This window comes from Vulpes vulpes, chromosome 12, assembly GCF_048418805.1.
Source record: "Vulpes vulpes isolate BD-2025 chromosome 12, VulVul3, whole genome shotgun sequence".
NCBI lineage: Eukaryota > Metazoa > Chordata > Mammalia > Carnivora > Canidae > Vulpes > Vulpes vulpes.
In genome coordinates, this window is record NC_132791.1 from 13,963,639 (window position 1) to 14,035,727 (window position 72,089).

At 36.6% G+C, this 72,089-nt stretch overlaps 3 protein-coding genes across 3 annotated transcripts; 2 read left to right on the top strand and 1 right to left on the bottom strand.

Annotated features, from left to right (window-relative positions):
- The first annotated feature begins 8,893 nt into the window (after positions 1-8,893).
- LOC112911670 (olfactory receptor 13C3) lies at positions 8,894-9,929 on the top strand. Its single transcript, XM_025988310.1, has one exon. The coding sequence runs from the start codon at positions 8,976-8,978 to the stop codon at positions 9,927-9,929; it is 954 nt and encodes a 317-aa protein (XP_025844095.1). The 5' UTR covers positions 8,894-8,975.
- A 14,162-nt stretch (positions 9,930-24,091) lies between these two features.
- LOC112911679 (olfactory receptor 13C4) lies at positions 24,092-25,706 on the top strand. The gene is made up of 2 exons (XM_025988318.2): positions 24,092-24,117; positions 24,693-25,706. The coding sequence occupies exon 2, from the start codon at positions 24,750-24,752 to the stop codon at positions 25,704-25,706; it is 957 nt and encodes a 318-aa protein (XP_025844103.2). The 5' UTR covers positions 24,092-24,117; positions 24,693-24,749.
- A 30,997-nt stretch (positions 25,707-56,703) lies between these two features.
- On the bottom strand, positions 56,704-57,687 carry LOC112911669 (olfactory receptor 13F1-like). Its single transcript, XM_025988309.2, has one exon. It carries the CDS (start codon positions 57,685-57,687, stop codon positions 56,704-56,706), a length of 984 nt encoding a protein of 327 aa, XP_025844094.1.
- Positions 57,688-72,089: the final 14,402 nt, after the last annotated feature.

The following is a 72,089-nucleotide window of genomic DNA, read 5'->3' on the forward strand; positions in this document are numbered from 1 at the left end:
AGCAATCTGAAGCAGATTCTCATGCTCAGTGTGGAGCCTGATATGGGGCTTTATCTCATGACCCCTAGATCATGACTTGAACCAAAATCAAAAGTTAGATGCTTTACCAACTGAGTCATCCAGGCACCCTTTTCTTCTTTTTTTTTTTTTCAATGTCTCCCTTATCACTATAAACTTCTTTTTAATTGTTTTTTTTTTTAGCATCCCATAGATTTTGGTGTGTGGTGTTTTCCATTTTCATTTGTCTAAAGATATATTTTTAAAAATTTTTTCTTTGAGCATTTTGTTGCTCATGAGTGTGTTCAGTTTCCACATCTATAAATTGTCTAGCTTTCCTCTAGTTGATTTCTAGTTTTATACCATTGTGCTCAGAAAGGATACTTGGTATAACTTCTTCCACATATGAGTGAAATCATGATGATTGTCTTTCTATGACTGACTTTTTTTGCTTAGCATAATACCTTCTAGTTCCATCCATGTCTTTTTTTGCAAATGGTGAGATTTAGTTTTTTGATAGAATATTTGAGTAATATTCCATTGTATGTATATACACCACATCTTCTTTACCCATTCATCTAATGATTGACATCTGGGCCCTTTCCATATTTTGGCTATTGTGGACATTGCTGCTATAAATATTGGGGTGCAGGTGTCCCTTTGGGTCTTTACATTTTATCTTGGGGGTAAATCCTACTAGTGCAATTGCTGGGTTGTAGGGCAGCTCTATTTTTAACTTTTTGAGAAACCTCCGTACTGTTTTCCAGAGTGGCTATACCAGCTGTATTCTCACCAGCAGTGTAAGAAGTGTCTCCTTTCTCTGCATCCTTACCAACATTTGCTGTTTCCTGTCTTGTTAATGTTAGCCATTCTGACTGGTGTGAGGTGGTATCTCATTATAGTTTTGATTTCTATTTCCCTGATGCCAAGTGATGTTGAGCATTTTTTCATGTGTCTGTTGACAGTTTGTATGTCCTTGAAGAAATGTCTCTTCATGTCTTCTGCCCATTTCTTGACTGAATTTTGTTTTTTGGATGTTGAGTTGATAAAACTTATCAACTCAAATTTTGGATATTAGCCCTTTATCTGATAAGATGATTGCAAATATCTTCTCCCATTCTGTAGGTTGTCTTTTGGTTTTGCCAACTGTTCCCTTTGCTGTGCAAAAGCCTTTTATCTTGATGAAGTCCCAGTAGTTCATTTTTGCCTTTGTTTCCTTTGCCTTTGGAGATGTGTCTAGCTAGAAGTGCTGTGGCTAACATCACAGAGGTTGCTGCCTGTATTCTCCTCTAGGATTTTGATGGATTCCTATCTCACATTTAGGTATTTCATCCATTTTCAGTCTTTTTTGTGTGTATGGTGTAAGAAAATGGTCCAGTCTCATTATCCTACATGTGGCTGTCCAATTTTCCCAACATCATTTTTGAAGAGACTGTCTTTTTTCCATTGCATATTCTTTCCTGCTTTGTTGAAAATTAGTTGGCCATAGAGGTGAGGGTCCATTTCTGGGTTCTTTATTCTGTTCCATTGATCTATGTGACTGCTTTTGTGCCAGTCAGTACCACACTGTCAGGATGATTACAGCTTTGTAATGTAGTTTAAAGTCCAGAATGGTGATGCCACCAGATTTGGTTTTCTTTTTCAATATTCCTCTGGCAATTAAGGGTCTTTTGTAGTTCCATGCAATTTTAGTATTATTTGTTCCAACTCTGTGAAAAATATCAATGGCATTTTGATAGGGGTTGTATTGAATGTTTAGATTGCTCTGGGTAGCATAGACATATTAACAATATTTGTTCTTGCAATCCATGAGCATGGAATATTTTTCCTTTTCTTTGTGTCTTCTTCAATATCTTTCCTAAGTGTTCCATAGTTTCTAGAGTACAGATCCTTTAACTCTTTGGTTAGGTTTATTCCTAGGTATCTTATGGTTTTTGGTGCAATTATAAATGGGATCGGTTCCTTAATTTCTTCTGTCTCAGTGTATAGAAATACAACTGGTTTCTGTGCATTGATTTTATATCTAGCTACTTTGCTGAATTCCTGTATGAGTTCTAGCAATTTTGGGGTGGAGTCTTTTGGGTTTTCCTTATAGAGTATCATGTCATCTGTGAAGAGTGAGAATTTGACTTCTTCTTGGCTAATATGGATGTCTTTTGTTTTGTTTTGTTATCTGATTGCTGAGTCTAGGACTTCTAGTACAGTTGAACTTCTAGTATGGACTTGAAGTATGGACTTCTAGTTGGACTTTTAGTATGTTGAACAATGGTGGTGAGAGTGGACATCCCTGTCATGTTCCTGAACTTAGGGAAATAGCTCTTAGCTTTTTTCCACACACTGAGCATGATATTCATTGTGTACTTTTCATATATAGCTTTTATGATATTGAGGTATGTTCCCTCTGTCCCTATACCATGAAGAGTTTTGCTCCAGTGCTTGGAACTCTGCTGCACTCAGGCACCCCCATTCTTTCTGTGACCCCGAGGATCCTGAGACAACTGCCCAACCTAGGATGCCACCTCCACTTCACCACCTGAATGCCTTTCAGGCAGGATGTCCCTCACTGAAGCAAACTTCTAAAAGTTCTGATTTTGTGCTTCACTGTTTATATCACTTTTCGGTACTGGCTTACGAAGCTCCCTCCCCCCTCAGATATATCTCCTCAGATTCACTACTCTGAACCTTCTATCTTGCAAAAAGTGGTTGCCTTCCTATTTCTAGAATTACAGCAATTCGTTTCTTAAATCTCCAGTTGAGTTCACAGATATTCAGAATGATTTGAGAGCTATCTATCTGAATTCCAGGGACCAGATGTAATTAGGGTCCAGGACTCCTCTGCCATCTTACCTCTCTCCCATAAGTTGACTTTTTTTTCTTTTTTCATGGTATGATGACCTTCTTGGTCTCCATGACAAGTTTTGTCTAAAAGTCTATTATGTCTAATATAAATATTGTTACTCTCATTGTCTTTTGATTTACACTTGCATGGAATATCTTTTTTCATCCCCTTCACTTTAAGCCTAGTATCATTAAAGCCTGATATTAGTCTCTTGTAGACAGAACACAGTTGGGTCTTGTTTTTTAATCCATCCAGCCACTTTGTGCTTTTTGATTGGAGAATTCAATCCATTTATGTTTAGAGTACTTTTTAATATGTAAATATTTACTAATGCCATCTTATTAATGGCTTTATGGCTGTTGTGTAGTTCCATTATTACTTTTTTTCTCTCTTGATGCTTACCTTTGTGGATTGGTGATTTTCCCTCATGATATGTTTTGATTTTCTTCTCTTTATCTTTTGTGAATCTACTATAGGTTTTTGCATGCAGCTTACATAAAACATCTTATACATATAACCGTCTATTTTACACTGATAGCTACTTAACTTCAGTTGCATACAAAAACTACTATTTTACTCCCTCACTTTTATGTTTTTAATGTGACAATTTTTCTCTATTTATATTTTGTAGTCGTAACAAATTACAGTTAATTTATAGTTTGATATAACTATAGCTATGGTTATTTTTAATACTCTTTTCCTTTAACTTCTATACTATAGTAAAGTGGTGAACATGCCATCCTGTTACAGAATTAGAGACTTATGAGTCTGACTATATATTTATGTTTACTAGTGTGTTGTATATTTTTATATGTTTTCATGTTTCTAATTAGTGTTCTTTTATTTTGGCTTGAAGAACTCCTTTTAGCATTTTTTGCAAGGTGGGTCTAGTGGTGATGAACTCCCTCAGTTTTTGTTTGTCTAGGAAAGTCATTATTTCTCCTTCATTTCTGATGGATAACTTTACTGAACATCAATATTAACATCCACAATATAGCTCAATAGATTTTCCTAAAACATTTTAGTTCATTAACGTGTTGTCTACCTATCAGAATTCATGCCCCAAATTATCCATTCTAGACTTTAACTTTTACTCTGTGGCCTTAAATATGAATTTATTTTTTGTCCTATGCATTTATTTGTATTTTTGTCTGTCTTTCTTTTAATTCCAAAAACATTGGGCAATGGCATCCTGCATAAAATTAGCTGATCCAAAAGAATGCTTATAAAGTAAGCAAAAAAGTTAAATGACAGTGCTCTTAATTCATGGAAAATATGTTTTATTTCATTTATAATATTTAGATGACTTTTCAGCTCTGGTATTTCATTTGGTAACTATCATTTGAATTACTAATTTCTTACATTGAATTAAATCTATTTTGGTAAGCATATTTTGAACTAAAAAACTCTCACATTTCAGAAAGTTCATTTTGTGAACATTTGCCACTGTTTCCAAAAGTTACGCATATAGGAGAATGTCATTTCATTTTTGAGCTGTGTTTCCATCACAATTTATTCCCAGCACCACTCTTAATTGGGTTTGTGGGACACTATCCCTAACACACCAAGAAGTTTCTCCATTCCACAGATCTCTCATTCCATCTTTAAATTGTTTTGGGAATTGGGGAACAGTTACAACAACTGTTGCATAATAAATATTTAGTCTTCCACATCTGTGGTATCTGGCATTGTTTGTTGAACCTGACCTTAATTCAGAATGCAGACATGAACACTAGGAAGAAAGTAACTGGGTCTTCTAGGAGGTGAAAATAATTTATCAATGTCCAGGTGAGTCTGGAATACCATGAAACTCTAGCTTTTAAATCTATAGTTAAAGCTATTATTAATATGAATTTGTAATGTTAATAATCTGGTGCAATACAGATACCAATTTATTATCATCAAAATATAGCTGTGAATCATTATTATTGATAGTATTTTGTTATTATTTGTATAATGTTATTAATCTTTAAAGCAATTTCCTTATGCTATCTCATTTCCTGACAATATCCTTGCAAGGGAAGTAGAACAGGTATTTTTATCATTGTTTTACAAATGAGAAGACTGAGGCTATAAATTAGAAGCGTAGAACCTCAAATCATTTTAGTCTGAGACATTTATCCCCCATACTAAACCCACATCATATATATTCCAATGAATATTACATGATCCTCTCTTTTGACAGTGTATAAATTGTTAATTATCTGTATAAGATGGCAGCTTGCTAATACATGCTGAAAGATATCTAAAAAAATTAAAACCTGCTGCAAAATAAATATGACACCCTAAAGTTTTCCTTGTCATTAAGCCACAAATATTATGTAGGGTAATTTCTTAAGAGTTTAGAAAGTCAGCCTTTATTTATTCAAATTCCCTGTTTATTATATACAGCCACTGTATTAGGCTTAAATGTTAGAGGGATAAGCAAAACAGGCAAGCTCCCTCTCCGGTGTCTCTTGTTATCTCACAATGTAACCAGATAACCAGTTTAAAGAGCTGGGAACAGAATTAGCAAGAGAAGCCTGGCTCAAGAAGAGTTTGAATTAGTAAGGGGTTTCCTGCCTAGGAGGGAAATACTGGGAGCCGGTGGCAGGGAGAAGCAGTTTAGGTAGCTTCGATGCATTGCCTAGAAGTTGTCCGCAACAGGGAGCCAACAGGCTTTTCAGGACCTTGGGACCTACCTGGAACATCTCCATGTATCCTACCTAGTAAGTCAACATCTTGCTGCGTTCTTCTCTTTGCATTAGTGACTAGGTTGATTAGAGTGCTCATGTCCCTTATCCAATGCATCCTCTGACCAATTTCTGAGCTGAGGAGAATTTTGATTTATTATAAGTAGTGTAGAATAATTATAGAATAATTGCCCATTCCCTCTGGGCACTGTTTAATGAATGTAGTCAATTTGTTTTTGTGACCCTAATATTTCTACAGTTCTTGCTGAGCATTCCTGTCTGTTGATAATTTCTATACAATGTTAATGATATCAGTTAGACATAGTAGTAATGTAAAGATAATGGGCTTTGGATCTTTCCTCTGCTCATTATTCCAACTGAACCAATTTCAAGGCACACAGGGTTTTGAAATAAGAGTTGGTTACATAAATGAGTTGAAGATCTTTCTCTCTCTCTCTCTCTCTTCCCGTCTCCATCTCTCTCCCTCTATCTTTCCCTTCCTGTCTCCTTCCCTCTCCTTTAAAGAAAATTCTGGACTTAAGCTGAAAAAAAATTAACAATCTCTTCTTGGCTATTTTTTTCAGCTCAAAATTGAGATTTTTTTATTCCCTTGTTTGTCTTTATCTTCAGAGTTGAAATATTTCTTTTGTGTATTCTTAACTGATATTTTCCTGTACTGAGAATCCTTTTGTCGAGTTGGACTTCTGACTCTAAGTAATAACTTGGTTTTTTTTTTTTTTAAGATTTTATTTATTTATTCATGAGAGAGAGAGAGAGAGAGAGAGAGAGAGGCAGAGACACAGGCAGAGGGAGAAGCAGGCTCTATGTAGGGAGCCTGACATGGGCCTGGATCCGGGGTCTCCAGGATCAGGCCCTGGGCTGAAGGCGGCGCTAAACCGCTGAGCCATGGGGGCTGCCTGTAATAACCTGTTTTACAGCAATTTTCCCAACTAGTGTCTCAAGACAAACTAAGTGGTAGAGTGGGGGAAAAGTGGCTTTGCTGGAATTCTCAAAACTACTGGCCCACATGAAGCCTTAGTTTGTGATTTTGACCAATGTCAAATCTGGTGGTTTTGGAAAGATCAGTTTTCACATCTAGTCAATAATTACTGACAATCCCATTAATCTACATACCTTAATTCCTTGTGTTATATTTCTGATAAAAAAATCTCATAAAACATAGCAGGATGGCAATTTTTGGAGAGGACTAATACCACAGGGTCTAAGCACTCAACCCATGCTCTGTGCTTTGTAGTGATAGACCCCTTCTTTACCAAAAGAAAGGCCAAATTCACTGCCCAACCTTAGAGACACTCTGTGCACCTATTGTGCTTTTCTTTTCAGATGTGCTTGCCACCACCTCTCCACAGAAATTCTCTTGTTCAAAAAGGATGTGCTCTGTTTATTCCTATCTTTGGCTCAAATTCTCATTTTTGGGCTAACCTACTTCTCCACTTTTCTTACAAACCTGTCTAATTCTTCCCATGCTTCCTGATCTTGCCCAAGACTGAAACACTTTCTAAGTTCTCCCTCGTCTGATTTCTTTCTTTTTTTTTTAATTTAAATTCAGTTTGCCAACAAATAGTATAACACCCAGTGCTCATCCCATCAAGTGCCCTCCTCAGGGCCCATCACCAAGTTTCCCCATTCCCCCACCCGCCTCCCTTTCCGCAACCCTTTGTTTGTTTCCCAGAGTTAAGAGTCTCTCATGATTTGTCTCCCTCTGTAATTTTTCCACTAAGTTCCCCTCTTTTCCCTTTCACTATTTCTTATTTCTTATAAACTTCTTCCTTCTAGGAAAATCAATAATTTTAACTCAAGCTACATTATGTAATTGGATTTATGTTTTCACGTGTACTTTTCCTATATCCCTAACTGAATTGTGAGTTTGTAATAGTAGACACTTTACGTTGTTCTTTACTTTATCCTTACTATGCTTGGAATATGGCTAAGCTCAAGGTAGGCTGTCAGGAATATCTTAAATCTATTATAGTAGCCTGGCACAAGTTAAAACTGCTTTTTAAAAAATATGTCTTTTAATAATATTTTTCTTAAGAAGTGTATAACAACATGATAAGAATTTGGAGCTTTCTATAAAACACAAAAGTATGTTCTTATTTTCCAGGTTGGCATGCCAATCCATAATAAGGCAAAAGAAAATCAGGTTAGATCAGAAAAATCTGGATACTCTGTCAATTCAGTGTAGATTAAACTTGATTTGCAAGTGATTTCAAGACCTTTGCGTAAGTACCACCTAACCACTTATGAGAAATGGAGAGTCTCAGAAGCTTCCCTGAACTCTAAAACAGAATCTAAAGTTTTTCAAGATACACTGGTGATACATATATATATATATGAAAACCAGTGAAGCTATGAACTAGACTTTTTTTTTAAAAGAATATCTAGCCCAACATGGGGTTTAAACTCAAGACCCTGAGATCAAAAGTCACATGCTCTACCTACTAAACCAGCCCGGCACCTTTGTGAACAAGACTTGATCTGAACTTTGAGCTTCACTTTATTATTTACTGCCTGGTTAACCTTGGACAAGTTCCATCTTTTATACTGGGAAAAAATGGGGCTAATATAAAGAATGATTGTATTTTGTAAAGCATAAAGTGATGCATATACACACATATACATAATAATATAAAATATTTAAACCTTATTACTATTTTATTAGACTTAAGTCAAAAGTTTATTGACTTGTTTAAGACTTTTCTTGACTTAAACAAGTCAAAAGATACTCTGTGAAGCTACAGAATAAGTTAGAAACTATGTAATGTTCTCCAAATACTTTTACCATTCATGTGGAGCTGATCTATGCAGTGGTCTTGTCCTAGGAACAGTCACATAAGATGCTAAGACAGGGCTGGAATATGAGATCAACAGCTAACTATGTTTAAACAGACATTAAATTTTATTTTATGCTATTCAATATATTATTATTAAATATCTATAAAATATACAATTAAACTGACTAATATAAGGTATAAAGTGTCAGGCATGGAAAGAGATATATACCATAAATATCAAAGTTGCTATGAAATTGTGACCATGATATAATTGCTGAATCACATTTCTGGTCCTTGTTGAGTAGACTTTGCCATCTTCACTGCCTGCTTTCTGGGGCTTATAAAGTCAGGCTCATAGTTGGTAATTAGGAAATTTAGAAACCTTAATCTAGGAACATGTCAACAGCAGGAAAGTTTACTTCTGTTTGTCTGTCTAATCGTAGGTAGATCTTCGCATATTAGCAGTGGACATCGGCACTTCCGTCATTCCCAATTTCATTGATTCCTTGTCACACGCATTGTTGAAGATGATTGGATATCAGAGCTTCAAGCAAACACTCCTTATAACACCATCTAAAAAATGAATTGTTCAGGTAATTTGTAACAGTTGTTTCTTGGCAGTGAAAATATTTTATATTAGATTTTCCTTTGACATCCTGAAAAGCAGATGACATGGATGAAATTAATCAGACATCTGCATCAGAATTTCTTCTTCTGGGACTCGCTGGCTACCCAACACTTGAGATCATTTACTTCGTTCTAATTCTAGTAATGTATCTAGTGATTCTAATTGGCAATGGTCTTCTGATTATAGCAAGCATCTTCGATTCCCATCTTCACACCCCCATGTACTTCTTCCTGGGTAACCTCTCTTTCCTGGACATCTGCTATACATCCTCCTCTGTTCCCTCAACATTGGTGAGCTTAATTTCAAAGAAAAGGAACATTTCCTTCTCTGGGTGTGCAGTGCAGATGTTCCTTGGGTTTGCAATGGGGTCAACAGAGTGTTTGCTCCTTGGCATGATGGCTTTTGATCGCTACGTAGCTATCTGTAACCCTCTGAGATACCTCATCATCATGAACAAGGTGGTGTATGTACTAATGGCTTCTGTGTCATGGCTCTCTGGTGGAATCAACTCAATTGTACAAACATTTCTTGCCATGCGACTGCCTTTCTGTGGGAATAATATTATCAATCATTTCACGTGTGAAATATTAGCTGTCCTTAAGCTAGCTTGTGCTGATATATCCCTCAATATTGTCACCATGGTGATATCAAATATGGCATTCCTGGTTCTTCCACTTCTGGTCATTTTTTTCTCCTATATGTTCATCCTCTACACCATCTTGAGAATGAACTCAGCTACAGGGAGACACAAAGCCTTTTCCACCTGCTCAGCACATCTGACCGTGGTGATCATATTTTATGGTACCATCTTCTTCATGTATGCCAAGCCCAAGTCCCAAGAATTGCCTGGAGAAGACAAGTTTCAAACTTCAGACAAGCTCATTTCCCTGTTTTATGGGGTAGTGACCCCTATGCTAAATCCTATAATCTATAGCTTGAGGAATAAGGATGTAAAAACTGCTGTAAAATATCTGCTGAACCGAAAACCTATTCGGTAAGTATTTCCTATACAGAAAATATAGGTCTTTGATTAATAGGCATGAAGGTGGACTCATAGGTCAATTAGTAAAAACCTTATTTGGAGAAACTATATAGTTAAGGAGAGATATTTTTATTCTTTCCGTTCCCCAGCCCTACTCAGGTAGAATTACTGAAAAATGTAGTTCACTTTAAATTCAGTTTCCAAAATGTCCTGATCTAGAGCTCACAAGCATGGTGAGTTCCATTAGAATCTCATCCCTGGTGATATCTGAAATGGGTGTTTGTGGTGTCCTGTATGAAAACATAATAGAAAACATTCACACATAGCTTTGGAAATAGGTAAGAGTATAAAATTTATTTTACAAACTACCTCAATGACTTTGGATAGACTGTTCTTTGTAAGCCATAGTTACCTTACCTTGTAATAAGTAAATAAATAAAACCAGGTTTCACTGTCACTTAGAGCTTCAATAAATTGGAGAAAGCACCTAGAATAGCACTACTTCACAGTGTCCTTCCTAGAATTTCAGAATTGAAGCTAAGACTTCAAATTGAGGACTAAGAGTTACTATTGAGCACCTCTTTTACTGTAAGCTAATAATTATGAGAACTAAAATCTCCTAAAAGTCACTCTGTTAATATAAAGCATACTATCTTTGTCTTTCCTTCTATATCTATATAAAGAGAAGCTCAGGCCCAGGGAAGAAACAATCAAGGGAGTTTTCTACCTTATGGGGATTCCACAGTGGGTGGTGGGAGATGTTTCACTATAGTCCCTGCAGAAGAATGGAAAATTGTTTTTTCCAACTCGAGTCAAGTGAGGGGTGCTGCAAAAGAGCCCTTTAAAGTTTTGGGTTCCTACAAAGAGAGTCTGGCTTCTGGCTTGATGAGGGGAGGCCTACAGAGTTCTCTAAGCTGCAGGCTAGCAGAGGAGCTAGTCTAGAAGGGGGAGGAAGGTGAGTATTCTCTGCCAAATAAAACAGAAACATTTCAAACCTGCCTGAAGGAGTGGTAAAAACAATGACTAGGAATATAAAACCAGTTATTTCATTTTCCATTGCGTTCAAACTCCTCAGTAAGTCTATTCGTTTTTTTTTTTCCTTTTTCTATTGATTCCTTGTCTAGAAGGCCATTGCTGAGTGTAGGATATCTTTGGGCTATGCCTTCTATCTTTTCTGTCATCTCTTAGCCCACTGTGATAGCTGGGCTTTGACTTTATTTCCTACTTAATATTCCTCTTTCTTATTTTGTTTTGGAGCTACAATGTTACTCCCTATCTCCTACTCAGAGGCTTCACTCTTTGCCAATCCCCTGTCGATTGACCTAAGTTTCTACCTAAGTGCTCTGGTTACTGAATTCTTCTGTTCTACCACTACCCCAACAGGAATGAAGTATTGTCACTGCAGAAAACCCTCAGCTGCTGCTCTGTCTTCTGGGTTGGATCACATCAGTGTTGTTTTTGGTTCTATTCAGAAAGGCGTGCCCTAGATAGACCCTGCAGGTGATGGCTTTTGAATTTCTGGCACTTCTCCTCCTTCCTCCCCACTAGAGACCCTGTGTTTGTATCTGATCCTTGTTTAATTCTCTTTAATTTTATATATGTGACAATAAGGTCTTAGCCATGTAGAAATGCTATCTATTGTTTAAACCAACTCCTTAGATCTTAATTTTTTAAATTATTTCCCACACAGTATAAAAAATGTTAGCAACTTCTATATAGGCTTATATCAAGTTGAACCTAATAAACTTTCACCTGATAAAATATCCCATAGGTACATAAAAGTGGGTTCAGTAGGGCTTTGATAAAACAAGAATGATTACGTTAATCAATGATCAGAAAATTAATAGATTTGATGACAAAGCTTCCCTCCCTGGAAAATCAGAAAATTTCTAAGAGATTGTTAGGTGTATTATTTTTTTATTAATAAATAATTTTAAAATTTAAAATTATTTTAAAATGTTTAAATGTACGGCTGGGTGGCTTAGTTGATTAAGCACTGGGCTCTTAATTTCAGCATTGGATCGGGGTTGTGAGATTGAGCGTCAGGTCAGATTCTGCCCTTAGCAGGGAGTTGGCTACTCTCCTTCTTCCTCTCCCACTGCCCCCACCTCGTTGATTGTGTACATGTGTGTGTGATCTCTCTCTCTAAAATAAACAAAATAAATCTTTAAAAAATGTTTTAGAAATGTTGTCTATATAGCCATCTCCCAAAGATGTCATTTTCGGTATTTCTCCTAATCATCAGGATGTCATACATATGTTTTTACTTTGATTTCTCACTTTTTGTTAATTTTCATGCAGGTTATCTTCCCTGGGGTAGGGATGTTAGGTTCAGCTAGAGGACCAACCCATAAAGCTAGCAGCAATTTAGATACGGCCAGTGATTCCCCTTTTTCTAGTCTGTTATATAGAGTAGGGCTGGATAAGTAGAAGCATATAGGTTTGCTTGTCGACTAGGTAAGAGACAGAAAAAAACCATTAATAAAGTGTATCCAATGGGAAAGACAACAAATGGTGTTGGGAAAACTGGACAGCAACATGCAAAAAAATGAAACTGGATCACTTTCTTATACCATAAACAAAAATAAATTCAAAAGGGATGAAAGAGTTAAATGTGAGGTCTGAAACCATAAACACCCTAGAGGAGAACACAGGCAGTAGTAGCCTTTGACATTAGCCATAGTAACTTCTTTCTAGATATGTCTTCTGAGGACAGGGAGACAAAAGCAAAAATAAACTATTGGGACTACATCAAAATAAAAAGTTCTTGCTCATAGAAAGAAACAATAAAACAATAAAACTCCAACCTATGGAATAGAAGATATTTGCAAATGACATATATGGTAAAGGGTCAGTATTCAAAATATATAAAGAACTTATAAAACTCAATACCCCCAAAAAACCCAACTATGGGTTATCATAACATTTTCCATATGAATTCATAAAAGGACAAATGGGAGCCTTTATTCTTTTTTTGTAAGTAGCCCCTTAAGGACATGAGATAACAGTACATAAAGGCTTTCAAGCAGTGCAACAATGTGTGCAAAAAAATATGCACCCAACTATCTCCCTCATAAGTAGACACTTTTCCAAGAAAGACATACAGATGGCCAATAGATACATAAAAGGATGTTCAACATCACCGCTCATTAGGGAAATACAAATCAAAACTACAATGAGCTATCACCTCACACCTGTCAGAATGGCTAAAATCAACAACACAAGAAGCAACAGGTTTGGGGAGGATGTGAAGAAAGAGCAACCCTCTTACACTGTTCGTGGGAATGGAAACTCGTGCAGCCACTGTGGGAAGCACTATAAAGGTTCCTCAGAAAGTTAAAAATAGAACTATACTACAGTCCAGCAATTGCGTTAGTATTTACCCATTAATTCCATTTTAAAAAAATAAAAGAAGGAATGACCTATATTTCTTTTAGGAATATGGGCAGTAATATTTAGATGTATTGTCATGTGTCGTGTTCAACAATTGATCCTTCCTCCAGAACTCATTAATGCAATCCATGTCACGGGAATATAGGGTCAACCAAGGAAAAAGAAAATTTTTTAGAAATATAGAAGTTTCTATGAGTGTTTCTTTCATTCTATTTTCTCCATATATTCTCCCTGGATATCTCAACAATATAGTCAATGATGATCTTTTAATCCTACATACATTAAGTGTTAACACACATTCATTCAGTCCTGAAAGCCAACCTTTTAATATCTTATCAGCCTCCAATATTGTAAGCAAGGATTTCAGTTGTCTATTCCAATTTTCTTTAGTCCACATCTTGTGGATGAGAATGTATATGTTTAATGCTTTGTAACTTATTGAATTTCACTTTAAATAACCAATATTCAACTTAAAATAATACCCTTGCTCTAGGCCTTAAACAGTGGCAGGAGTTTCTGCTTCATTTGCCAAGTTATACAAATCAAATCCAGAGTGAATGCCTCTCTCGATCAAGTCTCATTGTTATTTACCCAGAAACAAGGGTAATGGACCAATGTAATCCATTTGCCAGATTTGCCTCCTCCTGGATCTTTTTAGTAGGGAACCCATAACCGCTTTTAGTTCCAGACTTTTCTGCTTACAAGCATAAAAATTGTTAAGTACATTTCCAGATCCTGAGGGAGATAGTAGGATGCATATTTTTTGTACACATTGTTGCATTGCTTGAAAGCCTTTATGTACTCTCATCTCATGTCCTCAGGGGGCTACTTACAAAAAGAGAATAAAGGCTTCCATTTGTCCTTTTATGAATTCATATGGAAAATGTTATGATAAACATAGGTATTCCCCACTTTGGTAATCCTTCAATCCATAAAGTGCCCTATAATGTACTACCCTCTATAGGAGTCCTTTATCTTTCAGTCATATAAGGCCTATACTTTCATGTGTAGTCAACAATTTATCTATATTTTCAGACTGTATCATTAGTTACTGTCTGAGAATCATACCATGTCATTTTTATTATTGTCTGATTCCTCTAACACATGAGCAAGACTGCTTTTATTTCTTCCTAATTATATAGTAACAGTGACTGTGAAATTGGAATATCATTTCATCACTTTTACTCTAGTTCACTTGTTTATAGAAGGGGAAATCTCACTAAATGATTTTTACAGAGCTCTCCAGCTCTAAACTTCTATGATCTGATAACATAAAAGCAACTTGGACATATTTCCATTTGAATTTCAGTATACCACATGGTATGGTTTGTGGTGTTTGTGTCTATGTGCATGCTTAAATACCAATCTTTCTTAAGTAAATTTTTATTCTCAGAATGCAAATATTTTAAACATTTTTTTGACTTTATTGAAGTATGATTGTCAGGTGCAAATTATATATATTTAGGTTCTTCAATGTGGTTTTTATGGTATATAACATGAAGACTTAATATATGTCAAAAATCTTGAAATGATTACCACAGTCTTGTTAATTTACATACCCATCACCTCACAAAGTTCCCCTGTTATGTGTGTGGGGAAAACACTTAGAATCTACTTTCAGCAAATTTCAAGTATACAAGAGTGTTATTACCTGTAATTGCCATCCTGCATTAGATCTATAACTAAAAGATCTATAACTGAAAGTTTGTACCCTTTGACCAATATCTTTCCATTTCTTCCTCTATCCAAACCCCTGGCAACCACCATTCTAATCCCTGGTCCTATCAGTTTTTTTACTTTTATTTCACTTGTAGGTGAAATCATATAGTATTTGTCTTTCTGTGTCTGACCTATTTCACTTACCATAATATCCTCCAGTTTCATCCATATTGTCACAAATGGCAATATTTCCTTCTTTTTTATGGCTGCACAATATTCCATTATGTGTGTGTGTTTGTGTGTGTGTATAGATCACATTTTTTTCATCCATCAACAGATGCTTAGGTTTCCATATCTTTCCCATTGTGAATAATGCTGCAATGAACAGGGGAGTATCTCTTTGAGATACTTATTTAATTTCTTTTGGATGTATACCCAGAAGTGAGTTTGCTGAATCATAAGTTATTTGTAGTTTTCTGAGGAACATGCATATTGTTTTCCATAATGGCTGTATCAATTTACATTCCTACCTAAGTGTTCAAGACTTCCTTTTACTCCATACCCTCACCAGCATTTGTTATCATTTGTTTTTTGATCATAGCCATCCTAACAGATATGAGGAACTATCTCATTGTGGTTTTGATTTTCATTTCCCTGATGATTGGTGATGTTGAGCACCTTTCCTACACCTGTTGGGCATTTTAATGTTTTCCTTGGGATGGCTATTTAGTTCCTTTGCTTGATTGCTTGCTTATTTATTTTATTTTATTTATTTATATTTTTATTTATTTATTTATTTATTATTAATTAATTTATTTATTTATTTATTTATTTATTTATTTATTTCTACAGAGTTGTATGAATTTGAATATTAGACCCTTATCAGATATATGGTTTGCAAATATTTTCTCTTTCCATAGGTTGCCTTTTCACTTTGTTGATGGATTCTTTTGCTATGCAGAAGTTTTTTAGTTGGATAAAGACCCACTTATTTATTTGCTTTTATTTTGCTTTTGTTTCTTGTGCTTTTGGTGTCATGTACAAAAAAAAAAAATCATTGCAAAGGTCAATGTCAAGTAGGTCTTCCCCTAAGTTTTAGAAGTTTTATGGTTTCAGGTATTATAGATACATCTTTAATCCATTTTAAATTGATTTTTATATATGGTGCATATGGATCTATTTCATTTTTTGCAGGTAGTTATTCAGTTTCCCCAACACCATTTATTAAAGAGTCTATCCTTTCCTCATTGAATATTCTTATTACCTCTGTCAAAGATTAGTTGACTGTATATACTTGGGTTTATTTCTGAGTTACTTATTCTGTTTCATTGTCTTCATGTCTGTTTTTATGCTAGTACAATACAGTTTTGATTATTAAAGCTTTATAATATTGTTTGAAATCAGGGAGTATGTTACCTCTAGGTTTATTTTTTCCCTGAGGATTGCTCTGGCTATTTGGGATCCTTTGGGGTTCCTATGAATTTTGGGTTGTTTTTCCTATTGCTGTGAAAAAATCTGAATTTTTATAGACACTGCATTGAATCTATAGATTGCTTTGGGTTGTATGGATATTTTAACAATATTATTTCCTCTCATCCATAAATACAGGATATCTTTTCACTTATTTGTATCTTTTTCATTTTTTTCATTGTCTTCTTGTTTCCAGTGTACAAATCTTTCATTTTCTTAAATGAAAACTGGAACTTTCCTCAATAGTTGATTAGTTCTAGCAGGTTTTTTGGATAGTGTTTTTAAGATTTTCAGATATAAGATCATGTTGTCTGCAAACAGGAATAATTTAACTTCTTCTTTTCCAATGAATGCTTTTATTTCTTTTTCTTGCCTAATTGCTCTGTATAGGACTTCCGATTCTATGTTGAATACAGAAGTAATAGAGAGCACTCTTGTCTTCTTCCTGGTCTTAGAGGAAAAACTTTCACTTTCTACTATTAAGTATAATGTTAGCTGTGGGCTTGTCACATATAACCTTTATGATGTTGACATACATTTTTTATACCTAATTTGTTGAGAGTTTTTATCATGAATTGAATTTTGTCAAATGCTTCTACATGTATTGAGTCCATCATATGGTTTTAAATCTTTTTTTTAAATAATAAATTTTTTATTGGTGTTCAATTTGCCAACATACAGAATAACATCCAGTGCTCATCCTGTCAAGTGCCCCCTCAGTACCCATCATCCAGTCACCCCCACCCCCCGCCCTCCTCCCCTTTCACCACCCCTAGTTCATTTCCCAGAGTTAGGAGTCTTTATGTTCTGTGTCCCTTTCTGATATTTCCTACCCATTTCTTCTCCCTTTAAATCTTTATTCTGTTAAAGGGGTGTTTCACATCTATTGATTTGTGTATTTTGACCCATCTTTGTATCTTAGTAATAAATCCCACTTGATCATTGTCTATGAGCCTATTAATGTGCTTTTGAATTGGTTTGCTTAAATTGTGTTGAGATTTTTTGCATCTATAATCATTAGGAATATTTGTCTACAGTTTTATTTTCTTGTAGTATCCTTATCTGGTTTTGGTATCAGGGTAGTACTATCCTCTTAAAATGAGTTGGAAGTATTTCTTCTTCAATTTTTGAAAAAAGTTTGATATGGGCTGGCATTGATTTTTTTTTTTAAGTGGTTGGTAGAATTGACTATTGAAGCTCTCTGGTCTGGGACTCTGTTGGGAAGTTTTTGATTATTGCTTTGATCTCCTTATTCATTATTGGTCTGTTCATATTAATTTAATACAGCCAAATACAGAAATTTTACCCTTTACTCCCCACCCCCTTATGTAGTTCATGTCAGATTTTACTTCTGTCTATATTGTTTATATTAAAACATTTTTTTTAATAAAAGGATTTGTGTACAGTTTTTAAAAAGATTTTATTTATTTGTTTGAGAGAGAGAGACAGAGAGATAGTAAGAGAGAGAACAAGCAGGGGGTAAAGGGAGAAGCAGGCTCCTTGTTGAGCAGAGAGATTGATGTGAAGCTTCATCCTAGGATCCTGGGATCACGACCTGAGCCAAAGGCAGAAGCTTAGCCAACTGAGCCCCCAGGTCCCCACTATCAACACATTTCTGTGGTGTTAGTTATTCTTACTACTTTTGTCTTTTAATTTATGTGCTAGTATTAAAAGAGATTTACATGCCATCCTTATAGTATACAATAGTCTATTTGTATTCATATTTATCTTTAGCAGTGAAGTTTATATTTCATATATTTTCATGTCCCAGGGTGGGTGGGCCTGTCTCCAAGACCTTGGTCAATATCAATTTCTGGGGTTGGGACAAGGGTCTCTTTCAGGGCTTGCAGGTGGTGGCCTATTATCAGGTACAGATATGTGCATAGCTCTCCCCAGGTCTGTGGGGGTGGTGATGGTGCAGGGGCTCCCAACAGGTCCCTGGGCTTATCTCTGAGAGGGCAGGACCACTCATACTATGATGTGAGGAGCTGGAGCCTTTCAAGATCTGCAGTTGGCTGAGGTCAACTGCCTACCTTGAGAGACCAGACACATGTGTCTCTTGGTAGGTCTCTTGGTGGGCAGGACTGCTCTCTGATGTAGCTCTGAAGGATTGGAGCCAGTAGTGGGGCTGCTATAAGATCTACAGTCAGACTGAGGTCAGCAGGTCTACCTCCGGAAGCTCAGACAAGTGTGTCTCTAGGTGGATCCCTGGGCAGGCAGGGTGTTCCCAGCCTGAAACTGTGAGAGACTGGAACAGAATTATAGGACCTGTTCAAGATCTGTAGTCAGACAGAAGTTGGAGGGCCTGCCTTGGGTGTGTCACCTGTCTGGTGTCTAGACAATCAGCACTATTGGCTGGGAGTGGCAGGAGCTTGGTCATGGACCACTTCAGGGTCCGCTGCTGGGATTGAGGTCAGTGAGCTTGTTCCCTGGGACATGGGGTGGCATGATTCCTGTCAGGTCCCTTGGCAGATGGTGTTGCTGGCAGGATCAAGGCCAAATGGGGCTGTGGCCAAGTAACAAGGTGACAGGGCTATTTCCCAGTCAGTAGCTGAGACCACAGTCTGTGATTGGTCACTGAGTTTCCTACTTGGGCATGGGCTTGCCTTCTCAAAATGGCTCTCCAGAATTTAGATATTTTACAGTGAAATATAACACCTATTGGAAAATTATAGAATCTAAGTGTTAACATCTATAATATAGCTCAATAGATTTTCTGAAATACTTTGATTCAATAATGTGCTATCTACTTATCTGAACTCATGCTCCAAACTATCCATTCTGGGCTTTTGAAAAATTTTTTCGGCCTTAAACATATGAATTCACCTTTGTCCTATAAATTTAATAATTTTATTGCTTATCTGTATTTTTTCATTCCCCCCAAATAATGACAATACATTTAATTCACTGCAAATATCTGTTTTATGTCACTTACAATATCTAGATCATTTTTATTTATTTATTCATGAGAGACACAGAGAGAGAGAGAGAGAGAGAGAGAGACAGAAATAGGCAGAGACACAGGCAGAGGGAGAAGCAGGCTCCATGCAAGGAGCCCGATGAGGGACTCAATCCTGAGACTCCAGGATCACACTCTGGGCCGAAGGCAGGCACCAAACCCCTGAGCCACCCAGGGATCCCCGTAGATCATTTTTCAATTCTACCAATTCATTTTGGTAATTATCACTTGAATCAAGATCTTACTTTGAATTAACTTTGCTCTTTTAAACTGAAAAGCTCTCATATTTCAGAAAGTCTCTTCGGTGAACATCTGCCCCTGTTTCAAAAGTTACATGAGTAGGAGAATGTCATTTCAGTTTTGAGCTCTGGTTCAATCACAATTTATTCCCAGCACCGCTCTTAATTGGGTCTGTGGGACGCTGTCCCTAATGCACCAGAAGTTTCTCTATTCCACAGATCTCTCATTCCAACTTTAAATTGTTTTGGGAATTGGGGAACAGTGACAGCAACTGTGGCATAACAAATACTTAGTCTTCCACATCTGTGGAATCTGGCATTGTTTGTTGAACCTGACCTTAATTCAATTTTAGTATATGTGCTGCTGAAGCGAGCACTCCTGACCTTAATTCAGGATGCAGACATGAACACTAGGAAAAGGTAACTGGGTCTTCTAGGAGGTGGAAATAATTTATCAGTGTCCAGGTGAGTCTTGACTACCATGACACCATACCCTTTCAATCTATCATTAAAACTATTATTAAATATAGATTTAAAATGTGAATGGCATGAGACCATATGGGTACTAATTTATTATTACCAAATAGCTATGATTTATTATTATTGTTATTGTTTGTATAATGCCTTTTAATCCATAAAGCAGTTTCCATATGCCTCAAGATACCTGTGAGAGAAAAGTAAGGCAGTGATCACTATTTCACAAATGTGAAAACTGAGACTGTGTATTAAAAGAAAAGAACCTCAAACTAGAGATTTTTATTCTAAATTCCAAGCACTTTTTCACTTGGGATAGTCCCATGCTGTATCCATTCAAGTGAGTAGTATGTGATCCTGCTGTACTTTCATTACATAAATTGGTAAATTTCTATATAAGATGACCTCTTAGTATTGATTAAAAGATACATGTTTTTTGAAACTTAGAGCCTGCTGCAAGTGAGCAATTTGGGTATATGAAAGTTTCTTTGAATATGAGTCCACAAATACTACACAGGAGACATTTCTTAAGAGTCTAGAAAGTAAACCTTTACCTGTTCAGTCAAATGTGCAACCCCTTTGTTAGACCTTACAGGAATAGTGATGAGCAAGACAGACAAGCTCCTTCCTTATGTCTCTTGCTATCTTATTAGATTTCTGGGAGAAGAATAAAGGTAGCAAGACAAGTCTGGCTCAAGGTGGATTTGAATTGGTGAGGGAATTTACGTCCAGGAGGAGAAGGCTTAAAGTATGTCACAGAAGTGGTTTAAGATATATTGTCACTACATTTTTTTTTTTTTAAGAGAAGCCAATAGGCTGTCCCAGGCCTGGACCCCAAATGGGCTGGATCTGGAACATTTTACATTTCCTGGTAAGCGAATGTATTAATATCTTCTTCCTTTTGTGTTCATTTCTAGGCCAATGAGACAGCTTTTGTCCCTTATCTAAAGTACTCCTGGGACACCTGGGTGGCTCAGCAGTTGAGCATCTGCCTTCGGCTCAGGGTGTGATCCCAGAGTCCAGGATGGAGTCCCACATCAGGCTCCTTGCAGGAAGCCTGCTTCTCCCTCTATGTCTCTGCCTTTCTCTCTCTCTCTGTCTCTCATGAATAAGTAAATAAAATCTTAAAAAAAATACTCCTTGGCTAATTTCCAATCCCCACTTTGGGAGAACTTTGATATATCCTAAGAAGTAGCATACCATGAGTGTAGAATAATTTCAGAGAAATAGACCATCTGGGCATATGATTCAATCCCATAGTCCTGAACCTTCCTTCATGATAAGAATTACTAAATCCTCAAGACTGAGCAATTTTCCTTGTATATTATTAACTGCATACAGTCAAGTTTTGCTTCTATGACTTCAATATATTCACAGATACTCGCCATTTTCTTGCTGCCCACTTTCTGTTGTTGGCATATGTTTTCTATACAGATTTTTAAAAGAGATTTATTTATTTATTTTTAGGGAGAGAGAGAGAGTGCATGAGCAAGGGGAGGGGCAGAAGGAGAGGGTGAGAATACTCAAGCAGGCTCCCTCCTGAGTGTGGAGCCTGGCACAGGCTGGATCCCAGGACCCTGAAATCATGACCTGAGCTGAAATCAATAGTTGGCCGCTCAACCAACTATTGAACTATTGACGGAGCCGCCAAGTGCCCCTGGGTAAAAATTTTAAATTTTTTAAACTTAAAAAACTTAAAAATTTTTAAGTTTAAATAAATTATAGGTGTTTTTTTCTTTTAGGTACTTCTGACCATTTTCTCATCTCTAATTTGGAGATCTATTATTCTCTCATTTGCACCTCTCATTCAAGTTGAAAGCTTCTATTTTGTATTCTTTAACTGATTTATTTTTTTCTGAAGTGAGACTACCTCTGATATAGATACCTCAATACTCTGTTGAGTTTGGCTTCTGACTGACATTATACACTGTAGAGCAATCTTCTCACCTATTATCACACGGCAGTGTTAGAGTAGGGTAGTGAGCTTATGGTGACATTCTCAAAACTGTTAGTTTATGTGAGGCCTTAGCTTGAGATTCTGGTTACTCTGAAAACTGGTGATGATTATGAAAAGATAATTGTGTGTGTGTACCGGTCTGTAATTAATGATAACCTAAATAATCTAAACATTTTATTTTATTTATTTTTTAAGATTTTTAATTTATTTATTCATGAGAGGGAAAGAGAGAGAGAGAGAGAGAGAGAGAATGAGAGAGAGAGAGGCAGAGACATAGGCAGAGGGAGAAGCAGGCTTCTTGCAAGAAGCCTGATATGGGACTTGATCCTGGACCCCAGGATCATGCCCTGAGCCGAAGGCAGACGTTCAACCCCTGAGCCACCCAGATGTCCCTAATCTAAACATTTTAATTCCAATATCACATATCTGCTCAAACATCTGATAAAGTCAAACTGTATGATGTTAAGTTTGGAGGGTAGCTAAAATCTAAGCACTCACCTTGTGCTTGGTGCTTCAAATGATGGGCCCCACAAAAATAAGTATCAATTTATCTGCCTTATTTTCGGACCTTTCTGTATGCTTGCTTCATTTACCCTTTCAAATGTGCTTCTCATCATTCCTCCACAGAAACCCCCTTGTCTGAAAAAGAGGTACTGCCAATATGCTTACTACTAAACATTGCTCAACCTGTAAAGTTAAACAAAAACAAAAACAAAAACAAAAACAAAAACAAAACAAAAAAATACATTGCTCAACCTGTTCTCCCTTCTCGGATACCCCTTCCCTCTAGTCTCCCAAACCTGCCTCGACTCTTCTATGTTTACAGATCCAACCTGTTTGAAATTCTTCTAGAACTCTCCTTTGACTTTATTTCTTACTAGCCTCCTCCTTCTGTGAACACTCTGGTCCCACAGTGTAATTATAATCTGTATCTAATTGTTCTCTATGTAGTTCTACTGTTTCCCTGAGTTGTGAATCTTTTGATTACAGATGTTAGTTATATTTTTCCTATCCTTACTCAGCTTGGAGCAGAAATGAGTTCAGGTTAGGCTCTCAGAAATATCCTACACATAGCAGTCCAGCAAAAATTTATATTTCTCTTATGAAATTTGTCTTTTGGTAGTATTATTTTCTGAATTGTACTGAACAGTGAGATACGGCTCTGGAATTTGTTCACTGGAAAATACAAAGGAAGTATCCTAGTCATTTTCTAGGTTGTTAAGCTAATCCATATAATACAACCAAAAAAAAAAATCTATTTGGATCAGAAACATCTGGATAGCCTGCCAACTCACTATAGATAAACTAAAGCTTTGCTACTCAAAATATGGCCCCATGCCAGCTGCTTTGACCTACACTTGAAGCTTATTAGAAATGCAGAATCACAGAAGCACCTGGCTGGCTCAGTAGGTAGAGCGTGCGACTCTGGATCTCAGTGTTGTAGATTTGAGCCCTGCATTAGATGTAGAGATTACTTAAAAATAAAATCTTAAAAAAAAAAAAGAAAAAATGCAGAATCACAAGCTTTGCCTCAGAACAACTAAAAGAGTACCTGCATTTTAATAAGATTCCCCAATTTATATGCAATTTATATGTAATTTATATGCATATGAAAAGTTTGGAAGACTGAAATAGCTGGTTCTGTATTATTCCACCACGGCCAAAATTTCTGACACTAGTCAGGTGGAAACAAGGTATACTGCCTTGTGATGTTGTAGTCCGAGCAGCTGCAGTTTGTTGGCAAAGATCTGAGTTTCAAGCTCTACTTTTTACTTATAGTCTGGATAACTTTGGCCACATTCCGTCATTCACATTTGAAAAAATAAATAGGGATAATCAGAAGATTAATTTGTTCTTTAAAAATAAAGTACAAACTGCTAGATGTGTATACACAAGTATATTTAAGCATTATTACTGTTTTCTCAGGTTCACTTAAGTAAATAAAGTATGAAGAATAACTCTGAAGCCAGAGAATAAAACAAATGAAGAGAGATTATTGTTCTTCAAAGATGCTCCATCAGATTCATGCACAGCTGGTCTGTACACTGGTCTTAATAGGAAAAACAAAACAAAATAGTAAGAGTGGGCTGTGACTGTGAGTTCAACTAACTTTGCCTTTGAGCAGATGTTAAATTGCTGTGTACATGATTCAATTTACTATGATCAAAAGTCTGCCCCCCAGAAACACACAATTTGACTGAAAAGAATGTGAGGCTGACAAATATACATAAAAATGAAATTTTCTTTACATTTTTGAATGTTTCTGTTAAACACTGAATCAGAATTCCAGTCTGTGCTGAGATGTCTTTTGCCTCTTCCTTATCACTCTCTCATTGGACATGAATGAAATGAAGAAATCCAGTTTGTTGTCTGAAATATTCTAGGGCTTTTAGAAAACTCAGCTTAGAGTGTCTTAAGCAGGAGGGAATGTTGCTTCTGAACTTGCTTTTGATCCTACGTAGATATTCACATATTAGACACAGTGCATAGAAACTTTCAATATCCTAATGTTGTATTCTAGGAATAAATATGGTTGAGAGTAACAACAGATGACAGAAGTAGATGACAGAGCTTTGATGAAAATATTCTATTTCACTCAGGAAGAACGCTTATGCAAAGCATTTGATGCTTGGCAGTGAAAATATTTTATATTAGATTTTCCTTTGAAATCCTGAAAGCTGGGATATGGATAGTATAAACAAGACATTTGTGAAAGAATTCATTCTTTTGGGACTCTCCGGTTACCCAACACTTGAGATCATGTTTTTTTCTCTGATTCTAGTAATGTATCTAGTGATTCTAATTGGCAATGGTCTTCTGATTATAGCAAGCATCTTCGATTCCCATCTTCACACCCCCATGTACTTCTTCCTGGGTAACCTCTCTTTCCTGGACATCTGCTATACATCCTCCTCTGTTCCCTCAACATTGGTGAGCTTAATTTCAAAGAAAAGGAACATTTCCTTCTCTGGGTGTGCAGTGCAGATGTTCTTTGGGTTTGCAATGGGGTCAACAGAGTGTTTCCTCCTTGGCATGATGGCTTTTGATCGCTACGTAGCTATCTGTAACCCTCTGAGATACCCTGTCATCATGAACAAGATGGTGTATGTACTAATGGCTTCTGTGTCATGGCTCTCTGGTGGAATCAACTCAATTGTACAAACATCTCTTGCCATGCGACTGCCTTTCTGTGGGAACAATATTATCAATCATTTCTTATGTGAGATACTAGCTGTCTTAAAGCTAGCCTGCGCTGATATATCCCTCAATATTGTTACCCTAGCAGTGTCAAATATGGCATTCCTGGTTCTCCCATTGCTGGTCATTTTTTTCTCCTATATGTTTATCCTCTACACCATCTTGAGAATGAACTCAGCTACAGGGAGACGCAAAGCCTTTTCCACCTGCTCAGCACATCTGACTGTGGTGATCATATTTTATGGTACCATCTTCTTCATGTATGCCAAGCCCAAGTCTCAAGACCACCTAGGGAATGACAATTTGCAAGCTACGGAAGGGCTTATTTCCATGTTTTATGGGGTAGTGACCCCTATGCTAAATCCTATAATCTATAGCTTGAGAAATAAGGATGTAAAAGCGGCTGTGAAATATGTGCTGAATTGGAAAGCTGTTAAGCAGTAAGACCAAAGGGAAATGTGAGTCTTCAGTATATAAAGAATAGATATGGCATCATTGGGCAACCATTGAGAACCTTCTTTGGGGAAAGTAAAATTTATAAAGAGAGATTTTTATTCTTTGCCTTCACTGGCCCAGTTTAGCTATAATTACTAAACAATAGTCTGCCATAAACTCAGATTGTAATAGGTTCTGATTCATATCTCAGAAAGTTAATGAATTCCATTAGAATCTCATCCAGGGTGATATCTGAAGTGAATGTTTCTGGCATCTTGTGTGGCAACAAAGTGGAAAACATCATACATAAGCTTTAGGAATAGAGAAGCAGAAGTATAAATTCTGCTGTATCAAAAACTACTTAATATTGGAAAAGTTATTTATTCTTTCAAAATTGCAGTTTCCTTATTTGCAAAAAGGTAGTAATTAAACACTTATTATAAAAATTCAGTAAGTTGCACAAAGCACCTGGCAAGTACGAAGTTCTTTTTTTTTTTTTTTTAAAGATTTAAGTACTAAGTTCATAGTAGTTCTCTTTGTAGATGATGTTAAACTTGACTTTTCCTATTGATTGAGAAAGTAGGAATTAAAGATTCCAAATTGAAGATAAAAGACACTAGCTAGCATCTCTTTTTTTTTAAACTACTAATTATTAGGGTCAGTCATTCCTCCCTTAAGTCTTCTTAATAATATCAATCACCACTCCTCCTTGCACCTTCTTCCCCACATACCTGTATAAAGAAAACATCAAGAAAGGGAAAGATAGAATCAGGGGACTTTTATATCACAAGGAAAGCTCATTGAATCATGAGAGGCATTTCACTATTGTCCCTATGAAAGACTAGGAAGACTGTTCCAATCCAAGCCAAGTAAAGGGGATACAAAAGAGCCTCTTGAGGTTTTGGGTGCCTGCAAAGGAGAGCTGATTTTTGGCTTAATGAATGAAGGATTACTGATCTTTTTTTTTTTTTTTTTCTCTAGGCCATAGACTCAACCGATAAACTAGTCTACAAAAGGCTTGGAGGATGATGAGTATCTTAGGGCTGAAAATAATCAGAATTTTTTAGTTTGCCTGAAGTGATTTTTGGGCACTGGAGGAAGGCTGAAATTAGTGTCTGGGAAGAGAAAACCATTTCATTTACATTTAAGTGAGTTGAAACTCCTTAGTAAACCTATTACAGGTTTTCCCCCACTTTTTGTAGATTTTTCTGCCATGGCTGAGCACAGCGTATCCTTGGCCCATATCACCAGCCATCATGACAGCTGGTTTCAGTCTTATTTTTCCATTCAAATTTTCTCTTTCCTGTTGATTTCAGAGCCATAATATAGCCCCAAGTCTCCTAGCTGAGAGCTGTACTCCCTGCCAAACTATATCCTAGGGATAAATCTTGATTTTGACCTGAGTAATCTGGTCACTAAAATGTTGCTGCCTATCTGTTTCCTGGTTGGCGTGTTGTCACTGTCGTAAACCTCTAGCTGCTGGTCCTTCTCTGGCTTAGATCACAATGGGTGCTGCTTTGGGTTCTATTTAGACAGGTATGTGCCAAACCCTGTGAGTAAAGCTTTTTTTTTTTTTTTTAAGATTTGTCTCGAGGGACACACAGAGAGAGGCAGAGACATAGGCAGAGGGAGGAGCAGGCTCCCTGTGGGGAGACTGATGCAGGACTCGATCCCAGGACCCCAGGATCACAACCTGAGCCAAAGGCAGACACTCAACCACTGAGCCACCCTGGTGCTACCTCCTATAGGTGATCACTGTTAACATTTATATTATTTGTCTTACTAATTTGGAGTCATAAAATTCATCTCTTTATGTTTATTTCTTTTGATTCACCATGTACACTCGAAGTGGTTATAAGTTTAAAAAATGTGTGTACATGTCTCCAGGTTTCACAGAATAAATTCTAGAAAATAAAACCCTGGGTCAGTTGATAACAATTTTTTTAAAAAAAATTTCTCTTGCTAAAATTATACTCCCACTCCAAGATTGTATTATCTGTTGTCAGTGACACTGTAAGGGTTTCTACAAACTTTTGCAGCTCTAGTCTGTGTGGCTTTACATACATAAAATTCTCACTTTGGAAGATCAAATACTCATAAATTGGAAACGTCATGTAACAATCACTCAGTTTAAATGATTACCAGTTCATTGTTTCGTTATCTATACCCACTTATCCCCTTTCTCTGGATTTCTAAGCAAATATTGGATATATATGTGTGTGTAAATAATTTGTATTTTGGAACAATTTCAAACTTCTAGAAAAGATGCAAGAAGCACACAAGGAATTTTCTTTAGGCCTTTACCCCAAATCTTCAGGTAATAACATCCTACCATATTTGCTTTATATAAGTTTCTCTTATATATGTGCATGTATGTGTATTGTATACGTGTATATAGAAAGAACTGTTTGAGAAAGAGGTGCAGATACTATGTCATCCTTAAAATCACTCAGTGACATTGTTTTACCTTAACCAGAATATGACTATTGACATAGAGAAATAATTCTATTTAGTTTACCTGTCAGCAAACAATAACCCTGTCCAAATCTAGCCTGCCAGCTGTTTTTGTGTGGTCCATGAGCTAAGAATGATGTTTATCTTTTTAAACTGCTGAAAAAAATGATAGTAATATTAACACTCCATGATACATGAAAATCATATAAATATCAAACTTGAGTGTCCACGAAGTTTAAAAAAAGACCTTATGTGAAGATAATATAGACATATAGAAAATTTTAAAAATAGTATAGAGAATATCGTGTGCTATTCACCTCATTTCTCCCAGTGGTGATATGCTATGGTAGTACAATAACAAAACCACAAAAATGACATTGGTTCAATATTATTAATTACATAACAGAACTTACTCAGTTTTTATGATTTTTCCATATATTATATGTGTATGTGTGTGTGTGTGTGTGTGTGTGGTTCTATGCAATTTTAGCCTAGGTACAGTTTCTTATAACCACTATCACAATTGAAACAAAGAAAGGTCACTGACTGCTGATCTAATTGATAAACTTATTCAAGTCTCCATAATTTCCAGTCGCTCTATAGAAAAAAAATTTTCAAGTCGAAGATTCAATTTAGAATAAAGTGCTATATTTTGTGGTCACATCTCTTTAATCTCCTTTAATTTGTAATGGTTCATAGCCTATCTTTGTTTTTCATGACCTAAAGATAATTTTAGGATTCCCTTTGAATTTAAACTTGTTTTTTCATGATAAAGTTCAAGTTATGCAATTTTTGGTGAGAATAACACATTTTTTTTTTGTTTGTTCTCGGCATCTTATATCAGGACACTTGATATTGATTTGATTCATTATGGGAAGCGTTAACATTGATGACTGGTTAAGGTGGTATATTTTGGATATCTCCTGTGTAAAATCACTATTTTCTCTTTTTTCATTGTGAAGTTCTTGTAAGAAGATACATTGATATTATATGAATATCCTACTCCTTGACCAACTTATACCGCCAGGTTTAGCATCAATTGATAATTCTTCCCTAAATCAATTATTTGTTTTTTAAGATTTATTCATTTATTTTTCATGGGGAGGGAGGAGGGTGAGAGGAGAGGGAAGGGCAAAGGGAGAGGGAGAGAGAAACTCAAGCAGACTCCTCCTTGCAGAGTCTGGAGCCTGACAGGGGGCTCCATCTCACTACTCTGAGATCATGACCTGAACTGAAACCAAGAGCTGGTCGCTTAACCAACTGTGCCACCCAGGTGCCCGCCTACATCAATTCTTATTATTGTGGTTGTCACCTGGTGATTTTATAACACCATCATTTCTTCTAATTTATCCATTGTCATTCTACTCAAAGGAACAGCTTTACAAATAAGATAACTCATGTATTTATTTATCCATTGATTTATTTAAATCCATTTGAACTCACGACTTCTTATTTTTTTTCTTTGGGTTACAAACCATGATTACTATTATTAATTTTAAAGCTCAATTTGGCCTGAATTTTGCAATGCCTTCCTTTTAAGCTGGTTCCTGTGTTCTTTTGAAATGTGTCCACAATTCTCTGAGCACTTCCTTACTTTCTCTTACTTTCTGGTAAAACAAGATTTTTTTTCTTTCAAGACTTTATTTAAATTAAGTTAGTTTGCATATAGTGTAGTATTAGTTTCAGGGATAGAATTTAGTGATTCATCAGTTGCATGTAATATCCAGTGCTCATTACATCAAGTGCCCTCCTTAATGCCCATCACCCAGTTACCCCTTCCCCCCACTTACCTCCCCTCCACCAACCCTCAGTTTGTTCCTTATATTTAAAAGTCTTTTATGGTTTACCTCCCTCTCTGTGTTTATCTTCTTTTATATTTCCTTTCCTTCCCCTATGTTCATCTATTTTGTTTATTAAAAACAAACCCCCCCCAGAAAAACAAGATGTTAAACCTCATCTTGTGCTTTCCAATCCCAGTTCCAGGAAACTCATTTAAGAGTTCTGGTTTCTTTTAATATTAAGAGAGTATACTTAGAAACCAAAACTCATTGTTAGCAGGGTAGAATTCTTTCTGGGCCCTTTCAATAATTAAAGCTATGAAATATATGCATGTAAATACCTACATGTATATCTATTTTAATATCTATCTATTATCTATCTATCTATCTATCTATCTATCTATCTATCTATCTATCATCTATTGCTATATAAAACCACTGGTTCATACTGACACATTAAAATTCAGTTCAACCCTACAAGTTTCATTCGTTCCTTTTTTTAATATTTATATTTTCCATCTCTAGCAGTGAAATACTTCATTTGGGGGCAACCCGGTTGGCTCAGCGGTCTAGCGCCGCCTTCAGCCAGAGCCTGATCCTGGAGACCGGGGATCGAGTCCCACATCAGGATCCCTGTGTGGAGCCTGCTTCTCCCTCTGCCTATGTCTCTGCCTCTCTCTCTCTCTCTCATGAATAAATAAAATCTTAAAAAAAAGAAGTACTTCATTTTGAATAGTTTTATTGCTGTGTCTTCAAGTTCACTTATATTTTCATCTGCACTCTCTAATATGCCATTAACCCCATATAGTAGAATTTTCATTTTCCAAATTGTGTATTCCATTTCCAGATGCCATTTTTAAACAATAACATTTATATTCATTATGTTCTTGGTTTTCTCTAAATTGTGGGTAATTTATAATAGCTAATCTGCTAGTTTCATTATCCTAAACTTTCTATTAAATGGCTTTTATTTTTCTGGTTATGGGACAGGTTATACTGCCTTTTAGCACTTTTTAAAAATAATTTTGAGTTGTATGCTAGTCATTTTGACCTTTATGTCATTGAATACTGGATTTTGGAGTTTCCCTTTAAAATGTGTTGGATATATTCTAACAGGCAGTTACCTTCAGTTACCTTGACCCCTTTGGCTCAAGTTTTTAACTTTATGAGGGTAGATCTAGAGTTGCATTTATTCTGGATCAATGAATGTAATTTACGTTAGAATTGTGAGTGGTTTTCCTCCCAGGGAACATTAGGCAATGTCTGTGTCCAGTTTTGGTTATATTCCTAAGGGAGTGGGTATGCTGCTACTAAAATTTATTAGGTAGAAATCAGGAATGTTATTAAACATCCTACAATGCACAGGACATAATCACACAACAAAGAATTTTTCAGCTCAAAGTGTCAAGAGTGCTCTAGTTGAGAATCCCTGTCTTAGAACTAGGTTAGCCCTACTGCTAGCTGACAATTCATGGGTCTCTAATAAATTGTCTGGATATTCAATGAAGATTTTCCACTTTAATTGCTTGGAACTCAAATATCTCCCAAACCTTTGGGAATGGTTGGGCTTATAGCTCACCATTGATCCTTCTTTGCTTGGACTTCTGGAGTTTCAACATTTCTGTGTATATGCTTAACATTCAGCAACAGACTTAATGGAATCCTCCTGATATCTGGAGCTTTTTCTTTGCTAGATTTTTCACCTCCAGAATTCTGCCCTCTAAAGAAGCTGTTCCAGCCCCTTGAACTCTTTTTGACTCTTCTTCATTTAGTGAGAACACTATGATTTGTTTGGGATCCTGCTCCATGAACCAAAATCTAAAAAGTAATCTTATGTTTTTCTTAATTTTAATCTTTTTTTTCCAGGGATCACAGTATTGGTCTTGCTTGTTCAGTATCTGAAAAGTGTTATTTCATATATTTTGTCCAGTTTTTCTAATACTTTATGGTGGGATTGGAAAGCGTGTTCCTTCTTAGCTTTTCTGGTCATATAATTTTTACTTCTCCACAACATATAATACTCATATATTATTCTAACATCCTCATTCTCACCTATATTTTATTCTTGGATATATAATTAAATGTATGAAATGCTTGCAACTTATTCTTTTCCTATTTCCCCATACATCTTTTGTTTGAATAAATATTATTCTCTCATCAACTCTAAAAGGAGATTATGAGTACAACATTCCTTGGATCTTGTATGTTTAAAACTATTTTTCAAAAGCATTAATATTTGAAAGACAGCTTGACTGAATATAGATTTCTTAATACATATTTATTTTCTTGAGTGCTTTGAAAATGCAACTCCATTGTATGAATTTTTTTTCAGAATTATCATGTTGGACTGATTCTTTTGCTGTCATAAGATATTAGCATTTTGTTTTGAAGATTTGAAGATTTTGTATTAATCTTTAAACTCCAGTAGTTTTACTGAAATAGTGTCAGAGTTGATTATGCTGAACTTATTTTTCCAGGTAGCTGTTGGACATTTTCAGTTTGTTATTTATGAAAAGTTTTTCTGGACTTGTGTCTTAAATATTAATTCTATTTCATTGGTTTGTTTCTTTTTTAGAGTCTCAAATTTTATTTACTTGTTAAAGAAATAGTATTTCTTCTTTGCCTATTCATTTTAACAACTTTTGGATGCACTTTTTTCTTTATCTTATTTTCATTTTGTTGATTGCTTCCCTGTCTTTATTCAATGCCCTTAATTAAGTTGTATTTTAATTCATTTTACCTTGGCTACCTTTATTTTAATCTTCATTTCCAAGATAGTTTTGTCTTTTGCTTATTATTTCCTGAGTTCATTCAATTTTTTTATGTCTTCCTGATACAAATTTCTTTTTTTCTCTTTTTAAAAAAGTTTTTATTTTAATTTTAGTAGAATTAACATGCAATGTTATATTGGTTTCAGGTGTACAATATTGTAACTTAGCAATTCTATGCATCACCCAGTGCTTACCCCAAGTGCCTTTCTTAATCCTCATCACTTATTTTACCCATCACCAATCTCCCCTCTGGTTTTCCATTACTTTGTTCTCTATAGTTAAGAGTCTGTTTCTTGGTTTGCCTATCTCTCTTTTGCTCATTTGTTTTGTTTCTTAAATTCCATATATGAGGGCAGCCCTGGTGGCTCAGCGGTTTAGCACCCGCCTTCAGCCCAGGGCCTGATCCTGGAGACCCGGGATCAAGTCCCATGTCAGGCTCCCTGTATGGATCCTGCTTCTCCCTCTGCCTGTGTCTCTGCCTCTCTCCCTCTCTCTCTGTGTCTCTCATGAATAAATCTTAAAAAAAAAATTCCACATATGAGTGAAATCACAAGGTATTTTATCTTTTCTTGACTGACTTATAACATGTTTTTGTCAGCAGCAAATATATTAAATTTAAAAAATGGTCAATTCCTTTTTAATTTTGGAATTTCTGATTCCAAATAGTTTCTGACTCTTCAAATGACTGAGGATATTAGCAACAATTTGTAGTGCGGTAGTTTTAATTGGCCTTTTTTTTTTTTTTTAGAGAATGAGGGGGGCAGAGGCATTTTGATTCTCATTTTCTATTTCATTTTATAGTTGTTTTGAATATAATTTGTTTCCATCATTCGTTTCTGGATTTGGATAGTTTATAAGATTTGTAGGTCAAGAGTGCCCTCATCTGTCTGTACTGTGAAGTAGAACTTCCTTAAATGATTGCTCTGGCTTCTTCCTCCCTTCCCCTTCTGCTGCTGCAGAAATAGAGAGAAATTTATACCACCATTACCATATTAAAGCCACTTCAACCCTTAGTCCTGAGAGCTCTCTGACCCTCTGCTTACCTTTCCCCTTTATCTTGTTTGACTAAGTAGGGAGGAGTTGTATTTTAGAATTTTTTTGATTAGCATGATCCAAGTTCTTTTTTGCTTCTTCACTCTTTCACTTCTAAAACTTCCAAAGGTCCTTCTCCCTCCCTTTTAACTTACTTTTCCCCTCAAACCTAAAGCTTTGAAAGAAAGTCACCTCAACTCATATATACTTTTGTGTACCACCTATATTCAGGGCTCTGTCTTGGTGTTAGGTCAATCTTAAATTTGCTACTAGTTCCCAACTTCTCTTTTCTATGCAAGTTTTTTGCTCTGTGATAACATTCAGTGGGAGCATGAGAGATGCTGGGGTTTGGATATTAAATTTCCTTCTTATAAGTAACTTGAAGTTTGAGTATTTTCTAGTTATGTCTAGACTGTGAGTTTGGATAGTTTTATTTGTTCTTCCATTGTTCTGTATTGTTTTTAGAGAATATGTAGGGATATAGCGATTTAAGTAGCTGCTGTTATCATCACTAACCCCTAAGTCTATAAATTTTTTAATCACTTAAAAATAACATTTTATTACTCAATGTAGTGTTTATTTACATAACAGTAAAATTGAGCATATTTTCACTTTCTATTCTATGTCTTTGAGATTTTTCTTTATTTTTTGATTATCCATTTTCTATTTGGGTTTCAATTGAAAATTGGGCAAAATAAATGAATTGGAAATTCCTCTTTTTTGTAAGAATTCTTTATATATCAAAATTATTATCACTACATATATATTGCATTTTTTGATATTTCAGTATCTTTAATATACTTTTAACATTTTGTATTTATTATGTAATTTTAATATTTTCCATAACTTCTAGCAATTATTATTATAAAGAAGCTGTTTTATAAATTTAATTTTGATTCCAGTTAGTTAACATAAGTGCTATATTAGTTTCAGGTATACAATGTAGTGATTAAACACTTCATGCAGTACCCAGTACTCACTCATCACAAGTGCACTCTTTAATCCCCAACACCTTTTCCCCACATCAGTCACCTCCCTCCCCTCTGGTAACCATCAGTGTGTTCTCTATAGTTGAATCTATTTCTTGCTTTCTCTATCTCTTTTTTTTTCCTCCTTTGCTATTTTGGTTGTTAAATTTCACATATGAGTGAATCATAGTATTTTTCTTTCTCTGACTGACTTATACACTTGGTATTATATTCTCCAGCTTCATCCATGTCATTGCAAATGGCAAGATTTCATTATTTTTTTATGGCTGATTGATATTCCATTACCATATCTTCTTTATCTATTCATCAATCAATGGGCACTTGGGTAGCTTCCATAATTTGGCTATTATAAATAATGTTGCTATAAACAAAAGGGTGCATGTATCCCTTTGAATTAGTATTTTTTGTATTCTTTGGATAAATACCAAGTCTTGCATTGCTAGATCATAGGGTAGTTCTATTTTAACTCTTTAAGGAACCTCCATACTGTTTTCTACAGTGGTTGCACCAGCTTGCATGTCCACCAACAGTGCACAGAGTTCCTTTTTTTCCACATCTTCCTCTTAGTTCTTGTGTTTTTTATTGTAGCCATTCTGACTGGTGTGGGTGATATCTCATTGTAGTTTTGATTTGTATTTCCTTGATAGTAAATGATGATGAACATCTTTTATGTGTCTGTTGGCCATCTGGGTGTCTTTTTTAGAGAGATTTCTGTGCATGTCTTCTGTCCATTTTTTAATTGGATTATTTGATTTTTGGGTGTTGAGTTGTATCAGTTCTTTATATACTTTGGATACTAAATCTTATCAGATATGTCATTTGCAGCATCTTCTTCTATTCTGTAGGTTGCCTTTGAATTTTGTTGATTGTTTCCTTTGCTGTGCATAAGATGTTTATTTTGATGTAGTTCCAACGGTTTATTTTTGCTTATGTTTCCCTTGCCTCAGGAAATATCTAGAAAGAAGTTGCTTAAGCCAGTGTCAAAAAAGTTACTGCCTGTGTTCTCTTCAAGGGTTTTTTCTTTTTTAGATTTTATTTATTTAATCATGAGAGACAGAGTGAAAGAGAGAGAGAGAGAGAGAGAGAGGCAGAGACACAGGTAGAGGGAGAAGCAGGCTCCATGCAGAGATCCTGACGTGGGACTCCATCTCAGGTCTCCAGGATCACATCCTGGGCTGAAGGTGGTGCTAAACCGCTGAGCCACCAGGGCTGCCCCTCTTCAAGGCTTTTTAGGATTTCAGGTTTCACTTATGTCTTTCATCCATTTTGAATTTATTTTTATGTACAGTGGAAAAAAAGTTTCAATTTCTTTCTTTTGCATGTTGCTATCCAGCTTTCCCACCACTTGTTGAAGACACTGCCTTTTTCCCATTGGATGTTCTTTCCCAGTTTATCAAAGACTAATTGACCATATAATTGTGGGTTTATTTCTGAGTTTTCTGTTGTGTTCCATTAATCTATGTGTCTATTTTTGTGCCAGTACCATGCTACAGCTTTGTAATATAACTTGAAGTATGGAATTGTGATGCCTCCAAATTACTTTTCTTTTTCAAGTTTGCTCTATTTGAAGTCATTTGTGGTTCCATACAAATTTTAGGATAGTTTGTTCTAGTTCTGTGAACAGCGCTATTGATATTTTGCTAGATTGCATTAACTATCTGGATTGCTTTGGCTACTATAGACATTTTAACAATACATATTCTTCCAATTCATGAACATGGAACATCTTTCCATAGGTTGGTATTATCTTCAATTTCTTTCATCAGTGTTTTATAGATTTCAGGATACAGGCCTTTCACCTCTTTGGTTAAGTTTATTCCTAGATATCTTATTACTTTTGGTGCAATTGTGAATGGGATTGATTCCTTAATTTCTCTTTCTGCTGCTTCATTATTGATGTATAGAAATGCAAGATTTCTGTATGTTGATTTGGTATCCTGCAGCTTTACTGAATTGATTTATCAGTTCTTTTTTTTTTTTTTTTGGTCCAATTTACATTTTTATTTTTTTTAACGATTGTATTTATTTATTCATGAGAGACACAGAGAGAGATGCAGAGACACAGGCAGAGGGAGAAGCAGCCTCCATGCAGGGAACCCGATGTGGGACTCGATCCCAGGTCCCAGGATCACACCCTGGGCCGAAGGTAGAAGCTCAACCACTGAGCCACCCAGGAAGCTCTAATTTACATATCTTAATTATTATTATTATTATTATTATTAAATTTATTTTTTATTCGTGTTCAATCTACCAACATACAGAATAACACCCAGTGCTCATCCCGTCAAGTGCCCCCCTCAGTGCCCGTCACCCATTCACCCCCACCACCCGCCCTCCTCCCCTTCCACCACCCCTAGTTCATTTCCCAGAGTTAGGAGTCTTTATGTTCTGTCTCCCTTTCTGATATTTCCCAAACATTTCTTCTCCCTTCCCTTGTATACCCTTTCACTATTATTTATATTCCCCAAATGAATGAGAAAATATAATGTTTGTCCTTCTCCGATTGACTTACTACACTCAGCATAATACCCTCCAGTTCCATCCATGTCGAAGCAAATGGTGGGTATTTGTGGTTTCTAATGGCTGAGGAATATTCCATTGTATACATAGACCACATCTTCTTATCCATCATCTTTCGATGGACACCGAGGCTCCTTCCACAGTTTGGCTATTGTGGCCATTGCTGCTATAAACATTGGGGTGCAGGTGTCCCGGCATTTCACTGCATCTGCATCTTTGGGGTAAATCCCCAACAGGGCAATTGCTGGGTCGTAGGGCAGGTCTATTTTTAACTCTTTGAGGAACCTCCACACAGTTTTCCAGAGTGGCTGCACCAGTTCACATTCCCACCAACAGTGAAAGAGGGTTCCCTTTTCTCCGCATCTTCTCCAACAATTGTGGTTTCCTGCCTTGTTAATTTTCCCCATTCTCACTGGTGTGAGGTGGTATCTCATTGTCGTTTTGATTTGTATTTCCCTGATGGCAAGTGATGCAGAGCATTTTCTCATGTGCTTGTGGGCCGTGTCTATGTATCTTCCTCTGTGAGATTTCTCTTCATGTCTTTTGCTCATTTCATGATTGGATTGTTTGTTTCTTTGGTGTTGAGTTTAATAAGTTCTTTATAGAACTTGGAAACTAGCCCTTTATCTGATATGTCATTCGCAAATATCTTCTCCCATTCTGTAGGTTGCCTTTTAGTTTTGTTGACTGTATCCTTTGCTGTGCAAAAGCTTCTTATCTTGATGAAGTCCCAATAATTCATTTTTGCTTTTGTTTCTTTTGCCTTTGTGGATGTATCTTGCAAGAAGTTACTGTGGCTGAGTTCAAAAAGGGTGTTGCCTGTGTTCTCTTCTATGATTTTGATGGACTCTTGTCTCACATTTAGATCTCTCATCCATTTTGAGTTTATCTTTGTGTATGGTGAAAGAGAGTGGTCCAGTTTCATTCTTCTGCCTGTGGATGTCCAATTTTCCCAGCACCATTTATTGAAGAGACTGTCTTTCTTCCAGTGGATAGTCTTTCCTCCTTTATCGAATATTAGTTGACTATAAAGTTCAGGGTCCACTTCTGGGTTCTCTATTCTGTTCCATTGATCTGTGTGTCTGTTTCTGTGCCAGCATCACACTGTCTTGATGACCACAGCTTTGTAGTACAACCTGAAATCTGACATTGTGATGCCCCCAGATATGGTTTTCTTTTTTAAAATTCCCCTGGCTACTCGGGGTCTTTTCTGATTCCACACAAATCTTAAAATAATTTGTTCTAACTCTCTGAAGAAAGTCCATGGTATTTTGATAGGGATTGCATTAAACGTGTAAATTGCCCTGGGTAACATTGACATTTTCACAATATTAATTCTGCCAATCCATGAGCATGGAATATTTTTCCATCTCTTTGTGTCTTCCTCAATTTCTTTCAGAAGTGTTCTATAGTTTTTTAGGGTATAGATCCTTTACCTCTTTGGTTAGGTTTATTCCTAGGTATCTTATACTTTTGGGTGCAATTGTCAATGGGATTGACTCCTTAATTTCTCTTTCTTCTGTCTCATTGTTAGTGTATAGAAATGCCACTGATTTCTGGGCATTGATTTTGTATCCTGCCACGCTACCAAATTGCTGTATGAGTTCTAGCAATCTTGGGGTGGAGGCTTTTGGGTTTTCTATGTAGAGTATCATGTCATCGGCGAAGGGGAGAGTTTGACTTCTTTTTTGCCAATTTGAATGCCTTTAATGTCTTTTTGTTGTCTGATTGCTGAGGCGAGGACTTCCAGTACTATGTTGAATAGCAGTGGTGAGAGTGGACATCCCTGTCTTATTCCTGATCTTAGGGGAAAGGCTCCCAGTGCTTCCCCATTGAGAACGATATTTGCTGTGGGCTTTTCGTAGATGGCTTTTAAGATGTCGATGAAAGTTCCCTCTATCCCAACACTCTGAAGAGTTTTTATCAGGAATGGATGCTGTATTTTGTCAAATGCTTTCTCTGCATCTAATGAGAGGAACATATGGTTCTTGGTTTTTCTCTTGCTGATATGATGAATCACATTGATTGTTTTACGAGTGTTGAACCAGCCTTGTGTCCCAGGGATAAATCCTACTTGGTCATGGTGAATAATTTTCTTAATGTATTGTTGGATCCTATTGCCTAGTATCTTGTTGAGAATTTTTGCATCCATGTTCATCAGGGATATTGGTCTATAATTCTCCTTTTTGGTGGGGTCTTTGTCTGGTTTTGGAATTAAGGTGATGCTGGCCTCATAGAACGAATTTGGAAGTACTCCATCTCTTTCTATCTTTCCAAACAGCTTTAGTAGATTAGGTATGGTTTCTTCTTTAAACGTTTGATAGAATTCCCCTGGGAAGCCATCTGGCCCTGGCCTTTTGTGTCTTGGGAGGTTTTTGATGACTGCTTCAATTTCCTCAATGGTTATTGGCCTGTTCAGGTTTTCTATTTCTTCCTGTTCCAGTTTTGGTAGTTTGTGGCTTTCTAGGAATGCGTCCATTTCTTCTAGATTGCCTAATTTATTGGCATATAGCTGCTCAGAATATGTTTTTAAAATCTTTGTATTTCCTTGGTGTTGGTAGTGATCTCTCCTTTCTCATTCATGATTTTATTAATTTTAGTCTTCTCTCTCTTCTTTTTAATAAGGCTGGCTAATGGTTTATCTATCTTATTAATTCTTTCAAAGAACCAACTCCTGGTTCTGTTGATCTGTTCCACAGTTCTATTGATCTCGATTTCGTTGAGTTCTGCTTGAATCTTAATTAACTCTCTTCTTCTCCTGGGTATAGGATCTATTTGCTGTTTTTTCTCTAGTTCTTTTATGTGTAAGGTTAGCTTTTGTATTTGAGTTCTTTCCAGTTTTTGAATGGATGCTTGTATTGCGATGTATTTCCCCCTTAGGACTGCTTTTGCTGCGTCCCAAAGATTTTGAATGGTTGTATCTTCATTCTCATTAGTTTCCATGAATCTTTTAAATTCTTCCTTAATTTCCTGGTTGACCCTTTCATCTTTTAGCACGATGGTCCTTAACCTCCACGTGTTTGAGGTCCTTCCAAACTTCTTATTGTGATTTAGTTCTTATTTCAAGGCATTATGGTCTGAGAATATGCAGGGGACTATCCCGATCTTTTGGTATCGGTTCAGACCCGATTTGTGACCCAGTATGTGGTCTATTCTGGAGAAAGTTCCATGTGCACTTGAGAAGAATGTGTATTCAGTTGAGTTTGGATGTAAAGTTCTGTAGATATCTGTGAAATCCATCTGGTCCAGTGTATCATTTAAAGCTCTCGTTTCTTTGGATATGTTGTGCTTAGAAGACCTATCGAGTATAGAAAGAGCTAGATTGAAGTCACCAAGTATAAGTGTATTATTATCTAAATATTTCTTCACTTTGGTTATTAATTGATTGATATATTTGGCAGCTCCCACATTCGGGGCATATATATTGAGGATTGTTAAGTCCTCTTGTTGGGTAGATCCTTTGAGTATGATATAGTGTCCCTCTTCATCTCTCACTACAGTCTTTTGGGTAAATTTTAGTTTATCTGATATGAGGATGGCTACCCCTGCTTTCTTTTGAGGACCATTCGAATGGTAAATGGTTCTCCAAGCTTTTATTTTCAGGCTGTAGGTGTCCTTCTGTTTAAAATGAGTCTCTTGTAGACAGCAAATAGATGGGTCCTGCTTTTTTATCCAGTCTGAAACCCTGCGCCTTTTGATGGGGTCATTAAGCCCGTTCATGTTCAGAGTTACTATTGAGAGATATGAGTTTAGTGTCACCATGATATCTATTCAGTCCTTGTTTTTCTGGATAGTTCCACTGAACTTCTTTTATAAGGGGAATTTTAATAGCCCCTTAAAATTTCTTGCAGAGCTGGTTTGGAGGTCACATATTCTTTCAGTTCCTGCCTGTCTTGGAAGCTCTTTATCTCTCCTTCCATTTTGAATGAGAGCCTTGCTGGATAAAGTTTTCTTGGTTGCATGTTCTTCTCATTTAGGATCCTGAATATATCCTGCCAGCCCTTTCTGGCCTGCCAGGTCTCTGTGGAGAGGTCTGCTGTTACCCTAATACTCCTCCCCATAAAAGTGAGGGATTTCTTGTCTCTTGCTGCTTTAAGGATCTTCTCTTTATCTTTGGAGTTTTCAAGCTTAACTATTAAATGTTGAGGTGTTGAACGGTTTTTATTGATTTTAGGGGGCGGGGGGATCTCTCCATTTCCTGGATCTGAATGCCTGTTTCCCTTCCCAGACTAGGAAAGTTTTCAGCTAGGATTTGTTCAAATACATATTCCGGCCCTCTGTCCCTTTCGGCACCCTCAGGAACCCCAATTAAACCTAGGTTTTTCTTCCTCAGGCTGTCGTTTATTTCCCTTAATCTATCTTCATGGTCTTTTAATTGCCTGTCTCTTTTTTCCTCAGTTTCACTCTTTGCCATCAACTTGTCTTCTATGTCACTCACTAGTTCTTCCAGCTCGTTAACCCTCGTCATTAGGACTTCTAGTTTGGATTGCATCTCGTTCAATTGATTTTTAATTTCCGCCTGATTGGATCTAAATTCTGCAGTCATGATGTCTCTTGAGTCCTTTATGGTTTTTTCTAGAGCCACCAGTAGCTGTATAATAGTGCTTCTGAATTGGCTTTCTGACATTGAATTGTAATCCAGATTTTGTAACTCTGTGGGAGAGAGGACTGTTTCTGATTCTTTCTTTTTAGGTGAGGTTTTCCTTCTAGTCATTTTGCTCAGTGCAGAGTGGCCAAAAACAAGTTGTATTGGGAAAAGGAGAAAAAAAGAAGAGAGAAATAAGGAAAGAAAAGAGAAAAATAAAAAAGAAAAAAGGAAGAAAAAAAGAAAAAGAGAATAAAAAGAGAAAGAAAAAGAAAGAAAGGAAAAAAAGGGGGGGGGGGAAGCAAAAAAAAAAAAAAAAACAAACAAAAAAAAACAAAACAAACCCCGGGGGAGTATCTTCCGATTCTGTACACTTTAAGTCCCTTGACTTCCCCTGGAACTGGTCCGTCTCGCTGGTCTTCTGGGGGAGGGGCCTGTTGTGCTGATTTTCAGGTGTTAGCACTTGGGGGAGCTGCTCTGCCCCTGCCTGGTGCAGGGCTCAGTGGGGGTTGTTCACCCTGTGAAGCCCCAGGAGGAAGCCACAGTGGCGGGGGCAGCTCTGCAGCCCTGGATTCAGCCCCCGCAGTAGCTCCGGGGCTCTCCGTCTGCAGGGCCTGGAGGCTCCGGGCGGGGCCGCTGATCTGCTCAGCTCGGGGCAGGAGCGTCCTCGCTGTCCTGGGCCCTCCCGGCCTCTGCCTGTCCCGGGGGAGGCCGGATCCTGGGCTGTGTCCCTGCGCCCTGTGCTCCGGGGCCTGCGCTGTTGGATTCGGATTCGCGCTCCCGCCCCGCAGCCCCCTCCGCGGAGCCGCCGCCCGAGCCCCTCCGAGCTGCTCCGGGTCCCGCCGAGCGCTGCAGCCCTTAGGGAGCTCGGGGCATCTCCCGGGGCGCAGGTGCCTGTTAGTGTCCCCGGGAGCCCGAGGGCATCCCCGCCCTCCTGGGTCCTGCTCTAACTCCCTGCGGGCCCCTTTCCACCCAGGAAGGTTGGTGCAGCTCCTGCTCCTCCGGGACGGGGCTCTCCTGTCCTGGGGACACTCGCCCCGGCCTCAGCCCGGCTCCTCGGGGCCCCTCCCCCTCGGAGGCCTTTTGTGTCTTTATTTCTTTTCCCCCGACTTTCTACCTTGATAGAAGCGCGAACTCTTCTCACTGTAGCGTTCCAGCTGTTCTCTCTTTAAATCTCAGGCTGAATTCATAGATTTTCAGGATGATTTGAAGGTTATCTAGGTAATTTGGTGGGGACAGGTGATTTGGGGACCCTGCTCTTCCATCATCTTGCTCCTCCTCCTCATTTATCAGTTCTAGTAGTTTTTTTGGTGGAGGCTTTCCATTTTTCTATATAAGTTATCACGTCACCTGTAAATAATGAAAGTTTTACTTCTTTTTTACTGAGTTGGATGCCTTTTATTTCTTTTTGTTGTCTGCTTGCTGTGGCTAGGACTTCCAGTACTGTGTTAGATAACTGGTAAGAGTGGATATTCTTGTCTTCTTCCTTAACTGAAGGGAAAAGCTCTCATTTTTTCCCCCATTGAAGATTGTATTAGCTGAGGGTTTCTCCTAAGTGGACTTTATTATGTTGAGGTGTGTTCCCTCTAAACCTGCTTTGCTGAGGGCTTTTATCATGAGTGGATGTTGTACTTTGTCAAATGCTTTTTCTGTGTATATTTCAATGATTATATGATTCCTGTCCTTTCTCTTATTAATGTAATGTATCATGTTGATTGATTTGTGAATACTTACATATCATTGTAACCCAAGAATAGATCCCACTTGATTGCAGTGAATCATTTTTTTTAATGTGTTTTTAGATTTGCTTTGCTAATATTTTGCTGACGTTTTTTCATCTATGTTCACCAGGGATATTGGCCTGTAGTTCACTTTTTTATGTTTTTTTTTAAGATTTGTTTATTTATGATAGACATAAAGAGGCAGAGACACAGGATGAGGGAGAAGCAGGCTCCATGCCAGGAGCCTGACGCGACTGGATCCCGGGACTCCAGGATCGCGCCCTGGACCAAAGGCAGGCGCTAAACCACTGAGCCACCCAGGGATCCCCTGTAGTTCACTTTTTTAATGGTGTGTTTATCTTGTATAGGTGTTAATATAATGTTGGCCCCAGAATGAATGAATTTGGAAGCTTTCCTCTTACTTTTTTTTTTTTTTAGTAGTTTGAGAAGAATAGGTATTAACTCTACTTTGAATGATAGAATTTGCCTGTGAAGCCATCTGGTCCTGGACTTTTGTTTTTTGGGAGTGTTTTGGTTACTAATTCAATTTCTTTGCTAGCTATCTGTTCAAATTTTCTGTTTCTTCCTGTTTTATTTAGTTTTGGTAGTATAAATGTTTCTAGGAATTACCTATTTCTTCCGGGTTGTCCAATTTGTTGCCTTATAGTTCTTCATAATAATCTCTTATAATTGTTTGTATTTCTATGGTGTTGGTTGTTATTTCTCCTCTCTCTTTTGTAATTTTATTTGAGCCCTTTATCACTTTTCCTTGATGAGTCTGTCCAGCGATTCATCAATATTATTGATTTTCTTTTTCTAGGAAACAGCTCCTGGTTTCATTGATCTGTTCTACTTTTTTTTTTTTTTTTTAGTTTCTATATCATTTATTTCTGCTTTAATCTTTATTATTTGCTTCCTTCTGCTGGGTTTAGGTTTTGTTTGTTCTTTTTTCTAGCTCCTTTAGGTGTAAGGTTAACTTGTTTATTTGAGATTTTTTTCTTATTTTTTGAGGTAAGCCTGCAATGCTATAAACTTCCCTCTTAGAACCCCAAAGACTTGGACTGTTGTGTTTTCATTTCCATTTGTTTCTACATAGTTTTTTAGTTCTTTCTTTATTTTGTGATTGACACATTCATTTTTTAGTAGCATGCTATTTAATCTCTATATATATGTGGTGTTTCCAGATTTTTTTTCTTGTGGTTGACATCTAGTTTTGGAATATTGTGGTCACAAAAGATGCTTGATATGACTTTGATTTTCTTGAATTTATTGAGGCTTGTTTTGTGTCCTAACATGTGATCTATTCTGGAGAATGTTCCATGTGCACTTGAAAAGATGTATATTCTGTTTTAGGATGGAATGTATGGATATATCTGTTAAATTCATCTATTCCAGTGTGTCCTTCAAAGTCATTGTTTCCTTATTGATTTTCTGGTTAGGTGATCTGTCCATTGATGTAAGTGGGGTGTTAAAGTTCCCTATTATTGTATTATTGTGATTAGTTATTTTGTGTTTGTTATTAATTGTTTTATGTATTTAGATGCTCCTGTGTTGGTGCATAAATATAATTGTTACATCTTCTTGTTGGATTATCCCCTTTTTATAGTGTCTTTCTTTGTCTCTTGTTACAGTCTTTGTTTTAAAGTCTATTTTGGGGGTGCCTGGGTGGCTCAGTCAGTTAAACATCTGCCTTAAGTTCAGGTCATGATCTGAAGGTCCTGGGATCCAGCAGCACATCAGGTTTCCTACTCAGCAGAGAGTCTGATTCTACCTCTGCCCCTCCCCACCTCATGCTCTTCCTCTCTCTTTCTCAGATAAACAAGTAGAATCTTTTTAAAAAGTATATTTTGTCTAATATAAATTTTGTAACTCTGGCCTACTGATTTTAAAAGATATTTATCATTCAAAAATCATTGCAAGAGGATTTTCAAATTAATTTATATATCCATAACATTTTCTTTTTTAAAAATAGCTCTGTATATGTGATTTTACTGCTTCTGTTCTTCACAATTTAATGTATTTCTATTATTCTCTTTTTCTAAATGAGCTAACTAATGATTTATTTACTTACTGCTAATTTTGCATGGATTCTACTGGGTTAATTTTTATTTTCTTAATACCTGCTTTTGGTTCATTTGATAAATATTTATTTAAAGTGCTTATATACGGGCAGCCTGGGTGGCTCAGCAGGTTTAAGGACCTGACTTCCACCCAGGGCATGATCCTGGAGTTCCAGGATCGAGTCCCATGTCAGACTCCCTGCATGGAGCCTGCTCCTCCCTCTGCCTGTGTCTCTGCCTCTCTCTCTCATTCTGTGTCTATCATGAATAAATAAATAAAATCCTTAAAAAAAATAAAGTGCTCATGTATCAGGGTATCTGGGTGGCTCAGTTGGTTAAGCATTTGCCTTCGGTTCAGGTCACGATCCTGGAGTCTTGGGATAAAGCCCTACGTCAGGCTCTCTGCTCAGTGGGGGACCTACTTCTCCTTTTCCCTCTGCCTGTTGCTCTCCCTGCTTGTGCATGTGCTCTCTCTCTGTCAAGTAAATAAATAAATAAATAAATAAATAAATAAATAAATAAAATCTCTAAGAAAAATAAAGTGTCTATATAGTTTCAACATTATTGAAGGAGATGGGGATATAGTATAAGATTGAAAAGTTCTCATGAGACTTACAGTTTACAGGTTGAAACACACAATACCTAAATAAATAACTAATATCATTATATATATATATATATATATGTTAGTTTTATGCAAAAATAAAACTGAATCAAGTACTAAAACTATCTTGAATTAAATGTCATTTAGAAAGAAACATTTACTGTTACTAATTTCTTCTGTTTTCCTTGTTTTTGTTTCTGTATATTAAAAAAAAAGAATTAGCTTCTTTGTTTTTATACCTTTAAATAATTAACCTATTTAAAACTACTGGTTCAAGAAAGAAATACCTTCAAGTTCAATTTCATTGCATCTGGGATATTATTCTTGAAGATGCTAGGAAAGGGAAAAATATAATATACCACCCAGGCTCATTCCTCAGCTTTTCTCCATCTCTATTAAGAGAATATATAGGTGATAATTTATGATGATCTTTATGGTGACTGATGATCTTCAAGACAGGAGTGAGCATGGAAGTGTTCATTATGATTTGTGTTCACTTTGAGTTGACCCTAAATTTTGCCTTGTCTTTTAAGTGAACTATGGTGGTGCTGCTGTACTCCCCAAAGAGGCTAAATATAAGGATTGAAGAATTTAACCCAATCTAAAACCTTTTGAGGAACCTGGACTTCAAAGTTTTTCCAGCATAACTGTTGTTAGTGATGATAAGAGGGAAACATGAATTCAAGTTTATTGCTCAGTTTATTGTGAAAGGAAGAATAGCATAATTGTTATGTGACTCGTTCTAGAGTCAAACTGCTTTGATCCCAGCTCTTGATTTGTAAGCAACATAAATCACTTAATCTCTTTACTAAGGTTGCTTGTTTGGAAAGTAGAGGAAGAAATATAGCTGGAGAGACAGAATAATTTACTATGAATACCAACTCATTATTGTCTGTATTAAATTAGTACATGTAAGGAATTTAGGAACATGTTTGGAACACGGTAATAACTCAATGAATGTTCTGGATTACTATTACTTATTACTTTTAATATTACTACTACAGCCAGGAATCCTCTTCCATGAGAGTTTTTATTCATTTTTTATGATGCTGATACCATAACACCTTGTATGTAAGTCATTCTTTCTTAGAAGCTTTTGCTAGCCCTTATCTCTCTGACATTCAGAGTATATCCTTTCATCCCTGTTTAGTTAATTTTTCCAATCCAATAATTCTCTTTCTCATCATGACACAATCATTTATGAAGAGGCCATCTTTCTGTGGTGATGCAGAAGCCACTCTGCACTGACTGTCTTCTGTGTTAGTTGACAGCATGTTGGAGCTGGTTAGGTAGTCAGGTCTACTTTCATCCTGAAAGCACAGAGGAATCATCAATCCCTTCCATCTTCCTTGTGCAGGCTCTGATCTTATCTTTGAAAACAAAGTCATGGTTTTTGGAAAGAAACAAGTTGCAAAGCCAGACTGAGGCAGATTCCTAATTTATTTTAGACTCACAAAACAGTTCTTGCCCAGACTCACACTGTTAAGGGAGCTTAGAAATAAACAAGATATAGTTTCCAGTAAAACATTTGATATTAGAATGTGGCCTCATTTCCTTGGGAAGAGATCTGCCAGTACCAATATATGTACCAACAAATAGAAAGTCAACAGTTTCCTAGCGTGAAAGGGTTTCCATCTAAAATGAAACCAGAGGATGTGAAATAGAGAATGTCATGTATGTGCCCTCAGGAATAAAATGCTAGAACCAAGAGACTGATTCTTGGTAAATGCCTGATTTACAGAAAACTGGAATTTTCTCTTGACAATGAGCATTTGCCAAGAATCTCTCCCCATCCTCCAGCAAATGAAATTCCTATTTGGACTCTAGCTGGACTTTCCCAATTCCTTGCATTTCTTGTTCATAGACGCAGCCTAACTCAAACCTTCAATAGACTCACCTGTGGTTAGCCATAGTTTGAATTTCCTAAATTGCAGTTTATCTTCTATTCCTCATTACACTCTTTCTGATAATTCAAGCTTGCCTCAGTTTACCTCCTTATTTAGATTGATGCTATGTTATTTGGCCCCCTTTGGAACCTACTGATTTTACAAAATTAGAGTCACTTGTTGGCTCATTAGCATTTAGTCTGTTGTGAAAGAGATGGATAGAAAAATTTTGTCATGGGATTCCTGGGTGACTCAGTGGTTTAGTGCCTGCCTTTGGCCCAGGACGTGATCCTGGAGTCCTGGGATCAAGTCCCACATCGGGCTCCCTGCATGGAGCCTGCATCTCCCTCTGCCTGTGTCTCTGCCTCTATCTCTCTCTGTATCTCTCATGAATAAATAAATATAATCTTGAAAAAAATAAGAAAGGTTTTGTCAGGGGCCTTAATTTTCCAAACAGCTGATACTGTGGAATAATAAGAAGAGGATGATATTAAAGTCACATAGGATGGAGTTTCATAGGAGTCATTATGCTACCACCTAGTTAGGATTCTAGGGTGGGATGTTTCATTTCTTTGGACTTCAGTATCTTTATTGACATAAAATAACCTATAATTAAATAATAGATGATGAATAAAAAAGTCCGATATAATTTATAACCTCTATAAACCATCAATTTAATATGATTTACCATGACATGGGTTCACATGTGAACTCCTTGCAAGTTGTATGAACTTGGCCATTTAATCTATGAGTTTTAGCTTCCTATCCATAAGATGGGAATAATACCTACTTCTTATATTTATTGATAGAATTCGATTAAATAATAGCTATTAAGTACCAAGTATAGTGCCTGGCAAAACACAATGAAAATACTGCAGAGTATTAGTTTTGTCTGCTCTTAACTTTTTATTTAATTTTCTCTCTACTTATAATCTTCCCTAATTAGCCTGGAGACTATACCTTAATTATAGGGTAGGCTCTGGTTGTTTAACTTGGGAGATTCTCTCATCAAGACTAATTTTTGATTTCTCTTAAAAGAGTATGAAGGGATCAAGCCCAGAGGCTGACTAGTTTTTGTGTGATTTTTGTTTTTGTTAAACTCACAATGAGTTTTTGAGCTTAATATAGCCACAATCTTTCTTCTGATTTTGTCTTTTCTCTCTCCTTTCCACCTTGTTCCATCCTATCATTAAACAAATTAAAGGGTTCATCTTCACTATGGCAGTTGTTTTTCTGTGATGTACCACCCTGCTGGGATTTTTGGCAGCAAAAGTACACAGCTGTGTCCCTCTTTGGCAATTTCTTTTGTCTGGAGAGAACTGCTTTGCCCATGGTTTTTACTCCTTCCCAGGAGCAAATTTTATTCAATGACTGTTCCATGTAAGAGTACAAATGCCCTAGATCTTAGCCTCATTTTGGGATTTCTCTAAAGGACCATCTCAGTTTTAGAGAGCATGTAGGATTGGCTGAGGCTTCTGATAATGCTGGGTTGCAATTAACTTCCCTTCTGCACAGTCCTCTTCTCTCACCTCTTACAGATATTGTTTCTGAGGACATGCCCCAGTAAAACTCCAGTGGCGAATCTCTGTCTCAGACTCTGTTTCCTGGGAAGCCAGCTTATGACAGTCTTCCACAGCTTGTACCCCAGTAAATTTACTTAGTAGGACTCATTTTGCTCATCATTTACACAGACACTACACAAGTAGAACGGTGTACATAAATTTCAGTTATTAAGTTCAGGTGTACTAATTTTTGTGCCTATCCTCCTTTGTGTTAGGCTGAATAGGGAAATTATGGAGCACCCAGAAAGACTATTTTGGAAGATGAAAACACGGGGTGCCTGGATGGCCCAGTCAGTTGGGTGTCCTACTCTTGGTTTCAGCTCAGGTCATGATCTCACGGTGTTGAGATCAAGCTCTGCACTCACCTTAGAGTCTGCTTGGGTTTCTCTCTCCCTCCCTCTTTGCCCCTCCCCTCCTCAAACAAACAAACAAACAAACAAACAAACAAACAAATAAATGTTTTTTAAAAAGAAGATTGACACTGTCTACACCAGTGACATGCATGTGCCCTTCCTTCAGGATTGCCTCTGTTTTCAGCAAATCTGAAATCACTATCCTTAACTTTTCACTCAAAATGAAGATCTTACTTTAGCTATTGTCCAGAAAAGCTGTTACCTCATGAGCAGTTGACCATCTACTGGGCCGCCTACAATGGAAACCAACATGATAAAAACACAAGTAATATGAGCCCACTTGAGTCCAAACTCTCCTTGACAATATAAACAAGACCAGGAAAGAGAAACTAATAGCACTTAGAAAAAGATTTATTTATTTGTTTGGGGGAGAGAAGGGGGGAGAGAGAGAGAGAGAGAGAGAGAGATAAAGCAGGGGGAGGGGCAGAGGGAGAGAAACCTCAAACAGACTTTCCACTGATCAGGGAAAGGACTTTATACCATGCAGGCTTGATCTCAGAACCCCGAGATCACAATCTGAGCTGAAATCAAGAGTCAGACACTTAACAGACAGCCACTTAGGTGTCTCTGAAACTAATAGCACTTTTAATTTTATTTTTAAATTCATTCAAATACATCAGTGCATAGAAGAAATAATACCTAACATACATGCAGCCTGTATAATAGGATAAAATATATTTAAAAGTTGAGGTGAAAGTAAATTAGTAGTGTAAAGTTTGAAAACCAACATGTATAACAAATTCTTTCACATATTCAGAAAATTTGTCACAATCTTTTCTTGAGCATCCTACAGGTAAATTAAGAGATGGAGACAAGATCAAACTAAGGTTTGCAGGGCCCATAAAATTGTTTTCACTAAGGTCAAAGGAAATTTTGACCATGTTGGGTTTTAGAACTTTAAATGGATAAATAGGATAGATGAGATAAATTAAAAAAAAAAAAACAACTGAACCCACAAGAGATAATTTTCTGTTTATCACACATAATAACTCTTCCTAAATAGAGGAGTGGAACTATCCAATCCTGGAGTGCTAAGAGATACCCTGTTTTGGATCTAGCTGGAAAATCTTCCTTTGTTGTCATCTAGTTTCCAGACCTGAATCTTGTCAACTTCAATACCTTTCCTTTGACTCCATATTAGAAGTTGACTTTCATGGCCAATCCTCATATTTCATCATTAACCAGAATTATCCTACTTCTAAGGCCTCAGCTTCTCAAAATATTACTGCTGACATACCCCATATGGACAGATGCCAACATACAGCTTTGTGAGGTAGCCAAAGGGTGAGTTTTAAGTCAGGCATATGAGTCACTAAACCTGTAGCTATTATTCTATGTCCTATATATAAATATTTTCAAGTTCTGAAGGTAGGCCCAATTTTTCTCAGATTCCTCTGCATTTGAATTCTCAAATTCACTCCATCTGGATGCCCACTACTACCATTACACAAGATATCATTTAATAAGAAAAATGAAGACATATATTAAATGTGAGATGTGAAACAAAAAACAAAACAGTTGTAGATAGATTATATTATGAAAAAGTAGTTTTAGACAATTTGATTTTGGTTAAATTAGTGTTGCAGTTTCATTTAGTTATATTACCTATTTTAATAGAGTTGTAGCATGTCAAGTAAATTGGCATAGCCCCTTTTGAAAGTAATTTGGGAATATATATAAAAATTATAAAACTTTGCTATTGAGAGCAATAAAATTGTTCATTGCCTTTGATGAAGTAAAGCCACTCCTGGGAATTTACTCTAAGATATAATCAAAAAGGAGGGAAAATCAAACATAGGAAGGTATTTATTTCAGCATTAGTGATTATAGACACTGATTAGAAACACTCTTGAATAGAGGAATGATTAGGATATATATTTTTAATTCATATGAATAAATATATAGCTATAAAAGGATGATTAGATACACAGTGACAACTGTGTGACAGGGTATACAGTTGTGGGCCAGATTTAGAATTAGACACAGAGAGTGGAGAGGTCACATTATCATCTGTCAGCCCTGCTTGATGACAGGTAAAGATCTTCAATACTGACTGTTGCTGATATGATGCCCCAGGGCTCAACCTCTTGTCTTATTATCTATACTCACTACCTTGGTGATCTTATCCAGTCTCTTGATTTTAAGTACCATTCATATGCTGATGACTCCCATATTGATATTCCTATCCCACACTTCTGCTCTAAACACAAAGCTTGTACATTCATTCTTCAGCATTGTTGTCATATTTAAGACACTTTGAACCTACTGTCTACAATGAACGCCTGGTATTCTGCTGCAGGTCCACTCCAACTACAGCCTTTCTTCTTTCAGTGAGTTCCACCTCTATCCTTTTCCACTTTCAGCCTGAAAACCTTGCAGTCACCTTTGGTGCTTCTCTTCTTCTGTCACTCATATATAATCCTTCAGGAAATCCTGTTGGCTCTGCCTTCTCAATGTATCCAGAATCTGATTATTGCTCCCTTTCTCTATAACTGTCATTCTGGTCTGGGCCAAAATTACTACACTAGGTTTCCAAATTTTTCCTTTTTTTTTTTTTTAAAGATTTTATTTATTTATTTATGAGAGAGAGAGAGAAAGAGATAGAGAGAGGCAGAGACACACAGGCAGAGGGAGAAGCAGGCTCCATGCAGGGAACCTGACGTGGGACTCGATCCCGAGACTCCAGGATCACGCCCTGGGCCAAAGGCAGGCGCTAAACCGCTGAGCCACCCAGGGATCCCTGGTTTCCAAACTCTTCCTGACTTTAAAATTATCCTCTACAGACTGATCTTATCACAACATGCAGATGAAATTTTAAGAGAACTTTTAATAATACTGTGGTATATGAACATGATTCACATCTTAAAGGAGAGAACTGTCTCAAACAAACTCCACTTTTCTGACGAACTTCTAGGATCATTCTGCTGTGATGTATTGTCCATTGCTGATGTGAAGTCTTGCTAAAGTGAAAATGTTGTTTTTTTTTTTAAAGTAAACATATTTTAATAGCCTTTAAAATATTTCATCCCTCTACTATATTTAGAATATATTCTTCAGGGGTGCCTGGCTGGTTCAGTCAGTAGAGCATGCAACTCTTGATCTTGGTGATGTAAGTTTGAGCCCCATGTTGGGTATAAGATTACTTTAAAGTAAAATCTTTAAAAAAAAGAGTGTATTTTTCAAGTTTAATTGATGAATTTGATTTTTACTTTTTTTCTCCATATAAATGAAAGCTGCAGTAAACAAAACAGAATGAACCTTGCATTTAAACAGCTTTTCTTTGAACAGAGTTCCAAGGGTTTTGCACTCAAGCTTTTCACATCACTAAATGGATTCTTCCTTGGTAGTTTACAATGAAGCTCTGAGCTCTGGCAGACAAAAGACATTTTCCCTAAATTCTGATCAGTTCCAATATGGGATATTCTATGTCCTCAGCACTTAACACATCCCTCCCCTCCCTGCCTGATTCTAAAAGCATTGAATAATAAGGTTCAATCTCTTCCATTTCATTGCTCTGAATCAGAATTCTCATCATTCTCACATAATAAGAATGACTGAGTCTAATAAAATATACAGATTGACAGATCTCTCCCCTGGAAATGCTTTTTTTTTTTTTTCTTACCAGAGTTTATTTAAATTCAAGTTAGTTAACATGTAGTGTAATATTAGTTTCAGGGGTAGAACTTAGTGATTTATCACTTGCATTTAACACCCAGTACTCATTACAACAAGTGCCCTCCTTAATGCCCATAACCCCTTTAGTCCATCCCCTTACCCACCTCCCCTCCAGCCATCCTCAGTTTGTTCTCTATAGTTAGGAGTCTCTTATAGAGATATATCCCCTAGAAATTCTAGATTAAGCATGAACATGATATTTTAGGCAAACATTCCAGATGATCTTGATATTTAAGCTTCAGGATAACTTAAAACAAGTAAAGTAGCACAGGTATTAGTATGTTCTTTGGTTGTGGGAAATTACTGACATGAAAAATAAAAGACCACAAAAAAATAAAAAAAAATAAAAGACCACATTAGAAATCATGTAAAATCTTATTAACCTGAAAATAAAAAAATAAAACCTTTGATCAGACAGACATTTAGAAATCTAGTGTCATGGGTAAGTTCCCATTTACTGGATGATTGCAAAGGCAAGTGTTTCCTCTGAGCTCACATGAATATATTTAAAAGTAGTACTTGGGTGTGGGTCACAGTGAGATGCTCCTTAAGAACTTGGAATCAAGGTCACTCTCTGAAAGTTGAAACAGTAAATTTTCCACAAAGAGCTGAAGTTACTCATCTGTTGAAATTAAGCACCTCTGTGAGTGAAACATCCAAGAACACTGAATATGAATACTGCAAAGTGTGAGCTGCATGTTACCTCAGAGAAGCAGGACAGGAATATGATGCAATTTGTAAGCTTCATTCTAATGAACCCTTTCCCTCTTGAAGAATGCTGTAGCAGTGGAGACTGCTCATCATGGAATATGGAGTAATGAAGAAGTAATTAAAATACAATTCAAGATTACATATATAGCACTTGACGGGATGAGCACTGGGTGTTATTCTGTATGTTGGCAAACTGAACACCAATAAAAAATAAATTTATTATTTAAAAAAAGTAAAGTAAAAATAGGTATCTGAAAAAAAACAAAAACAAAACAAACAAACAAAAAAAACATATATAGTTCCAGTTTTGAAAGGCAACAAACAAAACATACTGAACCATGCAGAAGTTTACTCAATCTTGGATCTAGTCGTTTAGATAAGATGACTCTTGGAAAAGGTCCTGACCTCTGAGGAACCTCCCTAGGCCTGTGGTGATCCAAGCAGGTGGGATAAGGCAATTTTATTGGGTATTGTATTGCATATAGACAGCTGGTTGGCTTACTTCACAGGCAGTAATTAGCTCATCCACATCCTCAGAAAGAGCGTCAGACAAAAGTTACTGAAGAAGATATATACTCCTGGAACTAATGAGGCATAGGACTTTAATTTCAAAACCTTATTTAAAGATTTTTCTTTTCACCCATATAAATGAAGAAGATGAATATGTATAGGTTCAATGTTCATGATTACTTGAAATCAGTTTTTGTTGTAAATGATTATAGGGATTGGGTAGGTAATAAGGTTAACATTCCTTCCTCCTCTTCTACCAAATAATAGCATCACACGGTAGTCATTGTCTGGTAGTGAAATGCTTAAGTAAGGATGAAAATCAGAATAACTATCTTGCTTTTATTTATGATGCAAATTCCCAGTTCCTACCTTTGAAGATTTTCTGAATTAATAGAACTAGACATCTGTTATCTGAGAAAGAAGTTACATAAGACTCATATATACTAAGGGTACTTGGATTAAGGACACTAGCACAGTTGCTGCTCTGAATTTTTTTCCTCAAGTTTCTCTCATCAACCCATTCACATGACCTAAACTGAATAATTCCTTGCAAACTCTGACTTGTTCAGAGTGGGGCCTTCTGCAGTAAGTACCTATAATTGTTCCACCTTTAAATCTAAAACTCAGGGAGATTTATATCTATGCTAGCAAGAGTCACTTGTTCCATGTAATAAAGTCATAGCCACACATGTCCAAAAATACCTCGCTGATAGAGGAAAGGAAGTTATGTGTACAGGTTGGCTTCATTATTCCCCAGCTCCAGTGAAGATGGAAAAGACAAAGAAAAGCTCATCAATATGCAATATTAATAAAATTATATTTATGCGATTTTGTTCACATATACTTAACATATCCATGAATGTTTTCCTGCAATATGTGTGTACATTCATAAATCATTTCTTTTGCAATGTAATCTCTACAGGGTAGGAATCTTTTCTTTCTCAGCCTGAAAGGGTCAATTTAGCATGCTTTAAATAGTAACATGATACGTGTATGTGTTGATAAGACATTCAAAGTTTAATGAGAGTATTCTGGCCTTATTACCATAGATATTTCAAGATGTCCCAAAAGATATTTCTTTACTCAATTTCATATGCAAGATTACAATTCCTTGTTATGGTATCTTTGAACAAACATAGATATTTATTCATTCCCCACATACACATCCCGAATAAACAAAATCACTCATGCCATAGTTCATCAAATCTAAAACCATATTTTCCATATTTTAGCATTTAGAAACTAGGAAAAGTTCTAAAGTTGATAGTGTCTTGGTTTATGAATTATGACATATTATACCTTGGATTATATTGACACTTATGTAAAAATACCTATTTATTTATATATTCAGATATAATTGCAAATCATATAAGGAGAAATTATTTCAAACTTTTCTAGGCTTAAAAAAATTTACTAAGTTTAAAATTTTACACTCTTGGTGTATTAGTTATTGCCAGGGTGATGCTAGAGTTGACTCTTAGATATGTAGCAAGTCAAATAGGAAACAATAAGAAATTGTGTATTTTCTAAAGTTATATTAATATGCAATAAGTGTTAAATACTTTTCTGGAAATAATTCATTCTACCTGAATAATTCATTAATTTCAGGAGTTTTATTTATTTACAAGATAAATCAAGATATTGAACTTAATGTTGGACTATCAAAATTGAGTATTTTCCAGGGTTTGTTTTATACCAACTATTTTGCAGCTTTCTGGATAATGTTTGAGATTATTCAGATGAGTGTGCTTGCTCCAATATTATTGAGGGCAGAAATTAACACAGTCCCAAAAGGATTTCTAATCAGCAATTTTTTCATAGCTGCTTTCACCTCTTTGTTCCGTAGACTATAGATGATAGGATTCAGCATAGGGGTTAATCCACCATATACCAAAGCTATAAATTTATCTATTTCCTGTGAATCTACAGCTGAGGGCTTCAGGTACATGGAGAGAGCTGTCCCATAGAACAAAACCACCACAGTCAGGTGGGCTGCACATGTTGAAAAGGCTTTGCTTCGACCATCCACAGAGCTGATTCTTAGGATGTTGGAGAGAATGAACGCATAAGATATACAAATTAGAAGCATTGGCATAGGGAGGAGAAATATGGTGATCACCAGCATGATTAATTCCACCATGGAGGTGTCCACACAAACCAGTTTCAAGACAGCCAGAATTTCACAAGCAAAATGATTGATTGTATTATTACCACACAGAGAGAGCTGTAGCACATATACTGTTTCCACCAGGGTGGTGAGGCAGCCTGTTACCCAGGAGCCAGCTGCAATCTGCACACAAACCCTCTTGTTCATGATGATGGGGTACCTCAATGGGTTACATATGGCCACATACCGGTCATACGCCATCATGGACAGGAGCACACACTCAGTGGAACCCATGGCAAGAGAAAAGTACATCTGAGCAGCACACCCTAAGAATGAGATGGTGTTTTCCCCTGAAACAAAGTTTGCCAGCATTGGAGTGAAAGCAGAAGAGGTGTACCAGATGTCTAAAAAGGAGAGGTTGCTGAGGAAGAAGTACATGGGTTTGTGTAGGTGGGAATCCAGGATGGTGATGGAGATCAAAATTATATTACCCAGCAGGGTGATCAGATACATCAGCAAGCACAGCACAAATACGATGACCTCAACTTTGGGGTAGTGGGAAAATCCCAGGAGGAAAAAACGTGTTACATATGTCAAATTTGCCTGGAACATTTTATTATGTCAAAATCATTTGTATATATGCATAGATGGACTAATATCACATATTATATATAAAACATAAGATCCTCTCCCTTCATATATTCTGGTATTTTTTTCTTCATATGAACTTGTAGTCTATGCTATAGACTTGTAGTATATATAGTTAATTGCTTCTCTAGCTTGGTGACAGTATTAGTAATATATGTTTGAAGGAATTTGTCATTAATTAGGAAAATTTCAAGCAGGAAGCCAACAGATAAATCTTCAAGCTGTTATTTTTGATTCAAGATTTTTTTTTTTGGCAGTGTTGGTGAGGGGAAGGCTTATTTCATAAACATCATGAGAGATTGAGGAAATAAATAATCTTATGCATTCTTTCTTTTCCTGAAACTGCATTTGTAACTGATCTATGGATAAGTCACCCATTTACCTGAACCATTGGAATGATTTTCTTCCCCTAGTTTGGTTAACAGTCTTCTTCCTTAGGAATTGTTCTGCTTTCCAAGCTCATCATTTCTTCTGTCACTCCTACAGTTCTGTCCAAAATAATTTTGGAGATTCAGTGAGAAATAAACCAGTTCTAAATTTCTGCAGTCACAGATTAATTAACTGAAAGCCTTGAACATTTCAACATAGATCCACACTTTCCATCTCAAACCCTGGAAGATGATGACAGATATTTTCACAGTAATAGACATATAGAGAAATTTCTTTCATATAGCCAGAGTTGCCATGGCATCTGGCTCTAGAAACATCCTCCAAAGGATCAGCTATTGGCACTATAAGGCAATTTAGGTTTTTTTGTTGCTCATGAGAAGTTTCCAATTCATACAGCAAATTAAAGTTAGAAATCTATTTGTGCAGTATTAAAATCCTAAAACTCCAGGGATAATGTCCCATAGATCCAATTATAGTCAGTAGCTTGTCTGTTCTAATTGCAGTGTTATTCAAACAAGAAATAAATATGTTCCTGTCTACACTGTCTTTGGGAAGTGGAACTCTGCTCTACTTCTGCTTGTGTTATAAAATCAGTCAAACTGGCTAATTTAAATAAAGTTAAGAGGAATGAATGATGTTGGCAGATTTTCCTGTAGATTGAAAAAATATTTCATATTATGTACAACATGAAGTTATACTTAATGTGGAGCCCATCGAACATGGAAGAAAGAGAGCTTAAGTAACTCTTCCATTGCTCATCATAGCTCAAAGATAAGATGAAAGTAAATATTCTTCATGGGACACAAAAGGCCAATTTGCTTAAAGAACACTTATTTCAAGGTAGAACCATTTTAAGAAGATAGGATCACCATATAAACATCTTGATCCTTCAGAAATCCAATGAGTGCTCTATTTATTTGAGTTATTTTTATAAGCTCTGTTCACAATTTTCTGTTTTCCAAGTGAGAGACTAATGGTGAATAGTGCATGGTGGTTTGGAGAAAACATGCTGTCATTTTCATCACTGTGCAACTCTGATTAGTTGCCTTGTTTTTTAGTAACAGATTGTAATCATTGCTATTACTAAATTATTTATATCACATTGAATATGTTCTCATTCTCAGGAAAGATGATAAATTTGAACTATTGCCAAGATTAAAAACAAACAAACAAACAAACAAACCCAACAACCGGAAAACCAGAAATCCCCTCCTCACTGTTTGGTTTATTACAAATAGAATGTAGCCTTGAGGTCTTCTATTTGCTCTCCTCCCATAGGGATATAACCTTCAAAGTCCTGGGATGATTTACTTCTTTAACTAAAGGACAGCTTGGTGCACAGGAAAGGCTTAGGCTTTGGTGCTACAAATACTTCCCACTTTGCCACTTCCATTTTGCCACCTAAGGCAAGTTTTTGGAGATTCAGCTTATTTATAAAAGAGCAATGATAATATTTCTTTATCAGGGTTGGTAGGAGGAGTAGAGATTTTTTTATGTAAAGCAACTTATATAGTACCTTATATATAGTAGGTACCTACAGATTTTAGATTTTTTTCTCTTCTACAGTATTGTTTGCTTCTTGCATCCTCTTCCTTTCTTGTATTTACTTCCACTTCTCACTGTTTCCTCTCGTTTGACTACAGCAATATTCTTGCCTCCCCCCCGCCATTTAGACAAGATTCACTGCAGCAATAATACAAATGGTTGAAGCAAAAGAGGCCCCAGAGTCCCATTTCCCTTTGAATTCCTTTATCCAATACCACTCCCAACTTACTTGTTCAGTTTCTGTAGGCCATAGCTTATGAGGCAGAAAGTAAATAATTCAGGCTGGCCTCATTGTGCCTAGAAGAGAACTGTATTTTAGGGCTTCCTCACACAGATTTAGACGGAAGTAGTGACTAAGACTGAGGAAGCTTGCTGATCTGACTCCCCCACTATGTATATAGCACCAAACCACAGTCCTGCTTTGGAGACACCTCACAACACACTGAAAAGAAGAGATATTCTGAACCTCCATGGAAAAATTCAAACCCTATTTATGATACAATAAAATATTCCCAGCAAACTAGCAATAAAGGATACTTCCACAGAGACATCAGCAAAATGGTGGAATAGTAGTTTTCAGAGTTTGTACTCTCACAGAAACATAAGTTTGAATAGCTGTCCACAAATGAAAATATCTTTACAAGAGCTAAGGATTTTAGGTGAGAGATTATGGATTGGTAAATACTTCCAGATCTCTACTGAAACCCAGCACAGAAATAAGAAAAGATACATTGAAGAAGGTAAGAACAACATGTTTATGTTACCCATGTTATCCTTTCCTCAAGCCTGAGCAGTGAAATGCATCAATATACCTTAGGAAGAGGAAGGGTGAAGCAGTATCCAACTTTACTGTGAACACCAGCACAGGGCCCACACCAGTGAACCTGGGCACCCAGGCTGGCACTTGTGTTCTCAGACTCCAAGCTCACTCCCCCAGAACAAGACTCCTGGCCACCACTGTGCTAGGTCAAGCCCTGAGGCCCCAGGCAGGATGCCTGCACTTTGGACCTCCCTTCCACGTCTACCCCAGTGTCAGGCAGGCAGCTGCAGCCCTGCTGATTATCACAATAGATGCAGAAAAAAATATGTGATAAAATTCAACACTGTTCATGATAAAAATCTCAACAAATTATAAAGAATGTACTTCAATACAATAAAGGCCATATGTGACAAGTCACAGCTAACTTCATATTCAATAGTGAAAAGCTAAAAGCTTTTCCTCTCTGACCAGTAACAAGACAAAGGTGCCCACTCCTGCCATTTCTATTCAGTATAGTACTGCAGGTCATAGCAAGACCAATTATATAAGAAAAAGGCATCTGGAAAGGAAGAATGAAAATTGTCTGTGCTTGCAGATGACATCTTCTTATATATAGAGGTGACGGGCACTGAGGTGGACACTTGACGGGATGAGCACTGGGTGTTTTTCTGTATGTTGGTAAATTGAACACCAATAAAAATTAATTAAAAAAAAAATAAAAATAAAAATCTACAGTATTTTGAAAGACAAAAAAAAAAAAAAAAAAAAGAAAACCCTTAAGACTCCACCAAAAAACAGAACTAATAAACACATTCAGTAAAGTTGCAGGATATAAAATCAATGTACAATAATCTGTTGCATTTCTGTACATAACAATAAACTAATCAGAAAGATATTAAGAAAACAATCCCATTTATAATAGCATTAAAAATAATAAAATACTTAGTAACAAATTTAACCAAGGAGGTGAAATATATGAACACTAAAAATTAAAGAGATTGATTAGAGAAATTGAAAAAGATGCAAATAAATGGAAAGATACCCACACTCATGGATTGGAAGAATTAATATTGTTAAAATGTCCATAACCACCCAAAGCAATCTACAGATTCAATGAAATCCCTATTAAAATTCCAATGGCATTTTCACAAAAATAGAAAAAAATCCTATAATTTTTATGGAACCACAAAGATCTTAAATAGCCAAACCAATCCCGAGAAAGAACAAAGCTGGAAGCATCACATTTCCTAAATTCAAAATATACTACAAAGCTGCAGCAATTAAAACCGCATAGTACTGGCATAAAAGCAGACCTATAGCTCACTGGGAACAGAACAGAGAAACCAGAAATTCATGCACTTAGAGTTAATTGATCTTTAAAAAGGTGCCAAGATTATACAATGGGGAAAGGATAGTCTCTTCAATAAATGGTGTTCAGAAAATTGGATCTCCATATGCAGAAGAATGAAATTGGACTCATACCTCAGACTGTATACTTAAATCACCTCAAAAGGGATTAAGGACTTAAATAAAAGACTTGAAATGGTAAAACTATTTGTAGGAAACATAGGGAGAAAGCTTTTTAAGATTGGTCTTAACGATGATTTTTGATTATGACTCCGAAAGCACCGGCAACAAAAGCAAAATGGAAAAATAGGATTGCATCAAACTAAAAGTTTCTGCACAGTAAAGAACCATCAAGAGAGTGAAGAGTCAACCTATGGAACGGGAGAAAATATTTGCAAACCATACATATAACAAGGAGTTAATATTCAAAATATACTAGGGACTACAACAACTCAGAAAACAAATACCCAATTTAAAAATGGGCAAAGGACCCGAATACACATTTTTTCCAAGGAAGACATACAAATAGTCAACAGGGATATGACAAAATGCTCACAAATGTATATCATAATTATAGAGAACAAACTGATGGCTACCAGAGGGGAGGCAAGTGGTAGGGGTAAGTTAAATAAGTGATGGGGATTAAGGGATGCACTTGTAGTGATGAGCACCAGGTATTGTATGGAAGTGTTGGATCACTAAATTGTACAACTGAAACTAATATTACAACATATGTTATATAACTGGAATTTTTTTTTATAACTGGAATTTAAATAAAAACTTTTACTCTATTTTTAACAAAGATTTTATTTATTTATTTGACATAATGAGAGAGTGCATGAGCATGCACAAGCACAAGCAGGGGAGGAAAGCAGAGGAAGAGGGAGAAGCAGACTCCCCACTGAGCAGTTAGCCCCATGTGGGTCTCAATTCCAGGACACTGGGATCATGACCTGAGCTGAAGGCAGATGCTTAACCAGCTGAGTCATCCAGGCATCCCTAAATAAAAACCTTTAGGAACCTACATTAAGCTATCACCTTTATCTGTTAGAATGGCTATTATAAAAAAAGATAAAAGATAAGTATTGGTGAGGATGTGCAGAAAAAGGTTGCTAGGCACTGTTAGTGGGAATGCAAATTAGTACAGCCGTTATGGAAAATAGTATGGAGGTTCCTCAAAAAACTAAAACTAGTACTAGCAATCCCACTCCTGGATATATATCCAAAGGAAATAAAATCAGTGTCTCAAAGAGATATCTCCACTCCCATGTTATTTATAGCATTATTGAAAATAGTAAAGATATGTAATCCACCTAAGTGTCTATCAACAGATGAATAGATAAATTATGGTATATTCATACAATTGAACATTATTCAGCTTTAAAAGAAAAAGAAACCTTGTCACGTGCTACAATTAGGGGGAGTCTCAAGGACCTTATACTACGTGAAAGTGAAATAAGCCAGGCACAGAAAGTCAAATACTAGATTGTCTCACTTATATGTGGAATCTAAAAAGGTTGAATTCATGGAATCCTAGAATGGAATAGTGCCAAGCAGGGGCTCCAGCTTATCTCCTGATAAGGAAATGTTGGCCAAATGGTACAAAGTTCCAGTTATGCAGTTTCAGATATTCAGATAAATACTCAGTTATCCCTAGAGTAAATTCTAGAGATCTAATGTACAGTATGGTGAGGATAGTTAATAATACCATATTTTATACTTGAAATTGGCTAAGAGAGTTGATCTTAAATGTTCACTCTGCATAGGTACCCAAAAAGTGATAACTAAATGAGGTGATGGATATGTTAATTAGCATGATTGTGGTAATCATTTCACAATGTATATGCATTTCAAAACATTACATTGTACACCATAAATACATACATTTTACTTGTCAATTGTACCTATATAAAGCTGGGAAAAAATTAAAAATAGCACCTAACAACAATAATAGGGTACTTTCAAAACATAATAAAGGACATCTGTGGAAGACTTCAGCTAACATCAAACATAATCAAAGAAGAGTTTGAATGTTTCTTTTAGATGGTGATATTTTGGGATTCTATCTAATAAACCTTTTCCTTCTCCATGGTAAAAATGATATTCTGTGTCTCTTGGGCAGTTTTATAGACTGAATGTTTATCTTTAGGTCTATGATCTATTTCAAATCCTTTGTTGTATATGGTGTGAGATGTGGAGCATTATTTGTGGAAAAACTATTCTTTCCTCCATTGAATTATCTCAGCAACTTTGTTGAAAATCCATTGATCATGTATATGTGGGTTTTTTTTTCTGTAGACCTCTGTCCTGTTCCATTGATTTGTCTTACTTTATGTCAATACCAAGTGACTTGATTATTATAGATTTAATAAGAAGGTAGTATAATCTTCCAACTTTATTCTTTTAAAAATTTGAGCTATTCTAGATCTTTTCACTTCCATATCAGTTTTAGAATCATCTTGACAATTTCTCTAAAATCTCTGCCTAAATTTTGAGTAGAATGGTATTAATCCATAAATCAATTTGGGTAGAACTGGTAACTGAATATTGACTCTTTTAATTCATGACAAAAGTATCTCTATAATAGGTCTTCCTTAATCTGTTTCTCAGTGCTTTGTAGCTTTCAGTGTAAAAGTCTTATACATCTTCTATTAATTTTCTGTTATTTTTATTTTTAATCTATTACAGATTATGTTTAAAATGTATTTTCCAACTGTTCATTATTAGTAAATAGAAATGCAACTAGTTTGTGTAATCTGACACATTCTGATAGCTTAGGTAAATTCTCATAGTATTTTATTGGTTGTTTGTGGATTCCTTGGATTTTTTTATTTTTTAGTTGTTTACATACACAATCTCTGAATAAAGGCAGTTTCCTTCTTCCCATTTATAAGGTCTTTTATTTATTTTTCTTGCCTCGTTACACTGCCCAGGACACCCAATACAATGTTATATGGAAGTGATGGTAGTGGACATTCTTACCTTGATCTTGATCTCAGGAGAACATTCAATCTTTTAACTGACTTTATACTGCTGTTTTGCCTCCGATATATCCCCCATACTCAGTCTCCTTTTTTTTTTTTTTTTTTGTCTCTAGGTGGAGAGAATTGATATAGATCATCTTTTTATTTTTAATCATGGAAAATTGGTTAAATTTATCATCTTGACCATTTTAAGGTATAGTTCAGTTGTGTTATGTATATTCACATTATCATGCACTAGATCCCTAGAACTTTTTCATTTTGCAAAACTGGAACTCTGTACTGATTATACACTAATCCCCCTTACCACCACCACCCCTTAGCAACCAACTATGTTCTATTTTTATGATTTTGCCTTCTTCATATAAATGAAAATCATACAGTATTTGTCTTTTTGTGACTGGCTTATTTCACTTAGCATAATATCCTTGAGGTTCATTAATGTTGTGGCATGTGACAGGAATTCCTTTTCTTTTAATGCTGCATAATATTCCCTTGTATGTATATACCACTGTCCTTTATACTTTCAGTTGATGAATATTTGGGTTGTTTCCTTCTCCTGGCTGTTGTGAATAATGCTGTGTGAAACATGAGTATACAGATATTGCTTTGAGATCCTGCTTTAAATTCTTTTAGATCTACACCCAGCAATGGGATTGCTGGATCATAGCATAGTTCTATTTTAATTTTTGAGGAATCTTCATAATATTTTCCTTAATGGCTGCACCATTTTACATTCTCACCAATAGTGTACAAGGGTTCCAACTTCTCTGCATCCTCGCCAACACTTGGATGCGAGAGTATGGACTGAGAAGCTGCTGCTACCTAGATGATCCAGGTATTTCAAAAACAATATTTTTATTACTCCCATACCTAACTACCCTCCCCCTCAAAAAACAAGCAAGCAAACAAGCAAACACCTATAGAGCATGCTTTTCTCCTGCTCTGTTTTGATCTTGAATAAATCATGTAATTAAGACCAATTTTTAATTACTGTGTTAGGTGCTGATGATCAGAAGATGATAAAGGAATAAGTCCTTCTCTTAGCATCTCCTCAGTCTAATTAGGGAAATGGAATATAAGGATGGAGTAATTTGTGAGGCATAGGAGTGAGTGAGTAACCTTTGCTGTGGTCTGGGAATGGGTTACAAAGGACTTCCTGGAAGAGTTGATACTAGAGCTGAATTTGGATGCTTATTACGGGTGGCCAGATGCATATGTGAAAGAAAGGCCTTCCAGGCAAGGAGAATGACATATATTTGAACTTGGACTTGTACAATGTCATTTTGCCTTCATGAAAAGGTAAGTAGATTGGTGTGATTTGATCATTAAATGCAAAAGGAGTTGCAGGGGATAAAATTGGAATTGTCACAAGAGGTAGTCCATGCTAATTTAGGAGCTTCGTAGTCCATGTTTTAGGTACTGCAGAAAGATTTTTTTTTTTTTGCTGGGAGAAAAGCAATAAGAATATGTCTTTAGGGATCCTGGGTGGCTCAGTGGTTGAACATCTGCCTTTGGCTAAGGTCTCGATCTCGGGGTCTTGGGATTGAGTCCCACATCAGGCTCCCCACAGGGAGCCTGCTTCTCCCTCTGTCTATGTCTCTGCCTCTCTCTCTCTCTCTCTCTCTCTGTGTGTGTGTGTCTCTCATGAATAAATAAAAAACCTTTAAAAAATAAAAATAAATTAAAAATAGAGAATATGTCTTTAATTAAAAAAATCACTTTGGTGATATTGGGGAGAAGGAATTTGAAACAAGGCTGAAATAAACTAAAGGTCTGACAATGAAAATGAGTGAGACAAGTTTGAGTCCTGAAATATAACATCATCTGGGTGTTCAGGGAGTTAGAACATCATAGTTGAACATAATTTGAGAAAATTGAGAGAAGGGTGACATGAGCTCTCAGCTGAGGTCGTAATGTGTCCTTACAGGTGCTTAATAAATGTCTTATTTTGACTTATTCTAAAAGTTCCTGGAGCAACAAGAAAGATGTGTTAATAAAGGGCACAGGGAGGACTGGTTAGCCTCTTTCTGTGATCTCAGGAGGACCTGTGTGCATGGTTAAATTATGATGTGACAAATATTTGGGGCTGAGGGAATTTCTTTGATACTTTACTGATCTTTCCTAAAGAAAGCAATCATTTATTCCTGACTGGACCTAAGTCTGCCTGAAAAATCTTTATGCCTCCCCAAAGAAGGGTTAAGATCAAGGGAAAGATAACCTCATCTTCTAAGAGTAGAGCAGTTACTCAAGTTGAAGCCTCTATGGAGCCAAATTTTCTGGAGAGGAGAGAGCAGTGAACCAAGATTGGGGTTATTGCATAGGAGAATGAATTAATTTGGTATGCTTCCATAACAAAATATCACAAGACCTGGTGGCTTAACCAACAGAAATTTACTCTTTCCCAGTGCCAGAGACTGCAAGTCCAAGATCAAGGTGTTGGTAGAATTGGTTTCTACCCTGAGGAGGCCTCCCCTGAGGCCTTTCTCCTTGGTTTGCAGATGGCTTTCCTTTCCCTTGTGTGTGTTCATGCGGTTGACTCTCTGAATGCACATGTCCAGTGTCTCTCTGTGTGTCCAAACTTCTTCTCTTTATAAGGACAGTAGTTATACTGGATCAGAGCTCACCTTAATGAACTCACTTTAATTTGATTATATCTTGATTATATCTTTAAAAATCCTATCTCCATGGGACAGTGGCTCAGTGATTGAGCATCTGCCTTCAGCTCAGGGTGTGATCCCAGTCTCGGGATCTAGTCCTGCATTGGGCTCCCTGCAAGAAGCCTGCTTCTCTCTCTGCCTGTATCTCTGCCTCTCTCTGTGTGTCTCTCATAAATAAATAAATAAAATCTTTTTTAAAAAAAAAACCCTATCTCCAAATATGGTCCCATTCTGAGATACTGGAGGCTAGGACATCAGCCTAAAAATTTGGGAAGGCATAATTCAGCCCATAACAAAAGGAATGGTTGCTTGGCACCTGGCAATTTTACAATTCTTCAGGAATATATTCAGGGCCTATTAAGGCTTGTACATGGATTCAGGGAAGATCTGGGGTCCTTTGAAGTAAACTGCCCACCAAAATCCATACTGATCTGCTCCAAGTAGTAGTGAGTTTTCTTTTTTGGTGGCAGGGAGCACACCTACCTGATAGCTGTCTGGCACCTTTCTTAAAGTGGGACTCCAGCAAAGTCGATACTTCAGGCAGGTATAGGGGTCACTGTTAACAGCTGGGTGCACATTGGTTTGTACTGCATTTCCTAAACCAAGAGTAAAGAAGGCATTAATCTATGTAATGTAGATAATGCCCTCAAGGCCCAAGGCTTTCGATGGGTGCCATTTTTGCTTCCCAGTATAATTTTTGGTTCAGTAAGATTCTCTAAGGCTGGCATAGAAGCTAGAATTAAAAAAAAACCATATTTAAGTAAAATCTCTGAGGGGCACCTGGGTGGCTCAGTTAGTTAAGTATCTGATTCTTGATTTTGGCTGAGGTCATGATCTCAGTGTTGTGAGATTGAGCTCCCTGCTCAGCATGGAGTCTGCTTAAGATTCTCTCTCTCCTTCTCCCTCTGCCCCTCACCCTACTTATGCACTCCTTTTCTCTTTCTCTCTCTCTCTCTTTAGATCAGTAACTAAAATCTTAAAGAAAAAATAAAAATTTCTGAGGAGCAAAGTAAAAAAAAAATGAGGCAAAAAAAATATCCTCAAGGAAAAGGTAGCTTTCAGCCTGAACCAGGAACACGGGGGCAAAGCCAAGTGGTTAGGAAGCCCAGGGTGATGAAAGCAAGCAATAATGGATCTGAATGGAGGGAGAGGGAGGACTATGAGTGAACAGAGTAACCACAAATAGGTAGGATTTTTAGAATTTTGGATAGCAAAACAAGGGCAAAATGGATTAATTGAAACAGAAATTTAGGTCAGACTCCCTTATATCACACGATGGACTATTTTGTGAGTAAGGTGTTCTATACCACTTTTGATTATCATTACAGTGCTTCGAATATAATAGTCTACATAGAGATTTGTTAAATGAATAAAAAGTTAATCACAGAGGTGCATATTCCTGCAAACTGGCACAAAGTAACAAAGAGTGAAAGTATACACAAGCCTACCCAACATAGATGCAGGAAGCAGCTCTATGTGTGAACTCTGTATTCCTGCATTTCTTCAAGTATAGTTTTGTTGTTGTTGTTGTTGTTTAGCATAAAATAATATTTACTTATCATTCTGTAAAATCAATATCCAGGAAGAATCACCTTGTTTATTTATCTTGATATCCTAGGCAAACCATTGTATATTCCCCAAAGGGTTGAATGCTATAATCAAGAAGCAATGTAAGGCCTTAGAGTATAACATTTTGGGATGTGACAAGCATGTAAGGCAATAGAGATAGAACATTTTGTCCACAATAATTGTCTACTAATAATTGCTGTGTAGGAGTAACTACTTTCACTTCATTGTGCAAATAAGTGAAACCCTTATGCTTGTCTTGCTATAATCTACCTTGATATATATAAAACTGATTTTGAAAAGGTTAACATGTGCAGATTATGTCCATATCCTTGAATTTAAAGATTCATACAAGTCTTTAAGGTATAAAATAGTTTGATTTGTGTTGTTTACTTATAAATATGAGTAGATTATGATTATTTTAGACAAGTATTGGAATAGAAAAAAATACTAACATGAAACCACTGGGGAAGAAAAAAATCTGCAAGAAAAAAAGCAGTTCCTAAAAGCATAGCACTTGAGTTGTCACAAATGAGGAGGCAGCCAATAAATGATTCATTCTGAGTCTGTCATAGCATATTTATAAATCCATCTGACATGTTTGGCCTATCAGAGGGCTGAAAAACAAAATCTTCAAGAATAGTTTTAACTATTCTTTCAGAAGAAAGTTTAAATTTCAGCTCTTTATGTTATTATCCTCTATTTTCCCTAGATGGCGACAGAGACTAGCTTGTCTGTCCTTGAGCCCACCCTACTGAAAATCTCTCCAAAACAAAACAAATTCACTCTTTTTTGTACATATTGATATCTACATGCAGTGAAAACAAGTTGTTTTACTTATATTTTTTATTCATAAGGTTTCTAAATAAAAATAAACTGTTGAGGAGAGTTGATAGTATCATTTATCAAAGATTAAGTACTAAATAATAGTTCTGTGCTCAGCATTGAGCTAGAGGCTATGGGGAATAGAAATAAGGAAAACGATTCATTCCCGCCCTTGAACTCATTAATATCTCTTACATTAATCTGTGTAATGTATCAGTCAACAGCTCTCTTGCTTCACCATTGCTTAGGGTAAACAATAGGAAAGCTCTGTGAGGAGCACCTGTGCTCTACTGCTACTCCTGCTTCTGCTTTGTGTAACCACAAGAGAGCAAGATACAGTGTTGGTTTAAAAGTTAAGTGATTTTTCAAGCTTCAGCCAAAGTAGAACTCAAGGTTCTACTGTCCTATAGAGTATGGTTTCAGTGGGGGTGGGAGTGTGGTAATGGCCTGTCTTGACAAGACAGACACTATTATTTCTAATCAATGACTTTAAAGAGGATGTTTGCTAGGGCTGCTATAACAAAGTATCACAAACTGGGTGGCTTAAACAACAGAAATGTATTATCTCACAGTTCTGGAGGCTCCAAGGCCAAGACTGAGGTATTGGCAGGCTTGATTCCTTGTGAGGGCTGTGAGAGAGAATCTGTTCTATGACTCTTACCTACCTTCTGTTGGTTTGTGGCAATCTTTGACATTCCTTGGCCTGTAGAAGCATCACCTCAATCTCTGCCTTGATTTTAGCATGGCCTCCTTCCTGTGTCCATTTCTGTATCCAAGTTTTCCCTTTTTTCTTCTCTGACAGAAATTATGAAAGATGTAGAAGACAAGGTGCTTTAAGGTTTTTTGAGGCATTATGAATTCATTTATGAATATAATTATAAAAAATAAATGCACACATTGGGTATAAAGGGACACATAAATGCTCACTGAAGGGGACAAGGCAAGGGCCCTGAAAGATGTTAAATTTCTTTTTTTTTTTTTTAAGATTTTATTTATTTATGATAGATAGAGAAAGAGAGAGAGACAGAGAGGCAGAGACACAGGCAGAGTGAGAAGCAGGCTTCCTGCCGGGAGCCTGAGGCGGGACTCGATCCCGGGACTCCAGGATCACGCCCTGGGCCAAAGGCAGGCGCCAAACCGCTGAGCCACCCAGGGATCCCCAGATGTTGAATTTCTTAAATAATGAATCTTTGCCTGGAAAAAAAGATTTTGAAAAATCAAAATGATTAGTTAATTGTAATTAATGCAATGATCTTTCAAAGTACATATGGAAATGATTTTTTTAAAGTAAAAAACATATCAGCTTCCACTTCCCTGCTCTTGGAAACTTGCTATTGGAGCCCTTAACCACTATGGAAGAGGTCTGACTGTTCTGCTGGAGCCTCCGAGTGGAAAGAACCAGACATCTGAGCAAATGCATTCTGGACATTCCAATCTATTTCTGCTGCAGGTGAATCCCATCAGATTTTCTCTTTTTATAAGGACATCAGTCATATTGTATTAGGGACGTACCCTTCTCCAGTATGACCTTATCTTAACTAATTACATCTGTAATGACCCTATTTCCAAATAAGGTCCCATTCTGAGGCCCAGTAGGTTAGGACTTCAACACATGAATATTTAGGGAACACAATTCAGTTAACAACAGAAGAGTTTAAAACTATTTCCCAAGAGGATGTTATAGGTATTTTCTGTTTGATTTACTTTGAAGGAGGGGGCTGTTAAATTTCATGAGATGGCCTACATGACCCCTCTATAGAATGTATAAAATGTACCATAGAATCTAAAAAACATGCTACAAAGCAATGATAAATTTCCTGTTCCCCTTCTTCCTTTCTTCTGTCCTCTCTTCTTCATTATTATTTTTTCACACAGTGATGTTGAGCTTTGATCTCATACATGACTGGCAAATGTGAATCAGTGAAAAATAGGAGAGCATGGAAGTAGGAAAGGATAGGAGGAGCTTGTAATTTATCAAAATATTAGCACTCATATTTCATGTTTTTTTTTAAAGATTTTATTTATTTACTCATGAGAGAGAGAGAGAGAGAGAGAGAGAGGCAGAGAAACAGGCAGAGAGAGAAGCAGGCTCCATGCAGGGAACCTGATGTGAGACTCGATCCCGGTTCTCCAGGATCACGCCCTGGACCAAAGGCAGGCGTTCAACCGCTGAGACACCCAGCCATTCCCATATTTCATGTTTTAAATAAAAAATGACAACACAGTACGTCCTTAAGTTGTAAATAGCCAAGTTTCTATAGCAGATATTCTAAGACCTTTGCTTACTTCATA

Coding starts and splice junctions, on each gene's coding strand:
- LOC112911670 (XM_025988310.1), top strand. CDS start 8,976: ATGGATGAAATTAATCAGACATCTGCATCAGAATTTCTTCTTCTGGGA.
- LOC112911679 (XM_025988318.2), top strand. CDS start 24,750: ATGGATAGTATAAACAAGACATTTGTGAAAGAATTCATTCTTTTGGGA.
- LOC112911669 (XM_025988309.2), bottom strand. CDS start 57,687: ATGTTCCAGGCAAATTTGACATATGTAACACGTTTTTTCCTCCTGGGA.